The sequence below is a fragment of the Musca autumnalis genome, unplaced genomic scaffold, assembly GCF_047663935.1.
Source record: "Musca autumnalis isolate F117 unplaced genomic scaffold, ASM4766393v1 scaffold_3, whole genome shotgun sequence".
Taxonomy (NCBI): Eukaryota; Metazoa; Arthropoda; class Insecta; order Diptera; family Muscidae; genus Musca; species Musca autumnalis.
This window is the reverse complement of record NW_027411866.1, coordinates 72,452,219-72,524,307: the sequence shown is the minus strand read 5'-3', so window position 1 is coordinate 72,524,307 and position 72,089 is coordinate 72,452,219. Positions and strand designations below refer to the sequence as shown.

The following is a 72,089-nucleotide window of genomic DNA, read 5'->3' as shown; positions in this document are numbered from 1 at the left end:
TGGTAAAACCGGCAAAAGTAGTAAAAGTTGAAAACTGCTCCCATATGAATTGTATTGTGTCTGAAGTAAAGGAACGCTTTTCGAGTAAAAAGTTGTAAAACTTGAAGATTCTTGAACGTAAAGGAACAGGGCTAATAAAAAACGCCAACAACATTAAAAAAGTAAAGGAACAAAGCTTTTGCTGTTGGTTTGCCGTATGAGGCCTTTACCTAATTAACTGCGTGTTGCGTGTGCGTTCAAAAATACAAAACAAAATACATGTATTTGTTGTTGTTTTCAATTTGAAATACATGTATTTTGTTTTTGTATTTTTGAACGCACACGCAACACGCAGTTAATTAGGTAAAGGCTTGAAGAGTGAAGTCAACAACCAACATATACAAAATTGAGAAGTGACATCTGCCACAAAAAACAGAAAGTCAAACTGACTATTAAAGCATGTTTACACTCACGCTCCGAAATCCACACGATTTAAGTCCCGGTCCACACTAGCGTGAATTTCATTAAAATATTTCATGAAATTAGGTGTTCTTAAATCGAATTCCCCACTACAGCAATTTTATGATTTTACTCTACTATGGACGTCGATCTAGAGACGCATAACTTCATATCAAAATTTCAGTGAAATTACTGTAGTGTGGCCCGGGACTAACTAAATTCAAATATACAACCAGTAGTGGGATTCTGTAACTCATTTTTTGAGTTACCGACAATTGTCGGTAAAATTAAAATGCTTATAATTTCGGTAATTAGCGATGTTTTTCGGTAATTTAGCGATGAATAAAAAGGAGTCGTAAAGTTCTACCGATAGCAATAGTGTTGCCAACTTTTATTATAACTTTTCATTCATAATTTAGCGTTTTAATTTTACCGATTTTTGTCGGTAACTCAAAAAATGTGTTAGAGAATCGCACTACAGAGGCCCAACACTGTTTCCATTGGGCCAAATACATACCGTCCGTTGTGAGACGCGTTGCGCGTTGAAAACAACAACCACATGCAAAATGTGTAAGTGATGCCAAGTTTGTTCTTGGTTGTTGTAGCGCAATGCTCAACTCGCCGTATGTGCAGCGGCCTTAAGATAATGTCAAATGAAAAATTTTATAAAGGAAATAAAGGGCTCTAAACATACGATCCATTTAGTGCCGCGTTACAACAACCAAAAGAAAACTTCATGAACAAACTTATTTTGAGATGATTTCAAACATGACACAACTAATGTGATTAATGGCATGGTACAATCATTACAAGGTAGGACACAACAAACATATGATTACAATTTTTTCCTGAGGTCCTCCTATTGTGTCAAAACTGTTTTGACAAATGACAAAATAAATTAATTGAAAATAAAATAATAAAATCAAAATATAAATAAAAACAGAAGACAATATATTATTCGAGGACAAACGTGACTTCAACATTATCGAGAAGTGCTCTTAAACAATTGTGCCAGTTCAGCTGTGGATATCTGTAGCGATTGCAATTTACCGATGTCCAACCGCAACCGAATTCATGCTTTATGTAATTGCACACAATACAGTGCGTCTCCTTCGGCAGATGTTGTGACGGCTTTCCCTATCCATTGTATTTCCTGTATGCAGTAATATCGGCATTGTTGTTTACAAACATATCTACCAGTACATAAACTGTACATTCTTTATGAAGAGTCTTGAAACAATGGTACAGATTCGCAGATCATAGTCTTTAAAATTATTGCGGGGTTCATCAAATTTAGATGGGGTTTGTTTTTTTATAGGACGATAGTATAGGGGTGGGTTACTAGCCCAAAGGCCAACCCAAGTGTTTATAGACCTTATGGATGAACGTACGGCACATGGAGTAGATCAGCGTCCACATGAGACGGAAGAGGCACAATGATAAGTCATGGGCATTATGCCTGATTTAGACTATGCTGGATTTAGCAAATCCAGTGGATTTAAGTTGTCATTTTCATACAACATATGTCAAATAAAACCAGATAATTGCTAAATCCAGCGTATTCTAAATGGACTTTTATCATGTTAAAGCCGGTCAGGACCGTTGCATTTTATCTTTCTCCCCTACGTCACCCTCAACAGAAATAAGTAAATTATTCCTAACGTTTAATTAGCTCCGCCATGAAGTTTTCTGAACTAATCACCATAATATAAACAATTTTTGGTACAAATGATTTTTTAATCTCTAGAAACGCTATACCACCTTCAATATTCTTAAAAGAGATGCGTCGCGTTATATGGTGGCTATATACCCAATTTTCAATACACAAAATTATAAGGGCCTACAATACATTTGACCAACATTTTATCCACAACTTCAATCCGTTCGGACACTAGAGCGATTTCCACAGACAGACGGATGGACATGGCTATACGAGGGCGGTTCGGAAACTTCTTAGCCTATCAGTGAAAGAGAATAGTTAGTCTTTCAAAAATATTTTTATACCCAATTTTCAATACAGAAAATTATAAGGGCTTACAACACATTTGACCAACATTTTATCCACCACTTCAATCCGTTCGGACACTAGAGCGATTTCCACAGACAGACGGACGAAATGAAAAACATAAATTATATTTAAAATGAAATGGTAACAAACCAAACTTTGACAATACTCCAAATAAACAAAACTTGTTGCTTTTGTTATTAGTATTTTTGAAAAAAAAAAATTCACCAACCTGCCCAAACTTGTACAACGTATATTATTTATTAATGTTCCATGCACTTTTATACCTATGCGTTCAGTTTCAATCGATTCATGAAATATCTTTTGTGAGTATATGTTGAACAGCAGCGGTGATAAGATGCATCCTTGTCTGACCCCCTTAGATGTTGATATTTCATCAGTTAGTTCGCCATTTACTTCCAAATAGAATAAAAGATAAAAGTCACCTTACCCTGAGTTTACAAATGACAGGACAGTTGAGTTCATGTATTGATTGTCAAAAACCCAAAACTTGCCTGTGGGTCCAGACAACATCAAAAACAGTTGTAAAATTATGAATGGAAATCATCGATTCCTTTTCGTTTTCCGTTCACATATTTTGTTTTTGTACATATTCATTTGTTTTCAGCACATTTCAATTATCATCTCACTTCTTTTTCACAAAAATGTCAAAAATTTGTTAACCCGACTGTCTGTGAAAAAATGATGGACAGCTGGGAGACAAACGACAAGTGTATGTATGTGTTAGTAAATCAGAGTTGTATTTGAAGACAAACTGTCTGGTGCAAACGCCTAGTTAGCTATACTCCAGAAAATTGTTGATAGCAAAAGTTGTATCCATGGTAGAATAATGTGTAGGTAGGTCACAGCCGATTACAATTTTGTTCTTATAGCATGGCACAATTACCAGGTAGATGCATCAGCCAACAATTACAACAAAAACCAGTTCAGTACTGTAAAAGTCAAATATGTTTTCCAAAAATAAAGCAATTCATTGTTGTTGGCGTTTTTTTATTGTTGGACTGCAGAATTTTACATACAAATTTTTCAACAAAATTTTGTTAGGCAGGCGCATTATTACAAAAATCCATCAAAAATTCACAATTTTTCTTTAAAATTTTTGTTTTTTTAATTTTGTGTTTTCAATTACCTATTTCCTTCATTTTTTGGTAAAATTGTATTCTTCTAACAATTAATTTCTCAACTGCATACGAAAATGCCGAATAGAGCGTTCCCTAAATAAAAAATCTACATATGAGTTGCCACATCATTTTGATGTATGAAAGTGTTAATAGTGGTCACACTATAGCTCTGTTCCTTAACGTTCAAGAATCTTCAAGTTTTACCACTTTTTACTCGAAAAGCGTTCCTTTACTTCAGACACAATACAATTCATATGGGAGCAGTTTACAACTTTTGCTACTTTTGCTGGTTTTACCATTTTCAGAAGTAAAGGAACAGGCCATATGTGTACAACATTCACAGGTAGCAAATTTGACATCTCATATGACATTCATAGATAGTGCAAACACCCTTTAAATTCCGATCCACACTAGCGTGAATTTCATTAAAAAATTTCATGAAATTAGGTGTTCTTATATCGAACTCCCCACTACAGCAATTTTATGATTTTACTCTACTATGGACGTCGATCTAGAGACGCATAATTTCATATCAAAATTTCAGTGAAATTATTGTAGTGTGGCCCGGGTCTAAGAAGTGATAAATTTCTTTACACTTAGAAAAAAATTCTGCGACATATGGAGGATCCTTTCGATCTAAAGGGCTAGACACATAGGGTCCATTGAGCGTCGCGTTACAACAACCACATGAAAAATTCAAGAAAAAACTTGGCATCACTTACACTTTTTTCATGTGTTTGTTATTGCGTCGTGTTGCGCGTTAGTCAACACGACGCACAACGGACCGTATGTGCCGGGGACATAAATTATAGGAAGGTTATGACACTTTATAAATTGAAGATGGATACATTTTATGAAATAATGGATGAAATTGGGAGTCATTTGGAAACATCCTGAATTGCGGAAAAATCTCTGAGAAAATAATAACTATTTTCAGTACGAACGAAATATTTTAAAGGATATATTTCGTAACAGTTGCTACCCATATAAAAATGTATTGGTTGTATCATTTAGCATCAACAATAAAAGAAGGAAGAATATCACCATAGTCGTTATATTCTCTGATAATACGTAATTCTGAAACAACTCATCAATATACACAATTAAAAAATTCAATAAATACATATGAAATCTTAGGATTCTACATCTTTCGTTTCACCCTATATTTGATCGAATTAAAAATACCCCTCCACATCATAAAAATTCTGAAAAAAAAATTCAACCAATCCCAGCAAAAAGTTCGCATCCGCGGATGCAGTTAAATCACTAGCACAATTGCCGCTGGAGTACATCTTTTCCTATGAATTCATTACAAGCGCGCAGCTAGGATGCACTCCGTTTTGCTTCCACGGCACACATCTAGGATGCACTCCATTTTCGATCCAAATCACAGCCTTTGATGTAGTGTTTTGGATTGAATTTAAATGCAGTCTAAAGATGTTATAAAATGCAAGCCATTGCAAATACCCCAAAATAAAAACTCTCCATTAAATTTGATCGTAACTGAGTTTACTTGCTCTACTCTGCTTTTTATGACGTCGAAATTGGTATGTTTCATCATCCAAATGGTTTTTCATTTTTCCTCCTACTTCAGTTCAGATTTCCAAAAAACTCCACTTCAAAAATAATTTGCGTCTCGTGAATTACAGCAATGTTCATAACTTCAATTTGTATTTCTTTATTTTTTATAAAACAAATTCTTAGAATTTGAACACTCTTTCCTTTTTTTTCAGAAAAAAAGACTGCGACTGTAGGGATCAAAAAATTGGCTTGCTTGGCTAGGGATCTTTAAGCGAGTGCTTCCAAAATGTATCGAGCGCAGTGCATTTTCATAACTCCGTGTGGACTGCATCGAAGGATGTATTGAAATCATAACTCTGCATTGCACTACTTCCAAACTTTTTTGCTGGGATTTGTTTACATTAGAGCTTTTTAGAGTTTGTCTGGTTAACATAATTTATGAGAATTTATTCGTATACGCAATGTTATATGTAAACGTACATTTACAGTTTTAACTACATTTTTTTTAATTTTTAGGTTGAATTTTTCTACATGTAATTTGAAACATAATCATTTTACATACAATAGTAATTTAAATAATTTCATTAAAATTTTGAATTATGTTAACTTTGAATGCTCATTATTTCGTTTAAAGTGTGATTCTCCTAAAAAAACAAGAAATGTTTAACAAATTAGAATAATTTGTGTACTTCTTTTGGGCTTTTCATTTTAAAATGACGTGCATCTTCTTTAAAATTCCATCATTCTACCGATATTCGTCGCTAACATTTTTGTATCGATAACTTTGAGTTACAGAATAGCACTTTCGGTATTTCAACCGAACATTTTCGTTAATTAACGATATCGGTTCGGTAGGTCCCGGCCCCCACTAGAGTGATTTCATTGAAAAAATTGCATGAAATTATGCGTCTCTAGATCGACCTCCATAGTAAAGTAAAATCATAAAATTGCTGTAGTGGGGAATTCGATTTAAAAACACCTAATTTCATGAAATTTTTTGATGAAATTCATGCTAGGGTGGACCGGGACTAGAAAAAAGTTACAGAATCCCACTACAGATCTCACATTTTATATTGTTACGAATGTAACTGATAGGTTTAAGTTAGATTAGTTTAATTTCCGTTAATTTAAAAATTTGAATTGTAACGTAAAGTTTTATTACGCAGTTACTTTATTTAAGCAACAACAATTATCATGTAGAATTATCTTCATTATTTTAGATGTTCTTTACCTTTCATTAATGTGCTTTTATTTTGTTTGCCATAGTCATGTAATTATTGTTTAGTTTGTCACTTCTTTTCTTACATTTATTTGTTGTTGTAATTACGTCATTGATCATCCCCCATGTATGTATGTGAGTATGGTTGTTCGCTTAGTGCGAATGTGCGTCTGTGTGTTCGTTGTACAGATTCGAGGTGTTGCCATATGCTCTAGATATTTCTCGAACAGGGAGACATTGGGATATAAATGCAGGGGAACTGGCAATGACGAGTAGTTGTGTTTTAAGCGTTGAACTGAACAGATCGGTTAAATAAGAGCTGCGTGCTAACTAGAGACTTGCTGTGTGCTTAGTAATTAAAGTCGGTTCTGAATAAGTGTAATAAAGTAAATAAAGCATTGTAGAAACGTAATCTAAAACGAACCCGGTTTTATTCGGTACAAATCGTATCGGGGAATAAAACAACGTCTACACGGAGATTAGTTAAACCTAATTCCGTAACAATTGGTGTCAGCAGTGAGATTACGATCATCCTACAATGAAGTTTAAGGATCTACGAGTGGAAGACTTGAAGAAGGAGCTAAGTAAGTTGGAGTTGTGTTCTACTGGCAACAAGGCCGAACTACAAAAACGCTTGTTGGAAGAGTTCGAGCGCCGTGGAATGAACATCGATGAATATGAGTTCGACGGTAAGGAGGAAGTCGAGTTATCGGCAAAGGGCGAATACAGCGTTGAGGAAATTTCGTCGGTAGCTGCCAGGGGTGACGATTTGAAATCAATGCTGGCTATGATGATGCTGGAAATGAAATCTGACAACAGTAAGATGTTAGAAGAGATGTCTAGAAAGAATGAAGAAAATTCCAGTAAAATGATGGAGAAATTAGATGCTAAAATGGAAGAAAATTCCAGAAAGAGTGAAGAATATTCCAGAAAATTGGAGGAAAGATTTGCCAAATTCGACGACAACTTAGAGGAAAAGTTAGAAGAGAACTCTAGAAAAATCGCTAAGGGCATGGAAGAGAAACTAGAGGTAAATTCTAGAACAATTAACGAGAAACTCGAGAACATCACGATGGTGATTGAAAAGAGAGTAGAAAACGTGGAGGTACAAATTAAAGAGTTGGATAAAAAGATTTTGTCTGTTGACGAGAAATTTCTGGCTCAAGATGAGAAGATTCTGGGCATAGAGAGGAAAATGTCGGAACTGGAAATCAAAGGTGGCCCACTGAGAGCTATTCATAACACGATAAAAATCAAGCCTCCAGTGTTCGACGGCTCAACCTCTTTAAATGTGTTCAAATTACAGTTCGAGACATTGGCTGCTAGAGATTCTTGGACGACAACGACAAGGCGGTATCACTCCTTATGGCATTGAAGGGTGATGCTGCTGACGTATTACAGAGTATTCCCGCCGCTTCTAGGAGCAACTATGGAGATATAATGGCTGCGCTTGAACGTAAGTACGGTAGTGAACACAAGCAAGAGATCTACCGAATGGAACTGAGGGGAAGAGTCCAGAAGCCAAATGAGACCTTACAAGACTTTGCGGCTGATATAGAGCGGTTGGCGCAGTTGGCATATCCAGGAGAGACACAACCATTGGTGGACCGCATAAAGATTGAGACATTTGCAAGTGGTATTCGTGATCCAGAGATAAAATTTGCGACGTATGCGGCACCGATAGGAACATTTGCAGAAACCGTGTCATTTGCCCTGGCCCAAGAAACCGCGAGGATGCTGGTGAAACCTAAAGCCTACAACGTGAGGAGGCTGCAAGTTGAGGACAACAATTCCCAGACCGTTGTCGATCCGCTAAAGGATGCACTAATGCGTGTGAAACGAGGGGCTGGTAAAACGAGAAAGACTTGCTACAACTGTCGTAAAGCTGGACACATTGCACGAGAATGCATATTGCAACGACCAAGGCTCAGATCCACCTCACCGCCTTCAAAAAGCAACGACCAACCGGTGGCCAAGACTCTGCAAAGAGAGATATCAGGTGAATCAGATACAGCAAATTCTGCTAATCACGAGGCACCGCCGGGAGATGATGAAAACGATGGTCCCACAATTTCTATAGCCATAGTCCAGCAGACGAATCACAACTTGACGGTTAAAGGCTTCGTCAATGGTGTATTGCGTACCTTGACATTGGACACCGGTGCAACAAAGTCCATTATTAGACCGGATTTGGTAAAAGTGAAGCATGGTTTAATAAGAAAGGTTAGCCAAAGCTTTATGTCAATTTAAATTTTTTCATTCGAGTATGCCTAAAACTTCAAAACAATATAAACAAACTGTGTATGTGTGTATGTGGTGTTTGAATAATATGCCAAACAATTTTAAAAACAATCGAATTCAATTATTTTTAAAATTGTTTTTAGACAATTTGTATGGAAGAAATTGGTGAGAGTTGCATGGAAACAATCAGTTTATCATATTCACAACTCGATTATGTGCAGAAAACTTAACTCTTCATTCATTTTTCGCGTTTTTTATAAAACGCTCATAAAATGCATTGTAAACAAAGCCACTTGTTGCTATTATTTTGAAGTTTTAGGAATTCAAGAAAAACAAGGGTTCTATAGATTTTTTTCATTTAAATCTACCTCTTTACTTATACCATGAGTGAAGGTATTGCCGTTAAATGGAGTTAAATTGCGGACGGCCACAGGCGAGACTACAACGGTGCATGAAAAGGCCTACCAAAGGCTGAGCATGGGTAGAAAATCTGTAAATTTCGATTTTATAGTGGCCGATATTGTGGACGAAGTTATACTTGGCGTGGACTTCATGATTGCCTTCGACATCAACCTGGACATAAAGCACCGTGTGATGACTTGGTCCAATGTGGAAATACCGATAAATGTGGGCTACAACGAGAAAAGCAAACATCGCCCAAAGGCAGAATCCGGCGAGATTGCTGTCGATGTCCGTACGCTGAAGGTGGAAGCCGCCGACAAATGGCCCGTAGGAAAGTGGAAAAATCTCGCAACGAGGAGGAAAAAGCGAAGATGTACGTCGGAGAAAGGTCCATGGGAAAGCGGCCGTACAGCAAGGAAGGACAAGTCTGATGAAGACCAGGTGGCACTTAGGAAGGTGACCACAAAGAAAGAAGGTATAACGTCACGATTCCTGGAGAGAAGGCAACGTCGTCCAGAAGAGCAAAAGACCAAAGCTGACGCAGTAAAGGGTACATCTAAATCGGTTGCCACCACTACGGAACGAGAATTGCGTCTAGTCAAGAGGAACAGGCTTAAGCGGGAGGCAGTGTTACCAATGCCCATACCACCGAGAGGGAACTGTGCCTATTCGGGACGAACAGGCTTAAGCGGGAGGCAATGTTACGAATGTAACTGATAGGTTTAAGTTAGATTAGTTTAATTTCCGTTAATTTAAAAATTTGAATTGTAACGTAAAGTTTTATTACGCAGTTACTTTATTTAAGCAACAACAATTATCATGTAGAATTATCTTCATTATTCTAGATGTTCTTTACCTTTCATTAATGTGCTTTTATTTTGTTTGCCATAGTCATGTAATTATTGTTTAGTTTGTCACTTCTTTTCTTACATTTATTTGTTGTTGTAATTACGTCATTGATCATCCCCCATGTATGTATGTGAGTATGGTTGTTCGCTTAGTGCGAATGTGCGTCTGTGTGTTCGTTGTACAGATTCGAGGTGTTGCCATATGCTCTAGATATTTCTCGAACAGGGAGACATTGGGATATAAATGCAGGGGAACTGGCAATGACGAGTAGTTGTGTTTTAAGCGTTGAACTGAACAGATCGGTTAAATAAGAGCTGCGTGCTAACTAGAGACTTGCTGTGTGCTTAGTAATTAAAGTCGGTTCTGAATAAGTGTAATAAAGTAAATAAAGCATTGTAGAAACATAATCTAAAACGAACCCTGTTTTATTTGGTACAAATCGTATCGGGGAATAAAACAACGTCTACACGGAGATTAGTTAAACCTAATTCCGTAACAATATACAGTATGCAAAGTTCATATTCGTACACCCCTAAAAAATGAATAAAATCGTTATTGATTCCATATTTTATGTGCAAATATGAAATAATTGATGGGAATTACCATAACGAAGAAAGATTTGAGAATAACAAAACAAATTTTTAATTTAGTCCGTCGTTTAGGTATAGATGGCGCCTGTGAGGGTGGCAAAATTCGTATTCGTACACCTATAAGCACTATATATTTGGAGTTTTTAAGGATTTTCAAAGCAAAATACCGCAGATTTTTGTTCTTTTCTTCTTTTGGAATGCCTCTGCTATAGAAATATGTACAAATAACGGTAATTTTATTAAGAATTTTGCATGAATAAAAAGTCGGACGAATATTTGAAATAATTAAGAAAAAAAGTGCTAGATATGATTAACTATTGCAATTTATTCCCGAATTTTGGACGAAAATAGCTGATAGCAGTCCTTCTGTAACAATATTCGAGGCCTAATATGAAAATAAATGTTGTCAGCGTTTGGAAATGGGAAGAAACGTAATCCGGGCCTCGGTAAAGTAAACACATTTTTGGTTTTTACTTGGTGAAAATCGCAAGTTTCGTTACATATTTGACATTAAATGTATTGAAGTTTTAGAATACGGTTTCAAAAATCATTTTGTGTCAAAAACTGTGAGAAATTATGAAGAAAAATGAAACTGTACAAGTTTTCATACTGTCCGCGTACGACTGAAATTCTACGCTTACTATGAATAAGGGTTATGGCTGCCAAAATTGGGAAAATAATGGTTTTATTGCTTGAAAATTATATTTCTTTAACGAAGGATCTAAAATTAGTGCAATATTGTCAAAAGAATGAAGTAAATTGTCCAGGAAAGAACGTGGGGTAACCTTTTGAAGAAATGCATTATTTTCGGGGAAATTTTCATCCTTAAAAAATTATTATTCCTCGTAATTTCCGATATATCTTGACATGAAATGATGTTCGAAACCGTATTTTAAAACTTCAATACATTTAATGTCAAATATAAAACTAAACGTGCGATTTTCACCAAGTAAAAACCAAAAATGTGTTTACTTTACCTAAGCTCGGATCACGTTTCTTTGAATTTCCAAACGCTGACAACATTTATTTTCATATTAGACCTCGAATATTTGTACAGAAGGACTGCTATTAGCTATTTTCGTCCAAAATACGGGAATAAATTGCAATAGTTAATCATGTCTAGCACATTTTTCTTAATTATTTCAAATATTCGTCCGACTTTTTATTCATGCAAATTCCCATCAATTATTTCATATTTGCACATAAAATATGGAATTAAAAACGATTTTATTAATTTTTTAGAGGTGTACGAATATGAACTTTGCATACTGTACATAGATAAATTTATTATATTCCTCATTGTATTATTATTCTGAATTTTAATCATACAATTGTCAAATTATTTTTTTTTTGAGTAGTGAATTGTTATAATTTAATTCTTTTTTTTTTGCCCGATGGCTTTGAATAATTTTTCGGTTGTTAAATAAATAAAATAAATATGCATTACGCTGCAGTTACACATGCCAGTAAATTGGTGCCAATTGAGTACATGTATTATACTCGAAAATGCCGAAAAAGTGTTCGACTGTCATGCTAATATGTGGTCTGTTCCTTTACTTTTGAAAATGGTAGATCCGGCAAAAGTAGTAAGAGTTGTAAAATGCTCCCATATGAATTGTATTGTGTCTGAAGTAAAGGAACGCTTTTCGAGCAAAAAGTGGTAAAACTTGAAGATTCTTGCACGTAAAGGAACAGGGCTATGGTTTTCTTGTGTGTTTACACATGCCATTGCAAGTTCAATTTCAAGATTATTTTAAGCCGCATATAACACACTGAATTGAATTATATTTCAGATTTAAAACACAATCCACAACATATTTTATTATTTTTATTTTATTTCGTTTTAAAAAGATTGTTTTCAATCATAAACATAATGAATCTGGTATTGCCGCCTTTTCAATATTGTATATGTCTTCATTCACCACTAATATATTGCAGCTACCGAGATGTATTATTTGTGTTTCATAACTTTGTTAAAAATATGCATTAGAACTTTGCATTCTTAAAAGAAACAAAAATGTACATGGATTAAAAAATAGTCTCGGCAACTCTTTTTTATTTTCGACATATCACTGGCAGCCAGTTCAAAATTTTGCTGGTATGAAAAAGACTAATGCCAGACTGTGAAACTGGCACTGAAATTTTTCACATTTTACAGGGGTTTTTAGATCGAATTACCCGCTACAAGCAATATAGTAAAGTGACTTTAGTATGGAATTCGATCTAAGTCCAATTGAAAAAATTGCTTGAAATTATGCGTTTCTAGATCGACCTCCATAGTAGAGCAAAATCACAAAATTGCTGTAGTGGGGAATTCGATTTAAGAACACCTAATTTCATGAAATTTTTTAATGAAATTCACGTTAGTGTGGACCGGGACTAAGAGCGCATAATTTCATGAAATTAATTTCACTGTCTGCAGGGGGTCAAAGCTAGTGCCAGTGGAGTCGACAATTCAAAAAATGTAATTGTGGTAGTAAAATATTGTGTATGTATCATGGTACAATAAGAAAGGTAGATGCATCGGCGAATTGCTACAACAAAGCAACTTTTTTGTAATGTAAACTGTCAAAATTTTCGCCAAATGGTCTCTTGTTGTCTCTTTTTATCGCTTGTGTTTGTCTATATAAGTGTAGACATGCTATCTCTTTCTTACCGAATCATATGATTTTTTGTTTTGATTTTTCATGGCGAATTCCTAGTTTTTTGACGTTTTAGATTCGATCAGCTGGGCTGAGGCATCTACCTTTCTAATTGTACCATGGTGTTATCTTTATCTTCTTTTCTGTTTATTGCACGATCCATTTTTTGCTGTATTCTTAAACTCTCCAACGTATATCTCTTATTCTCCACTTTCACTTTACCCAAAATGTTTATGTTGTCAAAGTCAGCTGTGTGGTTATTCTCTACGCAATGCTGCTTTTTTGATTTTTCATGGCGAATTCCTAGTTTTTTGACGTTTTAGATTCGATCAGCTGGGCTGAGGCATCTACCTTCTCATGGCCCAATTATAAAGGTCCTCTCTCAAAAACAAATGATTTTGATTTGAGCTGTCAAAATTCATATATGTCATTTGAATTCGCTGTGAGGTAGAGAAATGTCAAACTGTAGAGAAGCAGGTAGATGTATATCGAAAAAAAAAAAAACAAATCAACTTAATGTTGCACACGTGAAATTTCAACATTTGTTGTGTTTTGTATTAGAATTTAGTTTACAATAACTTATTTTGGCAGTTAAAGATCGATCAGCTGGTATTTTCTGTTACGCCAAACAAAAATAACTGCGTCAACAACTTTTTCTCGGAAAATTTTATGTATGCATCTACCTTAATTCACAATAAAGAAATTCGCCTCAAACATATTCCGTGTCGGCGAAAACAAATTTTTCGCCTTTGTTTATGAATTTTGACATTTCAAATCTTTGTTTTTGTTTGAATTCGCTTGAGAGAGGACCTGTATTATTGGGCCATGTACCTTCTTAATTGTAATATCCCCCCGTTTACACATGCAAGTGGCAGTTCGAAAAATACCAATACACTCACACATATTCACTGCCACACCAACTAACAACCTCACTGCCGACAAAATTTCCTTGTCAGTAATCAATGTAAGTGCTTTGAAAGTAACTTCAATTTTTTACCGAACGTTTACACATGCAAGTGTCAGTTCGAAAAAAATTGAAGTTTCGACTATAATATGTATACACAACTGTCTGCAAGTTACTTGCATGTGTAATCCTTTGGTATGGTATGTATTGCATTTTTCGAACTGTCACTGGCATGTGTAAACACTGGGTTCTATCCGACACCTATAGATACAGCGACATCTTGTGTATAAATACATACATAAAATATTAAAATTATGACAAAGAGAAACGTCAAAAGTCTGATAAACGAAAAAAAATTGAATCAAAACAAACGAAGCGATAACACATGCACAACACGAGAGGTTGCTAAACTATTTCAAGATTTAAATAAATTGGAAATTACTTTTGCAAATTAACTTCAAAGATGACCATTGAATTGAATATCACCACAGCAAAACAGCCAATGCGTAGTAAACCTGAGGTATGTAAAAGTTGTCATTCTTTATTTCCATCGTTAAGGTTTGTTTCTTTATCAGGAATCTATTCCTCCCATGAAAAAGAAATCAAAGAGCTCTTCAGCCAGTAGTGGATTTGCATTTGAGTTTGGTGGTGGAACACAAAAAGTAAAGGCAATCGTGGCAAGAAGGCGTCCCGTAAACACAACTGTTACTAAAGATGACAAACTTAAGGAACAAAGTGAGCAGCAACAGCCAGCCAAATCTATAGCTATACGCAGAAAAGTGGACAACAAAGCTAATGGTCAATCAGTTGCAGTGAAACGAAAAGCTAATGACACTCCCAGTGAAGTGCCTAAAAAGAATTTTGTAATGGCGCCCCCAAAACCAGAAGAAAATGATGATGGTTCTGATTTAGAATCCTATGCTAGAGTACCAAAAGCGAAGGACTTGGCTGGAGACTTGATGTTAAACATTTGCACAGCTCCCACAGCGGGGACAGCAACTAAACAACAAGGCCCTAAAACAAAATTAACACGGCAAGAACGCCTTCAGCAGAAACGTGGTGAACGTCAAGGTGGTGTGCCTCTCAATAAACGTACCCTGTCTGATAATGAACTCAAAGCTGGTATTAAAAAATTCTCCAAAAACCCCAATCAAAAACCAAGAGCTGCTGATCTTTTTGTGCAAAAAGAGAGGGAGGAACGTGAAGCCATGAGAGCCAAGGAGGATAATAATCAATTAGAGGACATTGAATTGGGGCATGTAGATCCTGAGGCTCGTAAAAGTAATGCTTTTCGCGTTAAACGTCCAGGTGATTCTAGTGTACGTAAAATAGGCCTATTCAAAGACCAACCAGAAAAAGTTGAATTGGGACAACGTTTCGTCAAGCCAATTACAGAGAAAATTTTCGATAATACCAAAGTGGAGTCGTTGGATTTGCACCCTCATACCGTGAAAAATCTTGCAGATATTTTGAGTATTACACATTTGACAACCGTGCAAAAGAAGACAATACCAAAAGCTTTAGAGGGTATGTTGAATATTGTTTTTAACTACTTTTGGAAATCTAAATGTGTTATTATTCATTTTAGGTAAAGATCTTCTTGTTCGTTCTCAAACTGGTTCGGGTAAAACCTTGGCATATGCATTGCCTTTAGTAGAAAAACTTCATTCGATACGTCCAAAAACTACCCGCGACTGTGGTATATTGGCGGTTGTTATAGTGCCAACACGAGAATTGGCCATACAAACCTACGAGCTTTTCCTTAAGCTAGTAAAACCTTTTACATGGATTGTGCCCGGTGCCTTGATGGGTGGTGAAAGGCGTAAAGCCGAAAAAGCCAGATTACGTAAAGGCATTAACATTTTGGTGGGAACCCCAGGGCGTTTGGTTGATCACTTACTGCACACAGAGTCTTTCAAATTGAGTAAGGCTAAGTTTCTTATACTTGATGAAGCTGATCGTCTATTGGAAATGGGCTATGAACGTGATGTTAAACAAATTGTTGAGGGTATTGATAAGCAACGAACGGAAGAGGCAAAAGAAGGTGGTTCAGTTGAGCCATTACAAAGAATGTTGTTGTCAGCCACTTTAACAGCTGCTGTACAAAAATTAGCTGGATTAACATTAAGTGACCCGATTTTCATTGACAACAGTGATGAAGATCCTACAAAAGCCATAAAAACAGCAGATGGTTATAATAAGGAGACCATAGAAGCTATCACTGCTGATGTGCTGGATGGTGAAGATTCGACCGGTATCTTAACAATACCAGAAAATTTGAAACTTACCTATGTTGTGGTTGCACCAAAGTTACGTCTGGTAACACTTTCCGGTCTGCTGGCTCATGAGTATCGCGGTAAAGATAAATTTAAGGCTTTAATCTTTATGAGTACCATGGAAATGGTAAATTTCCATCATGATTTACTTAATGAACAGCTTACCCAAAAGATACTTGATGAGGAAGATGAGGAGTTGGCCAAAGAAGAATCGGATGATGATTCAAATGAACCATTGTTAAAGGGCTTAAGATTTTTCAGGTGAGTTGAATACTTTTTTTACAATGCCGATTTAATAGTTATATTATTTAAATTATTTCTACGTGAAGATATAGTAGCCGGCGTATTGATTAACTGAACTTTTCCAATACTTTGTTTATTTTTTGTAGATTACACGGTTCAATGTCCCAGACAGAAAGGCAGGGCGTGTTCAAGGGTTTCCGTGAATGTAAATCTGGTGTTCTTTTGGCAACAGTAAGTTCATACAGATTTTGGAATATGGGCAAAAAATAATTTAATATTTGATTCTCTTAGGATGTTGTTGGTCGTGGCATAGATGTTCCCGAAATCGATTTGGTCATACAATATTCTCCACCCCAAAAAACTGCCGATTTTGTTCATCGTGTTGGTCGTACAGCACGTGCTGGACGCAATGGTCGTGCTGTACTATTCCTAACGCCTAGTGAAGTTCAGTTTGTTCGTTATTTGGAAAATAAGCGGATAAGGTAAGAAAAATTGAGCCGATTAACTAGTAAATCTTTCTTATGTTATGCTTTTTTATTTTCATGCTTAGAATATCTCAAGCGGACATGGATGTATATTTGAAAGCTCTAGCTGAAGCAGATGATGAAGCTAACACCATACAAGAAGCAGCTTCTAATTTACAACACAAATTCCAAGAACTTATTGCCGATGACAAGGAAATGCATGACAAGGCATGTAAAGGTAAGTCAAGTAAAAAACCGACTGATAGGTTTAACAACAGAGATATATCCTCAACTTATGTTAATTGAGACTTTCATCTAAAAAAATGTATTCAGAGGGTTTTTAGAATTTTGTTGGCTTTTTTGAACGTATTAACTCGCCGATAAAAATGCCTTTCGAACATGTATTGACATACGCTTTAAACTTGCGAAATTTGCGTTCGTTGTGTCAATGCGATCATGATTTTGGTGTGAAAGAAAATGGGAATATTGAACTAAAATTGTGGGCCAATAAAATCTTTATTGAACTATTACATCTCTGCTGTATCTTGAAAGATGTCTCACTGGACAGCAACGGAGTGCTGCCATTTCAGTGTTCCTGCTAAAGAGGTGTTGTTGTAGCAGTGGCTATATTTTTTATGTTTGTTTTTTTTCTTATTCGGGTTGTGTGTCCAGACCAGAATACTTCTGACCTAAGTTTGATACATACATAAAGGCCTAGCAAACAGGTGTGTGAACATTTCTAAGCAGGAATGTGTGGTTCATCGTTTCGAATGCCTTCGTAATTAATACAGCCGCTCAAAGACGCTCGGAGTACTTTCAACATAGCCATCAAAGACTTCTTGAGAAAATGACGACTGCTGAGTCCATGTCTGATGAGAGACAGACGAGAACACATAATCACCGACAAGTCTGTGTCTAGTGTTGTTTCACATTGAATACTGGTGGTTATTGATGTTGTAACAGTGTTTATTATTGTGTTTGCTCTCCAGCTTCAAGAAAGTGGCTACTTCGATTGGATGGAGTTAGATGAGTGGGTTTGACAGGGCTATTGAAAAGGTGCAGTGTGTCGTGCGGGCCTATGCCGCATACTGGGCAGATGTTTTGCACGGTGCTATGGATACGTGCCCAATATGAATTTAAGCGACAGCTGACGCTCATCAACTGCGATAGATGGGGGATGTACTCCGAGGACTTTATTCACACTGTATTTGCTTATGGCCTTAGCAACTGCGTCCGTGTGAATGCTATTCAGACCTGCCTGATATGCCTGTTGATCTAGGGGGTCTCTCCTATATTGTTGGATCTCCCTCTCTAGAGCATAGCCGACCAGGAAGAGCGAGCGCTTAAATTGTTTATGTGTGGGTAAAATTACACTGACAGAACAGGGTGATGATTTTCATATTAGGTGTGAAATAAGAAAAATATATTGTTGGCGCGTTCGCTTTGTATGACTTAAATTAAAAATAATAAGTGTGTCTGCCTACTCGATAATTTGTAATAATTATTACAAATTATTACTGAATGTTGTTTTTTTACACAAATGTTCAGTAAAAGAGAATGAATTGAGAAACTTGTTTTGAAATTTTTATTACTGAGAACTTATAATTTTTACTGAAGGAATTTTGTTCAGTAACATTTTGTAGCTTTAGGCAGTTGTCAAAAGTTTAAAATATTCAAATATCATAATTGTAAATATTAATCAAATTGAACATTTTTACTGAATGTTGTCTTTTTACTTTTTTAATTTTTTCCTTTGAAAGAGTATAAAATGCTTTACTCTCTAAAAAGAAGTTACTGAGAAATATTTACTGAGAAAGTACAAGGACAAACCTAAAGGCCAAACCTATAGCTCTGCGTGTTGCGTGTGCGTTCAAAAATACAAAAACAAAATACATGTATTTCAAATTGACAACAAAAACAAATACATGTATTTTGTTTTTGTTTTTTTCGAACGCACACGCAACACGCAATTAATTAGGTAAAGCCATAATATATGTAAATAACTTCATAATTTGAAGAGTATTTTTCTTCATATGTTAATTTTTTTTGAGAGAAGGTTAGGTTAGGTTAGAGGATGTGCAGCCACTAAATGTGACTGCGCCACTCGGAGACCTTATGGTCCATTGTGATCATCCTTTAGAAAAAGGTGGAGAGAGATAAAAATAGATAAGAGAGATAGAATTGAATTAATAGGATGGATAGATAAATAGGAATAAGAAGTATTAAAAGAGCTAGGAAACAGATAAGAAGACGAGGTAGGCAGAATAATCGAAAAGACAAAGACGTTACGCGTTTAGGTTGCGCTGTCCCAGCCACTTTAGATTCTTAACGATGTTGCAGATTACAGTAGGTTCCACAGTTGAGTAGAAGGTTAGAGACGGCGGAAAACGAACACCCACTAGTCTGTGTCGTCTACGAGCCAGAGCTGGACAACGACACAGGAGGTGTTCGATCGACTCCGACTCCTCCTCATCCTCACAGAGTCTGCAGTAGTCATTAACATCCCTATCCCATTTAATGGTAAAGGCCCTGACATAGCAGTGTCCAGTGATGACTCCCGTCGTTACCTTCACTTCCGCTTTGCTCAGGTTCAACAACGAATTCGTTCTTTTGGCTGACAGAGACGGCCATATGGATCTTGCCACAATGCACCTAGGTTCATTGCGCCACAATTCACTGGCTCTTTCGTCAGAGAACGCTTCGACTTTTTGGAAAAAGTGACAGATGGGTGGTTTGATAGAGTCAGTGATAGCTAGATCAGCGGACTGTGATCCTCGTCTAGCTAATTCATCTGCTTTTTCATTACCCTGGTAGTCACGATGTCCAGGTACCCAACATAGCCGAAAGCCGTTAGTTAGCGCATCCAGAGCTGCTCTACACTTGAGGACGACGTCGGATTTGATGTTACAGGATTTGATGGCTTTAAGAGCCGCTTGACTATCCACATAGATAGTCACCGGTTCAAAGATTTCTGCATCCAGATCTTTAATCAATTCCGCCGCCTTCCAAATCGCGAAGATTTCAGCCTGGAACACACTACAGTTGCTGTCTAGCCTGTATGTGCGTTCAAGTGATAGACTTTCACAGTAGACACCGGCACCGGTACCTTCCTCCATCTTGGAGCCGTCTGTATATATAGCCAGACCGCCCAGAGGGGGGTTACTGCGGTTCCAGTCGTCTCTACTAGGTATAATGACTTCTATATCGTCAAATCTTAAGACTGGTGATATATAGTCACTTATTTTGCCACAATGGTTCACAAAAATACCTGATTCATTCAGGATACACCCATGCCCATAGGTACGACCACGCCAAAGACCCTGTTCATGAAGCCGCAGGGCACTCCTGGTTGCCTGACACTTAATGCTGATACTCAATGGTCTTAAGTTCAGCATTGCGTTCAGTGCAGCCTGTGGCGTGCTCCTGGTAGCTCCAGTAATAAGAGTTGCGGCGGCCCTTTGTACCTTATCGAGCTTAGTGGATGTTGACTTTTGAAACAATGAGTGCCACCAAACGAGAGAACCATAGGATAGGATGGGTCTAACCACTGTATTATACAGCCAGTGTATAATCGAAGGAGTTAGTCCCCAGCTTTTCCCAATGGAGTTCTTACATGAATAAAGTGCAATCATTCCCTTCTTCGCCCGCTCCTCAGCATTCCTATCCCATCGCAATTGACAGTCAAGGATTGTGCCAAGGTACTTTGCTTCGGGGGAGAGTTGGAGCTGCACCCCATCCAGTGTTGGTGGAACAAAGGCGCCGAGCTTACGCTTCCTTGTGAACATTACCAGTTCCGTCTTCGTTGGGTTAACCCCAAGGCCATTAGCCTTGGCCCAGCGTGATAGAGTTGATAGTGCTCCTTGCATAAGCTCCGAAATGGTTGACGGAAATTTACCGGAAATCAGCAGTACCACGTCATCGGCATAAGCAACAACTTTGATACCTTGATTGTCCAGCTCCATCAAAATATTGTTTATAACAAGGAGCCACAGTAATGGCGAGAGCACACCTCCTTGAGGGGTGCCTCTAGTCACTGTTTTCCTTATTTTTATCTCCCCAATGCTAGAATTTATAATCCTGCTTTGAAGCATATTATTAATCCAGCACGTTAGGGGTTCAGGTGCATTAACTTTCTTCAGTGAGAGATTAATGGACTCAAGTTTTACATTGTTAAAAGCTCCTTCTATGTCTAGAAAGGCAGCCAAGGTAAAGTTTGAGTCTTCCATGTTTTTCTCAATGAAGCCGACCACCTCATGCAAGGCAGACTCAACAGATTTACCTTTAACATAGGCGTGCTGTGAGTTGCTTATAGAGACGGTGTCTACCTGACTCCTTATCTCCAGGTCGATCAGTCTTTCGAGTGTCTTAAGGAGAAAGGATGATAAACTTATGGGTCTGTAGTCTTTAGGTGCAGAGTGACTAGGTTTTCCCGCTTTGGGAATGTAAGTTACCTTTACCTCCTTCCACAGCCCCGGTATAAAAGAGAAAGTCAAGCACGCCCTAAAAATCTCCTCCAGGATTTGGTATAAGGTCGGTGATGCAAATTGTAGCATCGCCGGCGTTATGCCATCCGGCCCAGGAGACTTATAAGGCTTAAAAGTGCTGACCGCCCACTTAATTCTACTTCTGTTGACCACCCTGTCAATGAGTACCAAATCCAAAGGCTCCTGAACTCGGAAGTCGTCACGCTCGTTGTTGACAGTATCCTCATCCTTGCAGCCTGGGAAGTGGGTCTCCGCAAGGAGATCAAGAGTCTCAGTGGCGGAGTCTGTCCACGCACCATCTTGTTTCTTGATACTTCCAATGGATTTGGGGTCCTTGGAGAGTAGTCGTCGAAACCTAGCTGCGTCGTTAACTCCTTCTACCGACTCACAGAAGTTAACCCAAGATGTTTTCTTTGCCCGCTTGATTTCACTCTTATATTTATTGAAACTCACTTTATAGGAGTCCCAATCAATATCGAGTTTAGTCTCATGCGCCCTGTTATACAGTCGTCTAGTGTTTTTCCTAAGTTCGCCAAGCTCCTTGCTCCACCACACCGGTTGAGATTTCCTCCCAGGATATGTTAGTGGACAGGACTCCTTATGGCAACGAAGAAGAACATCAGTGAGATTTTTAACGGTTCCATTGAGGTCATCAACTGTTTCCGTACTAATATTAGGAGTTAGTTGCGAGTTCGTTAGTTCCGTATATTTGTCCCAGTTTGTCCTTCGTGGGTTCCTATAAGGAATTTGGCGACCTCTGTCCAGAGAGACATCAAAGAATATCTGCATATGGTCCGAAAAGGAACATTCTTTAGATACCCTCCAATTCCTCAGGACAGAGTCATCTAAATTAGAAAGGGTTAGGTCAATGACCTCTTCCCTGTTCCTAATTTTAAACGTTGGATCACTACCCCTATTACATATCCGTAAATTATAAGATAAAATAAAATCGAATATGGACTCACCCCTCTTGTTGGTGTCCTTGCTGCCCCACTGGAAATGGTGAGCGTTTGCGTCGCAACCCAGGATTACGTTACAGGTACCCATCATCTCGTCAAGCAGACGTCGGACACACTGGTTGGGTGGGTCTGGGGCCTCAAAAGGCATATATATAGATGACAGCAGCGTGGCCTTGCTTCCTCCATGCTCCATCCTGACCGTGCATATGTCACCGTTACTGTAATTAGATAAAAAGATTAGATTTAAACTCTTTTTACCTACTATACAAGTCCTTACCTTGTCCCCCTCGGACGCGGCAAAGACGTCGAAGTTGGCATTGTTTAGTCCAGAAACCTTATTTTTATAGATATAAGGCTCCTGGACTAAGACAATGTCTACTTCAGAGTTCGTGAGGGACAAGAGCAGTTCAGCGGCAGCGGCCTTGCAATGGTGCAGATTAATCTGCAGTATGCGCAGCCTTTGCCGCTTCCCTGCCCTTACTGTTTTTCGCGAGGTGGGCTCAATCGAAACCGAACCCATCCTGAACCGAAATTCAGCTTTCCCTCACGTTCTCTTAAGTATAACTCCCCAGGGGGGTCGACCGCCACTCTGGCCACTAAGCCTCCCAACTCGCTACAGGGGACTAGACTAATAACAGTCCAGCCTGTTGTAACAAGGTTGGGATTCTGCAACCTCAGCATTCTCAGCAGGATTTCCTTGCTTACCGTAGGTGGGGGAATCCACGCTGAGAGTACCTTTCTAGACGGGATGTCCGATAGGGAGACCGCCGCCAGATCAGCTCCTTCCCACAGAGCACCAAGACCACTCACTGTCTGAACGAGAAAGTCTCGCGACCTCTCATTCATGCAGTTTATGACCTTGACACCCTTACGCAAGAAGGCGCTGCCAAGCTGACGGTCTTCCGGATCTTCCGGTCCAGAAACTATCGCAGCCCGAAGACCAGTTTCAAATAGCAACCAGTGACTGTCGCTGATTTTTCCATTTGGATCAGCTCTGTCGATGATTGCTATTTGCAGGCCATCGTCTGTCACAGCAGTTGGTCTACCGTATGGCTTATTGCGCCTTTGACCGCGTACCTTGGATTTAACTTTTCCAGAAGAGGCGGAGACCTTCTCCGTACTCAGTTGCTTCTCTTTGGTCACACGCCCAGCGGCCGCTGCATACGAGGTTGATGGTTCGATCAGCTGAGAAGTCATCGTCTTCTTGGCTGAAGGCTGCGGACCCTCAGAGGAGCGCACACGCTTCACAGATTTACTCTGCGAGGCGCTGTTCTCCCCACCCGAAGACGATATTTCCTTAGCTGATCCAGCCCTCTCCCTGTTGAGACCAGCATCTTCGATTGCGTCACCCTTGCCTTTTGGAGCAGAATCGGGCTTTGAGGCAGAGTCCTTTACCGCTCGATCACCACTAGGGGTGACTGTTGGCTTAGGGGTGCTCTCAATAGCCTTTTTCTTTACCTCTCGGTTCGGGATAGGCTTCGAAGAAGAAGATTTTGGCGCAGCACATTTACTGGAGGTAGCAGGCTTTGCCTTCTCTACTACGTCTTCCGGGAGGAAGATCCTCTCCACCGGGAATTCGCGATGAAATTCACGAGGGTACATTCTTTCGAACTTCCTCATAAACTTCAACTTGCCCTTGATGAGGTGGACCTCCCTCTCCGAATGCAAGTTTGCATCTTTCCCTACAAACCTGCGGAGATAGGATACGGCACGCTTGTAGTGTCTCGCATCCGATGCTTTGCGGGCCGAGGCAAACTTTGAGCAGCTGTCCGCTTTCGGGTCATCTACCGATTCCCCGTCGTCGGACATCATTTCCGTCGCCTCCTGCCTTTCAAGCTTTTTGTCGGCATGTGCCGACACAGGACCAGTCGGAATACGACTTGCCTCCGGTTGAGTCACCAGGCTCATACCCCCTTCGTCAGGGCTGCAACGATCTACCCGTGTAGACTTGGCCGGGATCACCGTGGTGTCCAGCTCGTCGTCAGTCAGAGTAAGATTGTGCAGCAGTTCCTCCGGGAGCATGTCCTCAGTGGTTTCTTCCGGCACAAGCCTTTCCAGCTGGTCGAGGAGTTCCCTACTCTGTCTCTCTAAACTGTCGTCGATAGTTTTTTTGAGATACGTCTTAGGGTCGTCCCCGCCCACACTTGCAGTCCTGTCTGCCTTGGACTGGCTTTCACCAGCCCTGGTCAAATCATGATCCTTACGAGAAACCGAGTCGTCAACTTTGGGGTTAGAAACTGATGCACTTGTAGCAGGTACAGCTGTAGGTGCCAAGGCATCCACACCTAAAACAGCCGGATCACAATCATTTGATCTCGACGACACATGGCTTGTGGTCACACCAACACTTGCCGCCGGTACTGGGTTATTAACTCCCTGCACCGTAACTTTAGTCCTTCTTTTTCTTCTACCCATGTTAGTTAATTATTTAAGGGGACTACCCCGATCCAGTTTTTGGTCCACGGGGGGTCCAAAGACCCCCAGAGTCCCCACAATGTGCGGAAACGGCCCCGTCTTGGTTGCCCTAGGACGATTTCGTTTTCGCACATTGCAGTGACCCCCTTCCCATCCGCCACCCGGGAAGACGCGCCTGGTAGGAGAACGGCAAACTCCCCCAGGAAAAAACAAATTGATTTTTAAGACTTTCTAAGCATAAAAAAATATTTTTTCTATGAATTTCCCTATTGACTCGGTGCGGCGGACTATTGTGGACCGAGATAAAGGCACCTCTTTGAAAATGTCTTCCATTTTTCTACCATTATCTCCAAAAGAGGTAATACTGACATAAAAACTTCTTTAAAAACCCCCCATCTTCAAAAGGTCTACATTTCTTGGCCAATACCAAAGCAATCTTATATGAGGCCTTGATTGTGGCATTATCATAATTGCCTTTGTCTTTTATAATATTAACCCTCCTATTATTATTTGTTAAATTATCTTTAAGCTGTCATATAATTTTTTTCGCTCATTTCCCGTCATTAAATGATATTTTGTATGCGTATTATAATGACGCCTAAGGTAAGATGGATATACATTTATTTATTGTTGCATTGCAGACGATGTATCCTGCGTCATTAAAAATATTAATACAAAACAAAACATCATTATCAAATTCTTCCCTCCACATATTTGCTGTACAACTGCAAAAGCTTTTCAGTGTACCCAAAAACAAATAAAGCGGCATCAACCTGCTTGCATGAGATTCAGTACAAGACTGAAGTAAAAAAATCAAAACATTTGCTCTCTTAGTTTGCGTTCGGGTCGCGTGTGTGTGATTTGCCGAAAAACTTCGTAACCTTAACAATATTAACGAACGGGTTTGCTCTAGAGCATGAATATCCTTCCTGATATGCTTAGGTGTGCCGGGCCTAGCCAGCAGATGGTGATTGGGATGGCTCTCACGGTAACACCCGAGCAAGTACTGCAACGAAAGCATCTCATTGTGTTGCTGTGCCGGAAGAATCTTTGCCTTCTCAGGTAGTTGGTCCACTGAAGACTTGGGGAGGTACCCTGTTGCTGTTCTCAGGGCGGCATTCTGACAATTTTGAATCTCTTACCAATGCGTATCAATTAAATTCGGGGACCAAACTGCCGCCGCATAGCTTACCATAGACCGACCTATCGCGTTATATGTGGTCAACAGGGTTTCTTTATCTGCACACCAAGTGCTGCCGGCTAGGGACTTGAGGAGCTTGTTTCTGCATTTCAGTTTGTCGCAGATAGCTGCAGCATGCGCGGACGACGTGAACGTAGTGTCGAATGTGACCCCTAGAATTTTGGGCAGTTTGTGGTCGGAATTCTCGACATTCATCGATCTCGACATTCAACTATCTTCATATTCCTCACGTGGATAAAGGTGGCAAAATCGGCTAAATAGGGGTTCAGTCTCTCACAGATGTCATCTGGGTAGGTACCTGACGCCAGGATTGTACAATCGTCCACATACTTTACGATCTCAATGCCGTCTAGATGGGGCGGAACACAGGAAAGATAGAGGTTAAACAGTTCCGGAGAACTGCGGGGTTTGGACTTCTTCTTCCTGAATTCCACGTACGACTGGCGTCCACACATATAATTGATTATCCAACGTTTCAGAGTTGACCGGAGGGTTGTCTGTTCAATGTCCTCAAATAGCGTGTAGTGCCTGACAGTATCTAAGGCTTTTGATAAGTGTTTAGTTGGGCACCAACAAATTCTCCAGTTCGATAGGATAAAATGTTGAGGTGAGGGAGGGGTGATCCATAGGTATGTTTCTCAGTTACCGTATATGATGAGCAGTGGAGGGAGAAAAGAACAAGTGAAATAAAAACAACCAGTATTAATTCTTAATATAAATATGATTGCTGTTTATTGATCGTATTCAATTCTTTTCTAACAACAAATAGATTACCTTTTGTAATCGTGGGTTGGCGCAGAGGCCTTGATGCTTTCGCTTCTAGAGATAAAACAAAAGTGAACGCAGAGGTTCACGTGGATCGCAGAGGATCTTAGTGATCGCAGAGGATCGTGTTGATCGCAGAGGATCTTCGTTTATTACTACTACAACTACAATTATTCCAGTGAGAGAACAGTCTCTCCTATGTATCAAAATGAGCATACCAACAACAACCGTCGCCCGTTGGTATCTACACTCTCCGGTCTCCGCAGAGGGAACTTGTAGAGGTGATACCCGAGCTGTCAATCAGCATCCGTGATCGACTGGGCTCGAGAAGTTGAAGGCCAACGTATCTAACTTATACATTGCCGCCCACCTTGATACACGTAAGCGTGTATCAACAATTAAAACTAGAAATAATTGTAAAAAGAATGAACGTAAATTCAGATTTCAAGCGAGCTATAATTCAAATTAGCGATTTCTATAAACGAGTAATTAAGAAATGATCGACTCCGATATTCGCTCGATTCAAGAATATGGAGACGAGTCACTGAACAATTCAATTTTAGTTTTTAAGATATAATAGTACTGAATGTTTCTACACTTGACTATAGTGGTCGATTTTAAATAGTACTATCGATTGTGAGGTTATGTGCTAGAGACGGTAGGAACTGAACCCGAAAGGAGGTACCCGAAAATAGATTTTTGGGAAGCTACGAATTCAAAACTATCTTTGGCCGTTCCCAAAAGCAAACTATTATCAGAGGAGGAGTTTAGTGTTGTCCGAAGTCCGATCAAACAAACGAAGTTCTCGACTTTTGAAATCAGTAAAAGCCGGAGAGGAGGTTGAACGCGACAAAGAGGGACTAAATACTCGACTTTTGATCTTGGAAAAAGCCGGAGAGGTATTCGAGCGCGACAAAGAAGGGCTAAATACTTGGCTTTTGACCTGCGTGTGATCTCGACAATGAAGAAGTAAATGCTCGACTTTTGACTTTGGTAAAAGCCGGAGTGGGTTTCAACAAAGATGGCGCAGCAAGAACTTTACTATTGCGCAAGGTATTAGTGTCTGTATGATTGCTTTGGCGTTTGGAAGAAGAGCAAGTCGACACAGTACACTTAGACTCTCGACTTTTGACATTTGTAAAAGTCGGAGAAGTGCATGGCAAAGTAGAACTGCCTGGGGGGTGTCTGGGCTGCGACAGAACATAACTGGGATCTCGACTTTTGACATCAGTAAAAGACGGAGACAGTTTTGATGTGGCCGGAGCAATAACTCTTCTAACTTGTGGTCGATGGAGAAGGCTATGATGCCGTTGTTTACACCAGTTGCAATTATGTTTGCTCTGGCAAGATTTAACTGCATGACCACGAGATAAGCAATTAAGGCAGCACTTATACTTTTTAACAATCGAGAATTTGTCCTCAAACGAAAGTTCTTTGAACCGGGGGCAGAGACGCAGAACATGACTCTGGTTAGAACAAATTGGGCAACAAGATTTCTGGCCTGAACTATTGGATGAAGTTTTCGATTTGGACAACGATTGCTTGGAGGATTTAGATAGAGCAACATTATTGGGTGACGAGTCAGTGAGTTGATTCCCGTACATATTGTGAATACAAACCAATGTTTGTATCCTCTCTGTGAGGAAAGCATCTAAGTCTCGCCAAGAAGGCAACGAAGACTTGTTCTTGATACTTTGCTCCCACAGAGTCAAAGTTAACTTTGGCAAACGCTGCAAACAAATACAAACTACTATTGGATCCCAATGATCCGTGATGACGTCATAGACGGTCATTGCAGCAAGACAACTACTAATCCCACGCTGAATGGTTTTCAAACCAGAGCAAGTTTCTTTATCCAAAGAAGGGAGACTGAGCAATTGTTGGATGTGACTATTTACCACGATACGTTTATTGTCATACGTATCCGACAATGCTTTCCACGCTAAGGGGAAACCAGAATTGGTGAGTGGAAATGACGAGACGATTTCGCGAGCCTCACCGGCGGTTTTCTGCAACAAATAGCAAAGGCGCTCAACGTCTGACAGACGCGAATTTTCAACGAAAAGGGTGGTGAATAAATCCCTAAACGTGGGCCATGACATAAATCCACCTGCAAAAACATCAATGTCGATAGGAGGCAAAGACAGATAATGGGTATCGACAGTTGACATGGAGTGGTTTGCAATAGGGGCAGCAGAAGAATTTGTGGTGGTGGTGATTTGAGGAGGTGAAGGACAGGCAGGTGGTGCATCAATCTGGAAAGGAATAGACTCCCTCACTGACAAACCAGATGAAGACTGTTCATAAAAGGTGATGTCGTCAGTCTGGGTACTACACGTTTTCGAATTCTTGAAAACTGGTGAATTTTGAGTTGCAACAGTTTTGGTGGAGGACTTTTCTGGGTGAGCAAGAACGCTGGGAGAATCTGACTGCACAGAAACCGAAGCTAAATACTCACTGGATATCAAACTTGGAGTCGAAGTTTCTTTAGACATGTTCGACAATTCATTTGGTGGAGGTGGATAAACAGCTGGAGCTATAGCAGGTGAAGGAGTTTCACTACCAGGAGTTTTAAGGCGCTCAAGATGCCGACTAATTGTGCTAATGCACTGAAGGTAAGCAATGTAGGATGTGGCGTACTTTTCCTCAACGACATCAATACCATCAGTCTGTGCAGTCTCGGATGTCGTGAGGTAGTTTCTGCACTCATCATAAGCGCACTTGACTTTGTGCCACAATTTTTGAAATTCTGAACTGCGAATTTCGAGATTATAGACAGTATATGTGGACTCATTAATCCGTTCAAAGGATGCTACACATTTCGAAAATATGTCCGAAGCTCTAACAAAACGAGTGTGTGGGGTGACTGACATTTCGAAGTTTAAATGCACAAAAATCAGAGAAAATCTACAATTAAATTAGCAACGAATGTTGAAAAAAAGAAATTCAGTTGAAGCACAAATTTCTATAGCTCAAAGGAAATAAGAAATTTCCACAAAAACCTCCAGAATTGTACAAATACAAAGGAATAATAGCAAGAGGTGATGATATTTGAAATTAAAGTAGGGCGAAATAAGAGAAAATTTAAAGAAACTTTCTCAGGCTAACAAAAACTACTTTAATTTGGCCAAAAAAAAAAAAAAAAAAAATGATAAAAATTTGCACATATACGAAGCTGTGTATGGTGCTACCAAGTGTAGGGTGTATGATAAGGTGAGATAAGCCAATGGTAGGGTGTAGTTGTCCAAAATCTAGAGACAGATAAGCTATTAATAGGAAAACACTAATGTTTGCACCAGAAAATCAACGCAAATCAACTAATTTGTCTGAAATATATATTGTTCGGTTGACAAGTTGGTGCAAAGTATGCCAAAAGTAGGGTGTATTTGTCCAAAAATACCGAAACCCCTACGGAGACTCAAATATTAATCCAATATGTTTAACAAATATTGCCAAAAACAATATAAAAATGTCGAAAAAACTAGTATTTTTCACATATATTCTCTGCTCGAAATAGGTGCAATAAATGCCGAATGTAGGGTGAATTTGTCCAAAAATTCGAAAAACCCTACTGCCAATTAATTATATATCAAAAAATTATCAATTTTGTTGGATTTATTCGACCTTTTTAATTGATTAAAATTAAATAAATTGATCAAGCTCGAGGTCTGTGTTTTATAAAATATCTTTATTTATCGATATTTCGCAATTGCATTGAATTGCATCATCAGGATTATCAGTTTTCGCATAAATACGTAAAAACCTAACTTAATATTTACTTATAACTAGCGTAGATTCACTACCGTCGTCATGTGATGTAAATATTGCAGTGCAATATTTACATCACATGACGACGGTAGTGAATCTACGCTAGTTATAAGTAAATATTAAGTTAGGTTTTTACGTATTTATGCGAAAACTGATAATCCTGATGATGCAATTCAATGCAATTGCGAAATATCGATAAATAAAGATATTTTATAAAACACAGACCTCGAGCTTGATCAATTTATTTAATTTTAATCAAAAAATTATCGAAAAATAATTTTGAAAAACAATTATTAAAAAAAACTATTTGTGCTATTTTACCCCACTGTGCTAAACCATCAACGAATATAGCACAAAGAGGACTCGACAACACAAGAGAAATGGATATGTGTGAACAGCGAAGCTCCCACTGAACAGCAGACGTTGCAAACGACCAAGCAAGTGAGTTCTGAGGATCAGCAGAGTTTTGTTGGTAATATTTACAACGTTACTAATAGACGCGGCCATGATACAATTAGGAAGGTAGATGCATCGGCGAATTGCTACAACAAAGCAACTTTTTTTGTAATGTAAACTGTCAAAATTTTCGCAGAATGGTCTCTTGTTGTCTCTTTTTATCGCTTGTGTTTGTCTTTAAAGTGATGACATGCTATCTCTTACTTACCCAATCATATGGTTATTTGTTTTGATTTTTCATGGCGAATTCCTAGTTTTTTGACGTTTTAGATTCGATCAGCTGGGCTGATGCATCTACCTTCCTAATTGTGCCATGGACGCGGCAAAAAGGCGGGAACGTTGTTGTTAGAATTACCATGTAATTTCTCAAATTAGAATAAATACCTGACCGACAAAGGTAGGAGAATAGAAAAACGAATGTGTTTGGTTGGGGATCTATACAACAAAGAAATCAAATGCAGTGAGAATTTGGATAGTGCGTTGTTATTGTAAATTTGGCAGTGCAAATTTTCAAAGGGTTTTTAAGTAAACGAGGGAATAACAACACCAAATATTTTGTGGTTGGCGAGGATCGTAACAACAAAATAAACCAAACGACAATATGTGGAGCGTAAATGAATGTATGTTGTTATTGTAAATTTGACAATGCAAATTCTCAACAGAAGGGCTTCGTTAGAAAAAACCCTGAGGAATAACAACAACAATCGGTGCAATGAGAGTTATTATTTACCAAAGCGAGAGTTCAATAACCGATGCAAATCCGATTGGAAATTTGATGGGTTTTGTTTTTGTAAATATCACAGCGAATTCTCACTAAAGGTATCGGCCTTTCAAATGAGATCAACAACTAAACGAGTTGTGTGATATTATGAAGAAAAACGAAGACGTTTTGTATGATCAACGCGACGTAGGGTGATCAGTACAACAAAATAAAACTAGCAACAACTAGGGTTTCAAATGGAGGAACGAAATAATTAACACACGTAGTGATGTTAATAGTCGACCAGAGTGATTTTTAGATATAAATAGGAATTGCAATGAGAAAAGGCGATCGGTTTTATGTGTGTGTTGTTATGGTGAGACCAAATGATTTGGAGCAAATCTAACAAGAATAACAACAACACGGATAATGATTTGTATGATCACCGCGACATTGGATAATCAGTACAACAACGATTTCAATAAGTTTTGTGTGGACTGTATGATGGGGGAAGGAAAGCAACGAATTAAATGCACTCGCGTAGGGCAATTGAAAGTCGACCAATGATTTATTTATTTACTGCTCAAACGAAAAATATTAACACTCGCGGTAGCTCACTTTTTATAGAAATCTGAGTTTACGTACCTGGTGTTAGTATGGTGATTTGTTGTTGTTTAGATATGATGCCAATTTATCCAATATTTGTCCGTCCTAAGACAACAACAAAGGCTTCAAATCTCGTTGTATCACAATACAAGAGGGGGGAATAGGCAACTGGAGCAGCGACAACAAAAAGGCTGGCTTCTATTCGGCTCGATGCGACCAAATGTTTAGTTGGGCACCAACAAATTCTCCAGTTCGATAGGATAAAATGTTGAGGTGAGGGAGGGGTGATCCATAGGTATGTTTCTCAGTTACCGTATATGATGAGCAGTGGAGGGAGAAAAGAACAAGTGAAATAAAAACAACCAGTATTAATTCTTAATATAAATATGATTGCTGTTTATTGATCGTATTCAATTCTTTTCTAACAACAAATAGATTACCTTTTGTAATCGTGGGTTGGCGCAGAGGCCTTGATGCTTTCGCTTCTAGAGATAAAACAAACGGAATCCATGCTGATGATCGGTAACTAGATAGTTATTTCTGACGCTGGAGAGGACTAAGGCCTCAAGAGTCTTTGCTACAGGCGAAAAAAGCGAAAGGTGCTCGGTGGTTCTGTTTCCTCGTCATCCTCACTGTAGACTTAGTAATCGATAATGATTTCATCCCACAAAGAAGTTCTAAATATTACATAGAAATGTTCAGTCATGACCCCTTCTGCAATTCTTATCTCAGTCTTGTTGAGTAGAAGTAAGGATAAGCCAGTTAAGCCCTGCAACCGGTCATGGTCCTCACAAAAAAGCCTGGCCCCAATGCACAGTGGCGGCACTTACATGGGAAAGGGTGACAAAAATACTTCTAAATAATATGTATGTATATCTAACTTAAATTTTTATCAATTGGCAATCTCGATTTAAGGTATTTTACATATATTAATTAAATTTTCAAACGGAGTAGGCTTTAATAGTGAACTCAGAGTTTAGAACATCACCTTACAAAGAAATGTGATATCGGTCCACTTTTGGCCACAGCCGTTATATAGGGTTACCATCCATTTTCTGTACTTTATAGAAGTAAATCCAAATTATATGCGGAATCCAGACAATGCGTAGACAAATACGATGCAAAATTTATAGAGATTGGGTACATAAATTGCATATTATAGCAACAACAAAAGAGAAAAACTTATTGTTGGAAAATATTGTTGCAAATATATTTTTTGGTTTGATTCGAAAAATTAGAAAACATATTTGGGAGTTCTCCAACTACTTCGCTAAAACCCCATACAATAATTAATGTGTACTGCTAAAACTTCATCAAGAAATATGGTTTACCATCGTAAAACCTTATTTGCTTACTGTGATAACTTATAAGGATAGGAAATTAAGAGTAATATTGAAATTACAATCATTCAAAAAATGTGGAAATTAAAAAGCCTATTATTCGCTAATTAGTTAAAATCAGTTGATGCGCATCCGTTTTTGGATACAGCGAATGAATCTCTTTCAATATTTATGCATATTTTGATGTTTCACTCAGGGGCCGAAGTGTGCCGCCAGTTAAAGTGGGTAAAAATCGCCCAATTTGCATACGATTTTGATGCGCATCCGGTTTCATTAGCACCCATCAAAAATACGTCTCCACATTCTATTTTTGGTAAAAACCCCATATTACTCGTGAATCTCTGTAATTTATGACACTCGTTTTCGCACATATTATAATCGTGTATAAAGGATTCCATTTATGTAAAAAATGTTAAAGAAAATCGTTTAATACGCCGATTTGTCAAAATAATTTTTTGCCGATTTTCGTATTTGCAAGGTATCTATATTCGCGGTTTTAGTGGATGGATTCGATCGCGGAAGGAGTCATTAGATCCGTCGCGAAAAAAAATTCACGCGGGGTACAAAGGAAATTGAATGGCACTTGTAAATTTTAAACGCAAAATTTTTTAAAGAAAATTCACGCACCAAATGTTGGCCTTTAGACTCCAATTACTAGGATGCTGTAAGGAGCTCACTCATGAGATACGCATTAAACGTCGTAAAATCACGAGTTCTATAATCCTACTATGAGTTTTGAACATTATTCAAAAAAAAAAAAAACCCGAAATTCCGGCTTCAAAATGTCAGCATCAATTTTAGGTGGATGCAATGGATATATCGAAAAATGATACACTAGTATCATATTGGGCATATGTCTATAAAATGTAAGGTTAAGCCAGAAATCGGAAGGGAGCATTCCCATTTTTACCTATTTTTCTACATTGATGACAACACAGCTTCCACGTAAATTAATTTTAATGGTCGACCTTATGGGATTCCTCCTAAAACACTTCATTTTAAAGAATTTTAATCGTATGAATATGTTTGTAAAACATTTTTGGTTTTTGCCAAATATATATATATATATATATATATATATATATATATATATATATATGTTTTTAATGATAGACGTACAACAGTCTTAGTTTTAATAGTGAAGAATTTTTAAAGAATATTTTTAAATAATATTTTTCAAGGTTAACAAGGCCAATAATCATGACATTTTAATATAATTGGCAAATTTATTTCTAGACAAAATTCCATCACACATTTCAAATTTCATTGGAATCGGAAATATATAGCCTGTTTTGTGCATCAAATACATGAAATCGTCCGAGAATATATGTATGTGGGAGCTATGTCCAAATCTGAACCGATTATCACTAAAAGCAAAAGCGTTCTTCCTATGAAAAAAAAAATGATTTTACACAATTTTTAGCCGAATTGTACCATAAATTTGTACGTTGCGATTAAGAAAAAAATCGTCATTCCAAATCTGTTGTTGTAACTAACTTTTATCGTTGCGCGCAAAAGATATAAGCGTTTTTATTTTAATAATTAGAAAAAAAATCTAAAAAATTTTTCGGCTTAATATAATAGGCTGATATACCCTACTCTGTTTACAAAATTGTTACCCTTTGCTACGATGGAAAAATACTTATGAAAAGTCTCAACAGACTCGCGAAAAATCGAGTTTCTTATAAAATTTCACGTATTTTTTAAATAATAGCGCTTGTACTTACAAAAAAAATATATTAAAAAATTACAACAGCCTCCATACACTGTTAGAAATAAAATGATGCCTAAGTTGTGCAGCTTGGAGTTATAATATTCATGTTATTTGCAAAAATACGAAGAAAGTATGAAGAAAAAAATAAAAAGTAAGCAAAGGCTATAGTCGGACGGGGCCGACCATGTGATACCCTACACCACAACCTGTAGGAATTAGCTATGTGCAACCGCCTTGTACACTGAATATTCCGTGTTCGATTCCCATCAAATTGTCAACGGTGGCAAAATACCCCTTAGTAATGTTGGCGATATTTCCTGAGTATTTCAGCCATGAAAAACGTCTCTACAAGTGGCAACTTAGGACACGCCGTTCGGACTCGGCGATAAAAACTAGGTCACATATCAATAACTTAAAATGAATCCATTGATATAGGAGAAGCCTCCCTTGCCTTTACTGGGATGTTTGTGGAAAAATATATAAATTATACATTTCTAAAAAAAATATTCGAAAATTGGAAAATTCACATTTTTTAGCCACTTCTGCTACATCTTCAAATTGTCTTTGAATATCAGGTTCCTTTTTGGAATGCACCTAAAATAAATAAATATATACATATACATACATAAATATATAATAAACTCGCAATTTTCCCAATTATCAAATATATCAAATGGCATGATATATTTGATAATTGGGAAAATTGCGAGTTTATTGAAGATCTATCGTTCAAAAATTGTGCACTTGTACCTCACATATGCTTCGAAAATAGTTCATTGTGGGCATATATTGTGATATCAAAAATATATTTTATACCAGTAGAAATAACTAACAATGAATAGAAATTCAAAAATTTTGCATGCAAACAAGTTTATAAATCCCAAAATTATTCATATTCAATTACACACCAAAGAAGATAGTATAAGTCAGCTGTGCTAACGGTGATATACCCTCAGCCTCTGCCGTATAAAAATATATTTATTTTGTAACACGAGTTTGCTTCAAAATACATGGAATTTTAGGTATCGTAATATGGGGATATAGGTACCAAATCAATTTTACTAAGCTAACCTCTGAGTTTTGGAAAAGTTTGAGAATTATTTTTTCAGATTTGTAATTTTAGTTAGAGCCGGCAGCGGTTTTTGGAACTTCTGGACTATTATCTCAGGAAGTGTGACTTACCCCGGAAAAGGGACCAGAATAGGGACGTTGAAAATAACCTTCTTCAAAAAAATCAAATAGATCCGATACGGGTCCTCAAACTGCACTTTTCCCAAATTTGGTGTGGGAGGTACTCGAAGGACGGACCGATATAGTCCATTTTCCAACCTGATACATGACAGGATGAAATAATACGATGTGTAAAGTTTCGACCAATCAGAAACTCGCCTTGAGAGTTATCTTGCGGCGCAAGTACAATCTGCTGAAAAAATTCAAAACGATTCGAGAGGACTCGTAAATTGTGTGGGAGGTACCCTAAGGTGTGGACCGATATAGTCTTATCCGATCTATATCTGGAAGGAATAATAATATATGGAAAGTTTGGAGGAAATCGATTGCTCACTTCGCACAGTGTTGCCGCTTCCTTGTAAAAGTGGACAAAAATAGAAGGAGTTGACCTAGGTCGATGAATTTTTATACAAGTACTTATGCGGGCATAGGAATGAAAAATTCCCATTTTGGTCCATATCGGTTCAGATTTGGATATATCCCCCATATATATATTTCTCCGATTCTGCTATAACTCAGCCAATTTTAATTGAACCGCCTTCAAATTTAATATGCGATATTTGCTTGGGCCTCTGACCAGTTTTACCTATTTTGTTAAAAAATCGGATCAGATTTCGATATAGCCCCCCACATATATACATTTCCCCGATTTTGCTATAACTCAGCCAATTTTAATTGAACCGCCTTCAAATTTAATATGCGATATTTGCTTGGGCCTCTGATCAGTTTTACCGATTTTGTTAAATATCGGATCAGATTTCGATATAGCCCCCATATATATATATATATATATATATATATATATATATATATATATATATATATATATATATATATCCCCGATTTTGATATAACTCAGTATATTTTAATTGAACCGCCTCCAAATTTTATATGTTATGAATCGGATCAGATTTCTATATAGCCCCCATATAAAATTCCCCCGATTTTGCTATAACTCAGTCAATTTTAATAGAACAAAAATAAAACGAAGCAGTCAAATAAAGTGAATTTATCCACTGAGGCAAAACAAGGATTCTTGCTCCTTTCGTATAAATTGTTTATGATGATATGGTTGTGGCTCCGAGAATCGGATTTTATAGGATGTAAACTTTGCATTTTTTAATTCGAAAGGGATGTCTGTTTCATATACCAAATGGTCGAAACTGCAATTTGCTGCAATTTTTAGATACACTCCATGAAAGATTATTTTTGTATAGTTTTCATTAGTTTTGTATAACACGTTACTGTTTCAATCAACATAACGGTACTTTATGTATACACATTATATGTAAACTTTTTTTTCATAAATTGCAAGACTATCGACCACTCTTTAATTCCCTATTCAAAAGTTGTGGAATATGTCAATAACTTCTTTAAAAAAAATTCCATGAACATGGGTTTCTTTTTTAAATACATTTTAGTAAATGTCACATACGAAAACTGTTCTATGTTTAACGAGCTATAACTTTATAGTAACACCAAATATCGACAACATCTTTGAGGTTTGTCCTATTTGAAGTGTTTTCAATAAAATAAAACCATAAAATTATAAAAAAGTCAAGAACACATTTTTCGATTTTTGTCCACTGAGGCAACACTGTGCTTCGCCAGTTATCGTTCACACAATTTTTCGAAAACAATTTTGAACTTTTTTTGGGGGAGGTGTGGACCGGCTATGTCGGCTATGTACATTCGAACTTAAACAAAGTTTGGGCAAAATATTACGAAGTATAAAATTTGGTTCCAATCGGTAGATCCGTTCGAGAGTTATCTTGCGCATCAGCCAGCTAGACATTAAGAGAGACAGATGAACGGACATGGCTAAATAGACTCCAAATGGTCCGAAACTAATTTCGCCTAAACATACTTGGGGTCTAAAACCAATATTTGGATGAAACACATCTTTGGTCGTATTTTGATTGTATCCCCTTTACCCTAAATTCTGGGGTATAAAATAGGTGGCGAGGCGACCCCATGTTGCAATATTTGTATAAAAAATCCAATTTGACAACTGAACTGAAAATTTCTCTGTTATGATAGAGACAATTTGTAGCATGGGAGGAAATTGTGGTTCTCTACACAAAACCCATTATATATTAGGCAGTAGGCCCGTTATCTAGCACACAGATTATTGCAATTTGCATCAGGGGAAAGGTCAGTAGTTATTATTCCATATGTAGGCCACTTTGCAGGTATATGCCCTCCAGGAATTAACATATGGACCAAAAAAAAAATTTGTATATCTTGCATACAAAAGTAATGGTCTATGTCGCCCGCTAAATAATATCAGATCATCATGCAAAATTATAGGCATTTTCTTCTACCTAAACTCTTACCATGTTCAAAATTTCGTGACTATTGAGCTATAATTGTGACCACTAGAGTGTTAATTACTACACTACAAACAAAAAACTGGATATATTAGGCTGTAGCTCTGTTATCTGATCATGTACATCAACGTAATCGACATCAGTGCAAAGGTCAAGAGATCGTCTTCCAAATATAACTGAAGAGGGATAAATGTGTCTTTCAGGAACAAATATAAGCTGTATATTGAAAATTTTCACAATTTTCACACAAAAGTTCTGGTCCATTTAACCCTCTAAATATTATCTGATCGGCATCTCAAATTGCAAGCTTCTTCTTTGTCATATACTCTTACCATATTTAAAATTTTTGGTCAATTTCACCCGCTAAATATTTCATCTCCAACAAAAATAGGGACCTATTCTGGTCTGAACCCGACCTCCATGCAAAATTTCGTGACGATCGGTCCATAATTGCGGCCTGGGGTTTGATTACAATTTATAATGGACAGACGGACGGACACACATCTCAAAATCGCTTTATCTCGTCGCGATATGAAGATTGGTATACCACATTGGCCGTCTCCGACGAATATTTCGCGGTGTTACATGATTTTTTACCAAAACAAACTTGTAATACCCTTTCCATATAGTGGTGTGGGGTATAAAAATCATCTTATTATAACTTTATTTTTTTATGGTTTTATAGGAAAAAGATGCTTGAGTTCTTCGACTTTTTCATCAAAATTTCACTTAATAGTGAAGATATTCTGTTGCAGCCAAATGTTAGCTTATAGTTTTCCTATTAGCGAATGAAATCAGAAGGATTTCCAATTGGAATATAAAATTAAAATAAAGTTAAAGTAAATAATATTACAACACTTGAAATGCATAGAAACCGCGTAATAGTGGAAATGACTGATGCGCATCCGATTTTCCAACACAGCGAATAAATCTCTTTTATTTGATGTACGCTGTGTGAAATTCTATTTGGCGACCACGATGTAGCATCTGTTGCATATTAGGGTGCAAAAAACAGCAAAATAGCCATAATTTCCACGAAGTACATACATTTACGTTTTATGCATTTTATGCGCATCCGATTTCAATGAGCACCATTAAAAAGATACATCATTCTATGACGTTTCAGTGGGATCCATGAAGAACCGTGGATGTAGCATCGCACTCAGTTTTTAGAAAAAAATCTATTATATCTCCGGATTCGCGAACGTTTTTAAATATATGTTTTCGCAAATATTAAACAGGCGCTTCGCTCTATTTATCTAAATAGGGATGACACATCCGAAACGCGTCTAAATACGCGATATTTTCAAAAATATTTGTTGCAGATTTTCGAAATTTGAGGGGTATCATATCCGCCTATCTAGTGGATGGATTTATACGTGCAATGGCTTGTTAGATTCATAACGTAAAAGAACAAAATTTACGCGGGTTTCCACGGAAATCGAATTGCATTTGTAAATTTTGAATCCAAAAGAACTGGTTTTTTAGAAAAATGTACACACAAAAATTCCGACTTTGACCGCAGATTGCCGTGATCCTTTGAAGGTGGCATGCGCAAGTTATACATTAAAAAAATGCCAAATCACGAGTACTACAATCACATAATAAAATTCAAAAAACCCCATTTTTCAGTCTTCAAAATGTCAGCATCCGTTTGAGGTACAGTTTGTCAAGTAATTGATTTCGAACCAAGAAAACTAACATTTTTCTGTATTAATTAATGAAAAAATTACTGATAATTGTGATAAAAATGTGGGGTTTTTTGCAAAAATTAGTTGGACGGCTTATTTAAGACAAGATAGGATGTATAAATAAAAAATTAACCCACGTAGTCCAATAAAAAATAACGAAAAGCAATAACTGCATGTAATGCAAGTTGTCAAATAAATGTTTTCGAAATGTAATGGAGGTTCCAATATACCCCATATTTTCGGTAAATACTTGAAAATCAGGACAATTTATGAATTTTATTTTTAACAGGGAGTAACTACTAACAAGTATCAACAATATTAGTCATCGAATATCCGTACTAGGAGGGTTACCATATGGACCAAGGGAGTACCAGGTAATATTACATGTAAACAGGGTCCAGTAGGTTTTAAACCGGGAATATTTGAAAACTAAGACGTTTTATGAGTTTCTTTAGTTCACTAGGATGGATTGTCATCAACTAAAATAAATATTACCTTCAGAATAATTAAATCAGGAGGGTTGCCAGATGTACGAAAAAGGTACCAGGTTATATAAACAGTAAACGAGACCACCTGTGTCTCAAAACAGGGCACCGAAGTTTGTTGTTTCACTTAAAATTAATTAAGAGGTAATAACATTTCACGAAACTATCGGAAATATCGCAGTATGAGACTAATATTGCTTAGAAATGTATGGGGTATAGATTTCGACAATTTTCAGAAATGCCTACTACGACCTATTGGACTCATTTCGTGTACTCTGCAATACTACTCAGCATATTTTTTAAGGGAAAAATAATGCTGGCGGCAAAATAATGCTTCAATTTTACCATGGAAGCCAACAAATTTCTCTGAACTGGCTCTAAACAGTTGACATCGGATGTCCATTATAAAATCAGTATAGACTGACAATATCTTGCATATGTATTTCTAAGTGATATTTGTACTTTTATGTCATATTTTGATTTGTTTTAGAGAATTGTTTCATCCATTAATTGAATTTGAGTTAAATAAACAAATCTTAAGCCCTGGTTATGGATTCAGGTGGTCTCATTTACTGTTTATATAACCTGGTACCTTTTTCGCACATCTGGCAAGCCTCCTGATTTAATTATTCTGAAGGTAATATTTATTTTAGTTGATGACAATCCGTCCTAGTGAACTAAAGAAACTCATAAAACGTCTTAGTTTTCAAATATTCCCGGTTTAAAACCTACAGGACCCTGTTTACATGGAATATGACCTGGTACTCCCTTGGTCGATATGGTAACCCTCCTAGTACGGATATTCGATGACTAATATTGCTGATACTTGTTAGTAGTTACTCCCTGTTAAAAATAAAATTCATAAATTGTCCTGATTTTCAAGTATTTACCGAAAATATGGGGTATATTGGAACCTCCATTACATTTCGAAAACATTTATTTGACAACTTGCATTACATGCAGTTATTGCTTTTCGTTATTTTTTATTGGACTACGTGGGTTAATTTTTTATTGTCTTAAATAAGTCGTCCAACTAATTTTTGCAAAAAACCCCACATTTTTATCACAATTATCAGTAATTTTTTCATTAATTAATAAAGAATAATGTTAGTTTTCTTGGTTCGAAAACAATTACTTGACAAACTGTATATATAGTGGATATATTAAAAAATCATACATTATAAACCTTATCTCTGAAGTGTATTCTTTAACTTCCTCTTTGAGCATTAAGTTCTACATTGTGTTGTAATGCCACTAATTGGAAATTTACACAAAAAACTCGTTTCCTTCAACACTTTCTTCCTTTTTTTTACAGTAATACGACCACAGCTTCCGCTTTTAAGAAACCCATCGGTGAATCGGGCTAAAGCAGTTTATTTTACCGAGATGCGTTCAAAATGTATGGTATAGTACAAATGTTCGCGAGTTACAATACCCTATACCTACGTTTCAACCAGGGTTTCGGAGTCGAGCAATTTTGCTGAAGTCAGAGTCTTGAGTCCAAAAAATTAACTCGACTCCGACTCCGGGCAATTTTTTTCTACATTATAGAAATATAACATTAAATTCGGGACACCAAAATTTTAAAATTAATTTTAAAACAAAAATATAACAAAACAATTAAGCAAACTTTATATTATATACTAAGTTAGAGGGAGATTTAACGTCTTCTATACAAGTCTGCGATCAGAAGACCTACTGGTCTTCTCACAAAGGTCTATCGTGAAGAGTTTGAACATAAAATTAGACAAAATCTTAATTATTAGATGAATCTATAAAAATCTAGAAAGGACATCAGAATCTAGAAATTCATCGATCGATTTTATTTTCAAATTTTGTTCGCCCGTTTTATGACAAAAACTTGAGTTTTTAAGCCAAACATTAGTATTTTGACTTTCTCTGTCCACCATTTCCGTAAAATCTAATATTTTTTACAAAATCGATCGATGAAGGACTATATTTTGATGTTCTTGATAAGTCCACAAAAATATATGGTAATCGGTGGCAATAAAAGCCTCTGTACACTATAGGGGAAAATAGACCCTCAGTGTATTATTTTGAAAGATCTACAACAGAGCTCTATTTCCTCTCTTAATATTTTTGGAATCACTTCATGTTTACTAAATGGATAGATATTATACTCTGCTTTCATAATAAATCCCAAAAAGTGCGCCAAATCTAATAAAACCCATCAAATATGGAAATTATACACCTTCTAGAAAAGCTGGAATACCGAATTTTTGGGTACTATATTTTTTACCAAGAAAAAAAGTATGCAAAATCGGGTTCACAGAAATAATAATGATTGGGAAGGCATCCCCACCGACATCATTAGAAAATATTTAATAGTCATTATTCTGAAAGTCCGTAAAACGGATCCAAAAAGCTAAAACACGTTCAAATACCACCATTCCAAAGGCCAGATCATGACGTATTAATCTTATTTGTGTAAGTTGCTGGTGTAATGTAATAAAACTAAAGTGATAAATACCACGGGCCAAACTCCGGATATCAATCCTTATACATTTTTTGGGTCCGGTTTAAGAAAAAAAACTCGAAAAACATCCTCCAACGAAAGATCAAGATTTAATAAAAATTGGGGAACCAGAACGCTTAGAGCCTTAAATTTTGGTTTAACTAAGCTCACTAATGCTCTAATGAATGTCCAAAGTGGATAGACAACTCATTAAGGAACATAAATTTGGTAATTATCCAAAAAACCGTAGATTTGGTAATTTTTGCAATACATTTATTGTCACCCCCCACTAGTAGTTTTGGGGACCAATAGCAAGAGATTTGCACAAAAAAACAGTATAGTTTTTAAATAATTTGTTGCCATAAACGAACAATTAATTGAAATTTTTTACGATGTTGGCCTTTGCAATACCTTTGTTGTCTAACTATATGTATTTTGATATCAAAAATATATTTTATAGCAGTAAAAAAACAATTAATAATGATAATAATAATTTCAAAACATTTCAAACGGGGCGACACCGAGAACATTTTGGAAAAAAGGTGGCGATGCGACACCATGCTGCAATATATGAAAAAAAAAAATTCCAATTGGACAATTAATACGCTAGGGCTCCACATAATTTACAATAATTCAAAAACTGGGAATTCCTCTGTCATTATAGAGACAATTTGTAGCGTGGAAGGAAAATGTGATTCTCTACACATTATTGCAACTTGCATCGTGGAAAGGTCAGTATTTCTTTTTCCATATGTAGGTTACTTTGGCGGTATATGACCCACAAGAATTAAAATATGGACCAACAATATTTTTTTTTATATTTTTCATACAAATGTAATGGTCCATTTCACCCGCTTTCCCTTTTAACCCTCTAAATGTTAACAGATCACTATCTCAAATTGCAAGCTTCTTCTTTGTCATAGACTCTTACCTTATTTAAAATTTCGAGGCGATCGGACTATTATTGCGACCTACAGAGCACAAAATCGAAAAAATATGTTTTTGGTCCATTTCACCCGCTAGACATTTCACGATCATCACCAATAAAAATAGGGATATATTCTGGTCTGAACCCGACCTCCATACAAAATTTCGTGCCGATCGGTCCATAATTGCGGCCTGGAGTTTGAAAACAATTTATAATGGACAGACGGACGGACGAAAAAAAACGCCAAAAACTTTCTAAATTGTATTTAGTTTCCCTTTTTGAATGTAAGATTCAGTAGAAATAATATAGGTATGTATGTTACTTCATATTTATGTTCCGTAGTTGAGTACAAATTCCCTTTATAAAGAATACGTTAGGAAAAGCTAACAAATTAGCCTGTATGGTCCAATTATAGGAAACAGTTAAACATTTGTGCAATTTTTATTAATTTTAGTGGTATTAGTCCGGTCAAAATAGACATTGAAATAGCAAAAATTCCCACAAAGCTGAATATTGGTGGAGAGCTAGGGTTTGCCATTAGAAGCAACGTCCTAAAAGTCCCCGTCGATCCCATGTTTGCAAAAAAAATTATTCGGGGTCAAAGGTCAAAATTTAAGAGTTTTTAGGTTTTCGGATTTATTTTTTGAAAACGGTTGATCTAATCAAAAAGTGACTAAAGTAAATATTGTAGACAGAAAAATTATCTACAAGTTTGACCTCTATAATTTTTTTCCTAGAAGGAACCATTCTTGAGATATAGGTGTTCTAAAAAACACATGATTTTTATGCACTTATAAGGGAAATATGCAGATATTCAGACGAACCGGCTAAAATAAGCGAAGTAATCGGGTCTGTCCTCCAAAAATGTATATATTTTCTTGAAGAGCGAAATTATAGCTATCTTCTAAAAAAAATTCCAACAAAATCGGAGCGTGTTTAGTGGAGTTATTCAATGTTAGAGTCATTTTATGCAAAAATAGCCCATTTAACCCACATGTATAATCGAAAGCCCAGCGGGAACGACCCCAACGAAAACTCTCCGATTTTTTTCAAGTTTTGTCAGAAGGTAGGGTTTGTTGCGCTGATTACGGAAATGTATAATTTTCAACGGTTACGGATCCGGTTCGCCGGTTATTAGACCCGAAAGGCCAAATTTAAAAACCGGGTTAGACCCGGTTCTACTGAACCGATTACAAAGTGGATATCGTTTGAAAGGTTATGGAAGTATCTAACGCATAGTGTCGTTACTTTGACTGGTTCGCCTCATAATGTACTTACGCGGCTAATTTTTTATTTGACCTGATCGAGATATCTCGAAAATGGTAAGTCTTTTTTAAGAATCATAAAGACCAATCTTGTAGACAAATATTGAATCTACAACTTTTACTTTAGCGGGCTTTTGCTAAGTATTACCGTTTTTGAGAAAAATTAAAAAAACTGAATAATGCATCCAGAAATGACCTTTGACCCCGAATAACTTGTTTTGCACACGTGGGATCGATGGGGACTTTTAGGACGTTGCTTCTAATGACCAACCCTAGCTCTCCACCAAAATTCAGCTTTGTGGGAATTTTTGCTATTTCCTCCTTATACGCATGTCTATTTTGACCGGACTAATAGGAATTTGCTCTTGGAGTCGACTCGGAGTCGAGTCAACATAAGTTAATTTTCTACGAAAAGGTCGATATATCCCTAAAAGGATGTATATATTTGTAAGAGAACTCAGACAACCTTCGACCAAAATTTGACACAACCCTGCCGATAAAGTTCTTATTTCAGCAATATCTTTTAGGGGTTGTAGTAGTCATTAATTAAGTTACTAGTAACATCAATTGACGCCCATGTCATTCCATTTTTCTCTTATTGACATGTGAAAAAAAACGAAAAGATATTTCATGTTTTCCAAAACTAATTCAATTATTGTGCATTTTGCAGTTTCCTTTGTAAGGACGACGACTACGTTGGCAAAAGTTTATTCGCTTGAGTATTTTTATAATAGCTTTTGCAACAACGACAAGAATAAAGTTATTTTAGTTGGTATTTTTTTCTTTTCTTCCTTTGAACGGATACTTTTATGGCATTGTTCACAGGATGTTTTGCTGTGCTTTTAGTTCCTTAACGGAATTGAATCTTTTTAAGATGGAATGGAAAAATGTTCACTATACTTTTTTGTTTTCGTGTTGTGTCCAAGATGTGTAAAGTCAAAACCAATGGAAGAAAATGAAAGATGTACGATATATGTATGTAGTTATGGAGTGTGTTGTTGAAATATGTATCAACGTGTATATCCATCCATTCATCCATCCTGTTTTCTGTTTAGTTTTATCGATGCGAAACAATTGTAATGGATTTTTGATTGGTTCTACTTTATGTCGTTATTTTGCTCCATTCCACCGAATACCTTTGCCATTGTTTCGTTGTTTTTCGCTTCGAAACATCTCCAGAAAAGCAGTTAAACTTTTAGTTATTGTTTTGTTTACTTATTACAACTGAAATGTGTATGTGTGAGGAATGAGTTTCGGTTGGTATGGAGAATTAGTTCGCTTCAAATGGAAGCCTTTACAGCATTATTTCTTCTATGATATTATTTATTGTCGTTGTACCCTCCACCATAATATGGAAGGTATAATTATATTTGTCATTCCGTTTGTAACACATCGAAATATTCGACGGAGACCCCATCTACTATATACCCAGCTAAATTTTTTTTCCGAATTCGGACAGAATTTCTGAAAAAATATCCGATTCTGATGCCGAATTCGGTACGAAAGTTGTATGGACGTGGTCACCGAATTCGGAAAGAATTTTCTAAGGATTTTTCTAAAAAATATTAGAGTTTCGCGACGAATTCGGTCCGTATTCGGAAGTAAATTCTTGGAAAAATTGGAGAAAAATTTAGATTTTCTGACAGAATTCGGTCCGAATTCGGAAGAAAATTCTGGAAAATTCGATGAAAAATTTAGATTTTCTTAGAAAAATCCGTCCGAAATCGGAAAGAAATTTTGGAAAAATTCGGAGAAAAGTTCAGATTTTCTGAAAAAATCGGAAACAATTCTGATGCTGATGCCTTTGATATTAACACAATACGTGTCGTACTGTACAGAACAAACCCCACTCAGAGACAATTTTCTTTTAATGTGCTATTTTATGGAAGATTCTAATTTCAAACTTTCTAATTAATGATTGTGCCTGTTGTTATCATTTTATGATTAACAGTAGAACAATGTGCAGAAGCATGTTGAAGCTATCAATTATTATATGTTGCATTTATATTAAAAAAAATTTAAAATTGTATATGCGAATTTTATGACAAGTCACATCGTTCTTCGACATGAACCAAAAAAAAATTCCCTTAGAAAATCCATTATAAATCGGAACGAATTCGGAATGACGATTCTTAAGATTCTTTAGAAAATGTGCAGAGATTCTTAAAATAAACTTATAGAAAATCGGTCAAAATTCTAGGAAAATATTAGAGAAATCGGCCACATTTCTAAAAAATATTCAGAAAATCTCAGAAAAAAAAATCTGATATCAGAGCCCTCGGAAAAAATTGTTAGCTGGGTATATAAAGGAGCTTAGTGATAAGTGAGTGAGTGAGTGACATGTATATCATCGCCCAGACGAAACCGCTGAAGCTAGAGAGCTGAAATGTTGACTGTGGGTTGCTATCGGTGTGTAGGGGTGAGATAAGGCTGGGTTTTTGGAAATTCGAAGGGTACGAAAAGTACTAAAAGGTACTAAATATGGTACCCTTTGTATTAGGCAAACAGGAAGAGCTTAAATTTTGAATTTTTTTTTTTTTTTATTTTTTATTTTATTAAATTCATTTTTATTTATCTACTTTACTTAAATATTGCCCCAGCGCCATTGAGGCATTATTGAGGCTTATTTTATATTAATATTTCATTTTATTTTTAAAAAACGGTTAGCATTACTTTAGTTACATCAAAAGATATTGAAAATAAAAATGTTATTATTTATATGATTTCAGATGACTTACGTCAGAAGCATTCCTACATTTGTTGACAAGAAAGACTTTAGTTCAGTTTTAAAGTGAGATATTTGTGATTGATTCTTAATGTGATTGGGCAAATGGTTAAATTCTATGCATCCACTATGTTCAATACGTTGTTTTGTCATTTCCAAACGACATCTTTTAACTCCTAAATTTGTACAGTTCCTCGTGTTTACCAACGTTTGATTGACATTGAATTGAATTGAGTTGAATCCAATATTCCTTACAGATTTAAACATATATGTCAGGATCTGTAATTTATAGCATCCATACAATGGAAGTACATCTCTGCAAACATTATTATAAAGATCGTACGTTGGGTATAATTGAGGCAAGTTAAAAACAATCTTTAGAGCCTTATTCTACGTCCTTTGAAGTGACTTCAAGTGAGTAGTTTTCTTATGTGCATATATAATTGCCATATAATTCAAATGGCTTTGCACTAGTGAATTATATAGTAAACGTTTGGTTTTAATATTAAACTTATTTCTGAACTTTCGTAGAATTCCAATAGCAGGAGCAATTTTCATACGTAATGAGTCCATGTGTACATCCCACGTAAGATTGTTTCCATATGTATGCCTAAGTATTTTACAGTCTGACTTTTAGATATGCTTTTTCCTCCTATGGAAACATAAAAGTTGGAGTCAATTTGTGGACATCGAGGTCTAAACCTTATTATTTTCGTCTTATTGGGATTAATTACTAGTTTATTAACCCATTTCGTACTTGGTGTTCGATTTTTCGAACAGTAAAATCACTTCTTTTCAAAAAAATATTTATGGATCAAAAAGGTTAAATTTTAAACAAGTTTTGGTATATGTATAAAGCCTAATCTGTCAGCAAATAAAAAAAAAATTGTTCCCTTGAAAACCCCCCCTCCCCCTCGATGTTAAGGTTAGATTTTTGAAACCTATATTTTTGGATACTTTTTAAATTAATTTTAAAAAATTATAAGAAAAATGAAATTTAAAATAGTAATCATGGGAAATTATTGCCAATATATGTAGCCGTTTCACAAAATATAGAGAACTTGATTTTCATGTGCAAGCGCGACTTTACAGATGTGCAAAGTTGACTGTTCGAAATTTCGAACGCTGGTACTTAACCTACATATCGATGGGTATATCAAAACATGGAAATTTACTGACAAATTGAGGGGAAAAGTTATTATAGCACCATATAAGACTAAATACTAAATTTCAGCCATTTCTAAAGGACAGTGCGGCTAAAATCCTGAAATACCCTAAAATTTTTAGGTACCATTCAACGGAGGCCAGTGCTAACACATTTCGGGGAAAAGTTTTGTAGGTCCAAAGAAGTCTAAATACCAATCTTCAACCATATTTTCATACAAAAATTGTGAAATAAATCAATAAAACGGCAAATAAATCAATTTTATTTTACTTCTATACATGTAGCTTAAGCGCCAGTGTTCGAAATTTCGAACACCACTTTCCGGGAAAACGAAAAATCGGAAAATTTTTTTGAGTTGATTTTTGACATCAGTGGGTGCTAATTACCCTAAAAAAGTGATTTGTTTTTGAAAAATAAATAAAAAGCTTGTCTCGGCACGATATGGGTTAATTCTGCAATATTCCATCAAAACTTCTGCATCATGTTCCATTTGGGCCTTTAGAACCAGCTCATGATTATATGGATATAAGAGGGTTATATCATCCGCATACATAATTAATCTCCCATATAGATTTAAATTCGATATGTCGTTGAGAAATATAGTAAACAACAATTTGGAATGAGGGTAACTGATGGAGAGTTAGAAAAATGTACCAAAGGGTTTTTGGGAAATTCGAACTCTAAGTGTACGAATAGTACTAAATTTAGTACCAATTGTATATTTTGAACGGATTTAACTAGAAACTTGGAATTTGGAATGAAAATGAAGGTTGGGAAGTGGTGTTTATAAAAGGAAATGGTTTGTGAAGTTTGTGCTCATGTGTACGAAAAGTACTAAATGGTACTAAATTTAGTACAATTTGTATTTGGATGAACGGATAAAGCAGAAACCTGAAATTTGGAATTAAGATTACTGAAGGAGTATAGGATTGAGATATGGGGGTAGTTTTGGAAATTCATACCTAGATATGTGTACGACAAGTTCTAAATGGTACTAAATTTTGAAATTTGGAATTAAGATTACTGTCGTACTTATGGTAATGGAAAGTACTAAATGGTACTAAGTCTGGTACAATTTGTATTTGGGTGAACAGATAGAGCTGAAGTCCTGAAGTTTGGAATTAAGATTACTTATGGAGTGTAGGATTGAAGTAGTTATGGAAATTCGTACTTATGGGTATGGAAAATGGTACTTAAATTGGTACTACTAAGTGGTACTTTTGATAATTCTTAGTTTTTAAAATTCTTACTCATGGTTACGGAAAGTACTAAATGGTACTAAATTTGGTATAAATTGTACCAAATTTAGTACCATTCAGTACTTTCCGCACCCATAAGTAAGAATTTTCAAAAGTACCACTTGTGAACGGATAGAACTGGAATCCTGAAATTTCGAGTTAAGGTTATTGTTGGAGTGTAGGATTGAGGAAGTTTTGAAAATTCGTATTTATGGGTACGAAAAGTACTAAATTTGGTACAATGTGGAGTTTGGTGAACGGATAGTGCTGAAATCCTGATATTTGAAATTAAGAGATGGTTTTAGAAATTCGTACTTATGAGTACAAAAGTACTAAATGGTACTAAATTTGGTTCAATTTGGATTTGGGTGAACGGAGAGAGCTGGAATCCTGAAATTTAGATTACTGTTGGAGTGATGAAAGGGCTGATATAATTTTGGAAGGTCGTACTTAAAGTCACGAAAAGTACTAAATTTGGTATAATTTAGATTTGGGTGGGCGGATAGAGGTGGAATCCTGTAATTCGGAAGTACTGTTGAAGACAGTTATTGAAATTCGTACCTTTATACGAAAAGTATTAATGGTATTATGAATAGAGGTGGAATTCGAAAATTTGGTATATATATATACGTACAATAAGTGTATGAAAATTACTAGATGGCACAGAATTTGGTTGAAATTGTTATTGTGTACAGGGGTAGAGCTGAAATTGTGAAATTCGGTATTAGTATAGCAGTTGACGTTTAGAGTGGAGATAGACAGGAAGTTTTGGAAATTCGTACTTATGTATACGAAAAATACTAAATCGCGGTTGGGGTATAGTTTTTGATAAAAGGAAGTAATTTTTGAAACTTATACATATTGTAAGTACTACATTTCGTACCACTTTGGTGTTGCATGAATGGATATAGGTGGAATTTCGAATTGTTGTATGAGGAATTGTGTTGGTGTTTAGATAATACATATAAATTCTGAAATTAGTTTGAGGCTGGCTGATTTATTGAGAAATCCGAAATGTACTATTTGTCAGGTTCATTGTTAGAGGTGGTCGTACAATAAGAGTACTATACTAGAAGTATTAACTAATACTAAATATTGAAGCACTGGTATTGAGTGAATCGATAAATGAAATTTGTTATGAGGATTTGGATTTTAAAAATTGTACTGAATAATATACTAATGTTTCTATGTTAACACGAATTCGGTTTATAAATAATGTTCTGAAATCAAAAAGTCAAACGTACCTTTTCAACAAAATTGTTTTTATTTTTGTTGTCTATTCTGAACGTTATAGAAAATTCATTTGAAAAGGTAGATATATACGGCTAATATTTTACAAGAAGTTTGAATAAAGGTTTTCTACATTTTGATATCACAAATTCCAAAATTCGGTTGGAAAATGTGGATCAAATTTTCAAAATACCCAATAAAACCTGGACTGGAATTTTAAATGTAGGCCGCTGTTGAAGTGTAGAGGTCTTTTTTTGAAACTCGAACAACACGTGTACGAACAATACTTGAATGAAATTAAATATCAATTCAAATAGGTATTAGAACATAAAAATTTTCAGTGTTCACCATATTAAATATTGTTTATTTGTATAGAAGGTTATATTACTCCTAGGATGTTCGGTTTTGAAAATGGGCTATATCGGTCCACGACTTCATATAGCCTCCATAGAGCGGAACCTCCAGATTTTTGATATTTTGAAGGTTGTGCCCACCGAAATGGCTGAAATTTGATATTTAGTCATCATAGGGGGTACAAAATATTCCATCTGAAATTTGTCTTGCTAATAACTATAATAACGTTTATTTCATTCAAATATTAAAAAAGTCACGAAAAAAGTCACTTTGAAAAAATTTTAAATTTTTTGTTTTTTGTTAAAAAATTATATTTTTGAATAAAAGCGTTTATGACATTTTACAATTCTCAGAATTGAAGAAATATAGTGAGAAATAAATTTTATGTCATTTTAATTATCTCATGTGGCTCTAAAGTTTATTTTCAATTATATATCTATTTTCAGTGACTTCAAAAAATTGTCCATAATTTTGATAAATTCAAATTTTAAAATCATTTTGTGCGTGAGGTTTTTTAACCGAATCACCTTATAATTAAGATTTTATGTAATCTTATGGCAAAACTCATCACGCTACGATGCAGGGATATAAGGTTGTAAAAAAGTCATAACCCTAGTCCCCATAGAACGGTACCTCCCGATTTTCTGTATTTTGAAGGTTGTGCCCTCAATATCCAACAGAAATTTGATATTAAGTCGTCATTGGGGGTATAAAATATTCCACCTGATATTTGTCGGTATACGTCCAGACCTTCATATGGCGTCCATAGAACGGTACCTCGCGATTTTCGGTACTTTGAAGGTTGTGGCTTCAATATACCACTGAAATTTGGTATTTAGGCTTCGTTGGGGGTATAAAACACTACACCTGAAATTTGTCGGTATTGGTCCATCCCTTCATATAGTCCCATAGAGCGGTACCTCCCAAATTTCGTTATTTTGAAGGTTGTGGCATCAATTTCCCACCGAAATGACTGAAATTTGCTTGGACTTTTTATTCCTGAATTCCAAGTACGAATAGAGTTCACACATATAATTGATTATTCAATATTTTAAACTTGGCCGGAGGATAGTCTACCCAATGTATCAAATAGTCTGATTGACAGTATCAAAGGCTTATGATAAGTCGAACGCCACCACCACTGTTCTATTACACGGCTTACTCTGGTTGATTCCTCCACTAAAATGTATGGAGATGGCGTGCAGCGCTGTTGTCGTGCTGTCATCAGGGTCCAACGTTTTTGGATGATTTAGCGTTAGTGATGACATTTGCAACATCATCCATTGTGAATTGTGGGGAATCATCCTCGGCAGGAATATATATATAATCCGACGTAGTACTCTTCTCTTCGTCCTGTAATTTCGGGGTGCTCCACAAATTGCCGATTAAAATAAATTGCGCGCGCACCTCTTTGGGTCAGGCAGGGAAACGTCGCCAAACTGAGGTCCTTCCTTCCTTCTTTCCATGGTTTGAGAGTGTTTCAGGCCGTTGCCTACAATTCACTTATTCCGGCTCCAATGTTGCAAATCTTCAGATGATTTAACCACTTGTTCCGCTTATGGTCACCGACCAACTGTTAACTTCCAGTGTTAGCTCCCTCACTCTGGATTCACTGGGGTTGGGTCGGCGAAGAACATCACGCTCATTTGTTAATACCGTGGAAAATTTGATCTCACTTCGAAAAGCTGGTATATGGCGATCGGCTGATGCAGTTATTATGTCTCGGAACGCATGTTTTGCTATCCGAACATCAGATGGAGTAGGCAGATCTCTGAAGCGGTGATTACTGAACTCTCTGAAACTAGGTAAATTAGATTTCCCGTGCGGTTTTCACAGGTGATGAAATCGGCCGATGGCGACAACGAGAAATTATGGGTTGCCATGTGACGTCATTTGTCAGACCAGGTGACACGATGGTTATGTCTGGCGTACTGTGACACTCCGCTAATTCTGGGAGGGGCGTCCTCATATACCGTGCAAAACATAGAGCTATAAATCTGCTCAGTCGGTCGTTTCCAAGGACCGACTGCCACAACTCATGATGAGCATTAAAGTCCCCTATGACCAGACGGTTATGTCTTTCCAAAAGCGGGCTAATGTTTGGTCTATAACCTGGAGCACAGCTATTTATCGGCAGGATGTATATGATGAACAACTCTACCTCGGAAGTTCCCAGCTGACTGCTACCCTCATACATTCCATGTACGTGTTATTAGATCCAGGCTCAAGCGAGTTAGGTCTGTATTGAACAGTCTGGTGCAATAGGAAAGCTAATACCTCATCTCCAGTTCTGGTGCGATCCTTTCTCAGTACATTGTAACCATCCATGGCTGGTGTTAAGTGCTGCGGGTAGGGATGCAGTTGGGGTGACTGCGGGGGAGTCGTGATTTCTGATGACGACGACTCACTCCGGGCTGAGTTCACGCAGCAACATAGTCCCTGAAATGCACTCACTCCCGGCATCTATTGCATCTCATCCCTGCACGAACCAAAAGAATCCGGAGCAGGCTGCTCCCAACACAGAAAAACGATTCAAATACAAACATGTGTATACTAAGGGGTAGTTTACACTGTATGTAAATGTCATATGACATGAAATTTTCCATCGTTTTATATTTGCTAATATGTGTAATATTGGAGATTTTCCTTACGCCATTTACTCTGTGCGTCCACAACAGCAAAAATGTAAAAAAAAACTACGTCTCCACATTGCCTCCGTGGGTAAATATGGAATGTTTTTATTTCGTGTCATATGACATTGATAGTGTAAACTACATCTAAGCTGCCAGCCGCTGGCTCGAACACGGGTTTTACTTTGGTTCCGGGTCAATCCTATGTCGAAGACCTCCCTTCTGTTTGTTTCTCTGAAATGGGTTAGTAGTTTCATTACTTTGTTACGCAAACCATTGCAATTGAGTTGCAAACGTTTTTGTGGATTTCGGTTAACTGTCTCCCATTGTCAGATGGTTCCACAGATTTCGGCCCTAACACTGCTAGCCCACTTTATCCTTTCTTAACCAAAATGCACCCAATATTATGAATTAAAGAGTTTCATTCCCTTGTCAACCGCGGTATATTCTCTCATTTCAATGCCTTTACTTAATTATTTACAAATTAACCCGTTTTTGTTGTCAATTAAAAACTTTAATTTGGTTTCATTTAAAAGCAACTTTCAACACGGTATCAAACAAAAAGCAAGCGAATGAAAAAATTATTTATATTAACCAACAACTTTGTAATCATTCCAACTCAAAAGAACATTAATTTTGTAATTATACAGAGGGAGATTTTTTCACTCTTTTCCGACATGAAAATCCACAAAAAATGTTGGGGAAAATCGAAATGAAACATTATTTTTCCAATTATAAGTTGCAAACCACACTTCGCCACAACATTTGTCACGGAGGGTGGGGGAAAATCCAAAAGCACAGGACAACCAAAGATATAGATACACACATAACGAAAGGGTTGCTAGTCCGTCCAGTCGTATGGATGGCCGTGGAAATATGGCCCAAAAGTACATTTGTGTGATGAATACTCGTAAATAAATAATGAAAAAAAATAAAACGAAACGAGATATTCAGATATTTTTGTTGGTGTAATATTTTATTAAAAAGTTCTACTTTATTTTGATTGCGTGTATTTATTCTAGGCCAGTTCGGTATGGTTGTGTGAAATTGGATGGCCGGCCACTTCATGGGTAGATAGATGAATGACATGGTGGTTTCGTCCATGGTACAGGGCGGGGGTGATGTTGTTTCTCACGATGGCGATGATGATGATGGTAATTAAGTATTTGATGAAATATGGGAGGAGTGAGGACATTTCATTGACATTTTTGAAACGAAATACCATCCACGGCACAAACAAATCTTAAGTTTAATTAAATGTCAGCAAATATATCATGGTTGTCCAGAGATACAGAACAATAATATTGTCAGGAAAATTATAGAAAAGTATGTTCAAAAAGTGTTTTTTATAAGCATAATGTATGCCGTTATATTAGAAAATAAGTGAGAACGGTGTTAAGTTCGACAGAGCCGAACTTGTATACCCTCAACTACGAACTGTGTTGAAGTAAATAGGAACAATTAGTTTCCTTTCCTTTATGAAAGTATTAAGCTAACTGAAGCACATCGCCTTCTTTAAACAAGGTTTGATATCATAGGCCCTGAAAACTGCATGCTCCTTATGTCTTTAGTGGACCATCTACAGTCTGTCGCAAAAGTTAGTATACACCGTTGAAACCAAAATGTATTAGGGATAAATATCACTATAACTTATTGAAAACAACAAACAATTAGTTTTATTTGATAGACAAGAAGGTTGTCTTCCGTAATAACAATTAAAAGTGCGCAATATTTGCATACATTAGCAAATGTAGGGTTCGAATCCCAAAAAGACCAAAATTTATGTCGCAAAAGTTAGTATACAACGGAGAATCCTCGTGGAACTGTGTAAAAAATTCTTGATATTTTTGAACAAAATGAAACTAAATCTGTACTTAAGATCATAAAGAGTATATTAATTGGTTTTAATGGCAGTTATAGTACTTATAGTGACAAGTCCAACATACACTGGGTCGTAAAATCCACAAAAATTGGTCATCTACAAATACAACAACTGTAGCGACAAAATTCCGGGTGTTATGTCCTGTTTATGGATTCTAAAGCCATGAAATGCTCAGAAAAGCTCTAAAGTTTCAATATGGGGTGATCTTGATCGAGTTTCGGCTTGTCCTGTTTGAAAAACCGGGAACTTCTTGAAGGAAACTCATACTTTTGAGGCCGTTGTCCTTTTGAAACGTGTAATAATCCTTAATCCTTACACATAAGGACTTTCCTTTTCAGTTAATTTTCTCACAAGTTATGTACCTTTTCACATTCCCACCAAAAACAAATAGTAGGAGAACCTCAAGTTCGGGTGTAAGTTCTAAAGTGATACTCCACCACCACAGAAGGATATGATAGCTCATTAAAAATTGTAATACAGAGCTTTCTCTGCTGTTATAACGCATTGATTGTGCAACAACGTTCTGAAAAGCTATGTTCGCTTCACTTAGGACCAAAATACAACTAAATGGATCAGTTAGAAGTAGTTCATTAGACATTAGTAGTACATTAGACACTAGGGACATGAGAAGCATGTTCGATACTGCTAAAAGGCCGGTAGAACAGTTTAACTGTAGGGCTTACAACGGACCTTGGGGTTCTCCTACTATTTACTTTTGGTGGGAATATGAAAAGGGACACAATTTGTGAGAAAATTAACTCAAAAGGATTGTCCTTATGTGTAAGGATTAAGGATTATTACATGTTTCAAAAGGACAATGACCTCAAAAGTATGGGTTTCCTTCAAGAAATCCCCTTTTTTTTAAACAGGACAAGCCGAAACTCGATCAAGATCACCCCATATTGAAACTTTAGAGCTTTTCTGAGCATTTCATGGCTTTAGAATCCATAAACAGGACATAACACCCGGAATTTTGTCGCTACAGTTGTTGTATGTGCAGATGACCAATTTTTGTGGATTTTACGACCCAGTGTACGTTGGACTTGTCACTATAAGTACTATAACTGCCATTAAAACCAATTAATATACTCTTTGTGATCTTAAGTACAGATTTAGTTTCACTTTGTTCAAAAATATCAAGAATTTTTTACACAGTTCCACGAGGATTCTCCGTTGTATACTAACTTTTGCGACATAAATTTTGGTATTTTTGGGATTCGAACCCTACATTTGCTAATGTATGCAAATATTGCGCACTTTTAATTGTTATTACGGAAGACAACCTTCTTGTCTATCAAATAAAACTAATTGTTTGTTGTTTTCAATAAGTTATAGTGATATTTATCCCTAATACATTTTGGTTTCAACGGTGTATACTAACTTTTGCGACAGACTGTACATAAGGAAATATAGATACTTTTAGTACAGCAATACAATGGCATGCTTTCGTTGCAGTACTTACTCGTGTGTTACCATGAGAGCCCTCCTAATTAACATGCGAACCTCACCCAGGCATGTCAGGGATTATCATCGTGATTTAGAAAAAAAGGTCCAAGGTTACAAGAGAGAACCTCTGGATCAACAAGCCTATTAAGCAGGTTTAAATATCATTCAAATGGATGCAGTCGCAGATGCCATAAACAACTATCGTGTGAATGCGGTTCTTGGAGAACATCCCCCACCTAGCGCAGATGAACAGCGTCAGTTGCCACGACAAAACAGAGTAGTTTTGGCTCAAATATGCTCGGAAGGATTGATGACACCGTGCAAAAGATATGCCCAGCATGCGGTGCAAGCCCGCACGACACACAGCACCCTTTCAAGTGCTCTGCCAAACCGGCACAACTAACTCCACCATCTTTGTGATTAGATCCCATCGAAGCAGCCACATTTCTAGGACAGGAGGTAGACCCAGAACCAGATTATGCAGAGAGACGAACATACAAACATATTAAGTACCTTCCAATCTGAGAACCCGCTATACCAAATTTCAGACATTCCGGTAAGATAATGTGACTAAAACCTCTGAAATACCGGGAATCAGGATGTACGGTTTTTTGGTGCTATATAGAAACGTGGACCTATACTGTCAATTTTCTGGGGAAAGTTTTGTAGTTTCAAAGCAGACCAAATTTCAGCCGTTTCGGTGTGATATTGAGGCCACAACCTTCAAAATATCGAAAATCGTGGAGCATACCGACAAATTCCTGGGGGAAAGTTTTATACCCCCAATGAAGACTAAACACCGAATTCCAGCTATTTCGGTGGGATATTGAGGCCACAAACTCCAAAATACCGAAAATCGGGAGGTTCCGTTCTTTGGGGACTATATGGAAACGTGGACCTATACTGACAAATTTCTGGTTGAAAGTTGTGTACCCCCAACAAAGACTAACAATTAAATTTCAGCCATTTATGTGGGATATTGGAGCCACTAACTTCAAAATACCGGGAGGTACCCTTCTATATAGGGGCTATATAGACCTATACCGATAAATTGTTTAGCCACAAAGGAGACCAAATACCAAATTACAGCAATTTTGGTGAGATAATGTGGTCAAAGCCTTCAAAATACCGAAATTTGGGAGGTATTGTTCTACATGGACCTACGCCGACAAATTTCAGCTGGATAGTTTTATAACCTCAATCAATACTAAATACCACATTTCACCCACTTCGGTTGGATATTGATGTCACAATCTACAAAATACTGAAAATCGGGAGGTACCCTTCTATATGAAAACGTGGACCTATACCAACAGTTCTCTTTTGGAATGTTATACGCCAATCGAAGACTACATAAAAAAATTCAGCTATTTCCGTTTGATAATGATGCTAAAATCTTCAAAATACCCAAAATCGGGATCTTCAAAATACCCAAAATACCCAAAATCGTTATTTTGGGTCTATATGAAGACGTGGGCCTATATCGACAAATTTATAAAGCTCTATCCTAAATATTGCGAGCTGTGTATATTGATTTCAACAGACGGACGGAAATGGTTATATCGACTTAGAATTTTATGATGATGAAGAATATTTATACTTTTTAGGGTCTACGAGGAATATTTCGATGAGTTATAAATGGAATGCCAAATTAAATTATACCCTACATACATATTATAGTGGAGAGTGTAATACGAGGGGTTAAGGACAACATTTTATTGAATGGCAAATTATTTAAATCTTTTGCGAAAATTTTCTGAAATCGTTCTGGAGGATCAACTTGGCTGTGTTGCTTATTTAAGCTCTAAGACTTCGAATTCAAATTCGATCGAATTATCTCCAATTTATTCTGAAACACTCTCTAATTTAATTTATTCTGAAACACTGTCTAATCTGCCTAATTTTAAATTTCTTTCCTTAAATATTTTCATTTCAGCTTTCGTTTCGTGGACAAAATTCTACACAACTTTCCCCAAGGAATTAAAACCTATTTTCAATGTGAAAAATGCCCACATGGGGCATTTTGCCAAAAGTTTTGGCTTAAAAGATCAGCCCACCTCATTCGTGAAGAAGCACACTACACCTAAACCAGCTTTACCCACAAATCGTTTAACATACACAGAAAGGTATGCTATGCTCTTTCAAGCAATGAAATTAAATCCTCTAAACCAAATTTCTATTCCAACAGAGATCCAGAGAAAATAAAATTGGAGCGAAAGGCCAGGAAACATCGTTTTGGTACCACCGTTACGGGAGCCGTAAGAAATCTTAATCGTCCCGAACCAAATAGATTGGCTAAAATGATACCCACTTCAAGGGTATTAACCATATCAGAATTTGATAGTGGTTTACCATCATCAAAGAAGCGTAAACATTAGTTTTAGGAATAGGACTTTGTTTAGTTGTCAATTTAAAAAAAAAATGTTAATAAAAGTAGTTTTTTAATCAACAATTTTTCGTTTTTCTGTGTGTGAATATGTGAATTTTTATACCAAACTCCAGTTGTCGCGAAATTTTGAATGGAGTTTGGGTTTAAACAAAAAAGTAGTATTCAGTGCAACAGTTGAATTCGTAATGTATATCGGTGGAGGGACGTATATAGGAACAGCGTCATATACAATAAACTGCAGCCGTGTTTTAAACACCGAACAAAGGGCCAAAGAAACTTCGTGAGTGAACACAATATGGAGCGTATGTCTTGTAACAAGCGGCTCCAGTGAAAGACAGGTTGATGTGTTAAAATTAATAGCTCCAATACCATCAAAGGACACAATGGATCAATTCGTCCTTAGTCCCATTTCGATAGTACCTGCGGGTTCCAAATAAAATAGTGAAAACCTAACAAACCCTTAAAAATGTCAACTTGAATCGCGATTTATTTAAAAAGCGCTCCGGCGATTTTTTTTGTTTTTTGATTTTTCTCATCTATGAACATTGTAGTTTCAGAATCCGTAAAAACTTTCCAGGTGTAAGCACATTCCATTTAAATTTGGTTCAAGACCACCGTGTGTATCAGTCATCCGCTTGTCTGTAACAAAAACGATTACTGAAACATATACAATAAATAAACAAAAAACTCCGATGACAACATTTGGCACTCGAAACGGACTCAAAAATGAAATCCTAAGCTTTAGCGAAATGTGATAGCGTGGTAATGGAGACCTGAAGTCTGACAATGGAAATACAGGTATTTATAGTTATAGGATGACAAAATCGAAATTGGCGTAGGCCTTATCATCTCCAAAAATTTGCAATAATCCCTCCACTCCACTATAGGTAATTTGGCCTATTTTTGAGGCAAAAATTAATAGCGGTGGACTAATGGACTTTTTATGAATTTTTAGTGCTTTTTATGCAAAAGTAAACAAAAACAAAGAATTACACAGTAAAATTCTGATATAGCGAACATCGGTTATAAGAACCTACGATTTTTTACAATTTGTTAGGATTTACAGGCAACCTTTAAAACACGGATAGCGACGGATGTTAGCACTGTTTCAAATATTTTAAGATATGATATTTAAAAGTAAGCTTTAATACGAATTTTACAGATGAACACGTTTATAAGAAATACCGGATATAACGAAAAAAATTTTTTCCTACCCCCTATTATCTTTTTACCTATTTTATTCGTTCCAACCCAATCAACTCGGTTAAAACAAAAGAAAAACGTTATAATGAATGATATGTTTAAAATATTGATTCACGAAGAGATCTTTATAAATATAATTTTTTTTAAAAGGACCAAATAAACCACGCAATCATGATCCCTAGTTAGAACGTATTACGGCTATAATTAACAAAAATGTTGACCACAACACGTCCGTACATTTTTAGAACACATGGTGAATATTTCTTTAAAGAAAATGTATTTTTAGGTCAAATCGGTTTAGTATTTCCTTCACCAAACAAAAAATTAAAAAACAAGTAAAAAAGTATCAGTCGGCTCTGCCGACAGAGATATACCCTCAGCCTGTGCAAATTAAAACACTTTTTTACAAAAAAAAAACTAATGTATTTAGGGGGTTTCAAAATTTTGGTCGTATGAACCGACAAAAATGTTGATTACGATTAAAGTTCAAAAATTGTGCGGAAAAGGTACTTAAAGGAATGGACCGACATAGACCATGGGGGTGCCATAGGGGGTTTTTCACCCTTCGGGCTGTTTTCTTAAGAAGTATGGACTTGTCCCTGAAACAACTTTTACCATCGTAATTGAGGCAGCGAATGTAAGTTGCTTCAACAAAAATCACAGTGATTCAATAGCAGGTCTTAAAGTGAACTTATCCAAAATTTTGTGTGGGAGGTACGGGATGGAGTGAACAAATATAGTCCATATTCGAACCTGATCTATATCTGGTAGATATTATGAGAATGTGTAAAGTATGGACCAAATCGGTCACTCCCATCAAGAGTTATCGTGGCCCAATTTTTCCGAACATTTTTGAACTTTTGTGGGGTAGGTACCTGAAGGAGTGGACAGATATGGCTTATGGTTTGTTTTTCAACTTTCAGACTATTTTTTCAGGAAGTATGGACTTGCCCCTGAGGAAACTTGTACCTTCGTATAGGGGACAGTGAATACAAGATGTTACAATAAAAACCAAGTCGATTCGAGAGCAGGTCCTAAACTGAACTATTCCGAAATTTTGTGTGGGAGGTACTCGAAGGAGTTTACCGATTGAGTCCATATTGGAACCTCATCTAAGTCTGGTAGAAATTTCATAATGTGCAAAGTACCCAGCAAAAATACTCATTACAAATTGGCCTACTTTCTCATTATTTTAACACGGGCATGTCATAGGGAGTAAGTACTTATTTTTTGGGCACTAAAAAGTAGATAAATAAGTAGTTACTCCCTGGTTACTTCAAGTCGTAACTATTTATTTAAGTTCTTATTTATTTACTTTTAAGTGCCAAAAAATAAGTACTTACTCCCTATGACATGCCCGTGTTAAAATAATGAGAAAGTAGGCCAATTTGTAATGAGTATTTTTGCTGGGTATGGACCAAATCGGTTACTCCCATCAAGAGTTATCGTACGCACAAATTTTCCGAACATTTTCGAACTTTTGTGGGGGAGGTACCGGAAGGAGTGGACCGATATAATCCATCTTTGAACTTGAACTAAGTTTGGACAAAAAATTTCGAAAGCCAAATTTTGGACCGAATCGGCAGATCCGTTCGAGAGTTATCTTGCGCTCCAACCACTACACACGGTGTCTTAGGGTTTTTTGTAACTTTCAGGCTATTTTCTCAGGAAGTTGGACTTGCCCCTAATGAAACTTACAGCGTCGTATAGAGGACAGTGAATACAACTTGCGTAAACAAAAATCAAAGCGATTCGAGACCAGGTCCCAAACTGAACTTTTCCGAAATTTTGTGTGGGAGGTACCCGAAGGAGTGGGCCGATTGAGTCCATATTGGAACCTCATCTAAGTTTGGTAGAAATTACACGATGTGCAAAGTATGGACCAAATCGGTTATTCCCTACAAGAGTTATCGTGCGCACAAATTTGCGACAATTTTTGAACATTTGTGGGGGAGGTACCTGAAGGAGTGGACCTATATGGCCCATCTTCGAACTTAAATCGAATCTGAACAAAATATTTCGATACCCAAAATTTGAACCGAATCGATTGATCCGTTCGAGAGTTATCGTGCGCACCAGCCAGCCAGACAGACGGACGGACATTGCTAGATCTACTCAAAATTGTCTGAAACGGATATCGTACAAACATACTTGGGGTCTAAAACCATTATTTCGATGAGACACATTTTTGGTCGTATCAAAGTGTAAATACCCTCTTTAGCCAAAAGGCTGAGGGTATAAATATATTTTTTCTGCAAGGAGGGCACCTTCAAAAAAGTGATATAACTCAAAAACGCAAAAAATCGCACCTTGGTAATTATGTAGTTGATTCAGAACCCTTTGATTCCCGGTGACAGAAATTTGGACAATTTTGTAAAAGTCTATAATATAAAACTATAATTTTGTAAAAAAAAATCTTAGGTTGTATGCTATATGACTATGTATGATTTTTTTTTTCTGCTGTAACAAACATTTTGAAGAACATTATTTCTTAAAACAGAAAGTACATACCGCCACCATTCAACTGAATATTATATCCATGTATTTGATTATTACCAAACTCTTATAAATTGCGTTTAAATTCTGCTCTGAGTCTTAATCTTTTTTAACATTTTTTATTTTGTCTTCGAAATTTTGATTTTAACTTCGAATTATACCGCGAGTTTTGACTATATTTAAAACAAATTGCACATCCATAGAATTTGGCATGTTCTATCTTCGAATCAAATTAGAAAACTCCCGTTATTAAAAGTTCAAAAATCAAATTTTTGCCTAAAAACCTGTCCAAATTATCTATAGGGCACTCCTACTATCCAGAGAACGACAGAATACTCATAGCTCGGTGTTTATTAGTGTGTTTTTGCGTGTTCGTTCTTCCGCTCAATCTGGCTGTGGATCTATCTCCAGTTCCATGAAAGTGGCTGCTTCGATGGGATGTAACCACAGATCCATTGGAGTTAGATGAGTAGGTTTGGCAGGACAGTTGAAAAGGTGCAGTGTGTCGTGCGGGCCCATGCCGCATACTGGTCAAATGTTTTGCACGGTGCTATCGATACTTGCCCAATAGAAATTAAAGCGACTGCAATATCCTAAGCGTAGTTTAGCCAAAACTACTCCGGTTTGTCGTGGTAGCTGACGTTCCTCAGCTGCAATCCCATGGCAGGGGGTTCTCTCGTACCGAATTGACCCGGAATCACACAACGTCAATGTTCCGGCCAGCGGCTGCCACCTCCGTGTACATGTGTGTGATTAACAAATTTGTCACCATCAATGTTATGCACCATCCGAAGATGCAGTGGAAGTCTCGTTCTAAGATCAATTTACCGCCATCATAAACGAAATTGCCAAAAGAGACTTGCTGATCTTACTTGGAGATTGGATGTGAAAACGAGGGATTATCTCACATCATGGGAAAGCACCAAATGGCTATGAGGAATGACAATGGCGAACGTTTTTATAGAACTCTGTCAGGCAGCGCAGCTGGTAATATGTGGCTCGCTATTCCCACATAAACGGATACATAACTTTACATGGATATCTCCAGATGGAAATACACAAAATCAGATTTAACATGGAGAAGTTCCCTCGTAGATGTGCGCACCAAACGTAGCAGCGGGATCAAACAACAAGAAGGAACTCTACAAAATAAAAAAAAAAAAAAACTCACAAATAACTCACAGTTATGTTCACAACAAATAAGAGACACGAGCGGCATGGTCCTAACAAATGTCGAAGAGCAAACGAAACGTTGGAAACAGCACTTCTAGAAAATAAGCAACATTGATGGCGACGATAGCGAGCCAAACCATCAGCAAAGCGATCAATCCAACGGCAATACCACGGCGCACAGTGTTGCCGCTTCCATACAAAAGTGGATAAAAATAGAAGGCTTTGACCTAGGTTGATGCATTTTTGCACAAGTGCTTATGAGGGCAGAGGAATGAGAAATATCAACTTTGGTCGGTTCAGGTTTAAATATGGCTTCCATATATAATTTCGCCCGGTGTCACTCAATTACGAATAATTATGTCACATTTTCCTAATTTATGGGTCTATCTTGCATTGCCACTAAACTTGAGTTGAGTTGTCAGTTGTCTTCGCGACTGAGATGAAATGTTGTACCATTAATGTCAACTCAACTGGGTGGTCGATAAACATGTTATCGATCAGCGTTTTTTCAAACTTGTGATCTCTATTTGCCAAAAAAAAAACTATTTTAAAAATAATTGCGCTTTAGATAACTCTTTTGTGTATTCTGGACAATATTTTAATATTTTGGCTGAGTTTTCGAGCAAAATTGAATGAGTTGTAGCAAAATCGGGAAAATATATATATGGGGACTATATAAAATCTGAACCTATATATCTCGGAAGGTTGGGCAGGTTCTTTGATACTGGATTGACCCGGAAATGCACAACTCCCGTGTTCTGGCCAGCGGATGTCAATTCAACGTACACATGTTTGTATTTGTACATTTTTGTGTGTTGGGAGCATCTTATCCCGGAATGCTTGCTCCGGATTCTTTCGGTCCGTGCTGGGACGGAGGAAACCCCAGGACCAATTTATTTGTGCTCAATTTGTCATATCCGCATCCACCACACTCAAACTTCGGTGAGACGCAATAGATTTCGGGAGTTGGTGCATCTCAGGGGTTGTTCTGGACTCGTCCATGCGAGGAACTACGACATGAACTATGTTGCTGCATGCCGCGTACTGAGTCAACGCAGCCCACAGTGAGTCGTCGTTATCAGAATATGAGATTTCCCCGCAGTCCCCCAACTGCAGCTGCATACGTAACATTTGACACCTGTCGTTGCTTTTCCATCCCCAGAAATTACACCTTTTTTCCAATTTAATTTTTTTCCGAGGTAAGATAGAGGAATTAGTGGATTTTGTGAGTCGTTGGAATATCAAGGTCGCGCCGGGGAAGGAAACCAAGCTCAACAACAACTACAGCATACAGCGTTGTACTGGTTATAACGTACTGAGGACGGATCGCACCAGTAGTGGAGGTGGGGGATAAGCTTTCCTATTGCACCAGTATGCTCAATAAATACCTATCTTGAGCCTGGCTCTAATGACCCGTACATGGAATGTATGGGGGTGGCAGTTAGGTGTGGAACTGCTGAGGTACAGTTGCTTAACGCATACATAACTTCCATAAAATACTGTACTCCAGGTTATATAACCTCATGAGTTGTGGTATTCGGTCTTCGGACATTATCAGAGGGGTATAGCGTTGGCTGAGCAGATTGATAGTTCTACGTTTTGTACGATCAATGAGGACGTCCCTACCTGAACTAACGGAGAGTATCACATTTCGCCAGACATAACCATGGTGTCACCTGAGCTAACATATTACGCTACCTGGCAACCTGTTGTTTCCCTTGGGTCATACCATCTCCCCATTATTGACTACATCAACAGATCTCACGATTTCATCAAGTTCACTAATCACCGCTTCAGATATCTGCCCAACCCTTCTGATGTTCGAGTATCAGAAAGGACGTTCCGAAATATCATCATTGCTGCAGCCTGCTGTTTGAATACCCGAAGTGAGACTAAACTTCCTGGCAGAGGCTACGGGATTAGTTAATGAACGTGGGTGCTTCGTCAAGCCAACCCCAGTGACTCCAGAGTCAAGAAGTTGACATTGGAAGTTAACAGATCGATCGGTGAGCATAAGCAGAACAAGTGGCAAAATCATCTGAAGAGTTGCAACTATGGAGCCGGAATAAGTGAATTGTGGGCAACGGCAATGTCACTCTCGAACCCTGGAAAGAATCATGATATGACGTCAGTCACTTTTGGCGGTGTTACGCAATCTGATCCAAAGAGGTGCGCAAGTTATTTTAATTGCCAATTTGTTGAGCACACCGGGAATAACAGGGCAAAGAGAAGAGTGCTACGACGCATTAGATCTCTTCCTGGCGAGGTTGAACCACCAACATTTACAACGGATGATGTTGCGAATGTCATCAGGAACGCTAAATCATCCAAAGCTTTGAGCCCTGATGGAATATCCATGGTAATGCTGAAACATTTCCCGGCTTATCCAGCTGTTTCGAGTATCTCCACTAGGGTTATGACTTTTTTACAACCTCATATCCCTGTATCATAGCGTGATGAGTTTTGCCATAAGATTACATAAAATCTTAATTATAAGGTGATTCGGTTAAAAAACCTTACGCACAAAATGATTTTAAAATTTGAATTTATCAAAATTATGGACAATTTTTTTAAGTCACTGAAAATATATATATATAATTGAAAATAAACTTTAGAGCCACATGAGATAATTAAAATGACATAAAATTTATTTCTCACTATTTTTCTTCAATTCTGAGAATTGTAAAAATGTCATAAACGCTTTTATTCAAAAATATAATTTTTTAACAAAAAACAAAAAATTTAAAATTTTTTCAAAGTGATTTTTTTAATATTTGAATTCATTCGTGCAACAAAAAATAATTTTTTGAGAAAAAAAAATTTCATTTCATATATGTACATACTTTTTCAAAAAATTATTTTTTTAAAATCGATTTGTGCGTGAACTTTTTTATATTTCAATGGAATAAACGATAGCATAGTGATTAATAGGCAAAAGTTCACTCTTCCCTGCTACAGGAACTCATTTTTGAGGAAAAATGTCAAAAAGTCATAACCCTAATCTCCACCTGTAGCTAGCCACCCACATCGTTTCCGATGTCAGGCTGAAGCCATCAAGGATGTCAGCAAAAGTGAATCGTACAGATCGATTTCGCTTTTGTCGACCGTTGCCATGATTCTTGAGGTTTTACTTTTCCTCAGCGTCAGCAATATTTATGCTTTTCAATCAACAGCATGAGTTCCGTAAGCAGCACAATAAGACAACAGCGCTTCACGCCATCGCCACACTTATTAAACGAGGACTCACTCAAATCAGAGCAATCGGTGACATTTGAAACATTGGATAATCAGTTATATGTGTTTGCTAGTCGTACGTGGAGTTCTGGAACATGAAGGTGCCTTCCCTAATGCCATTTGTGAAAGGCTGAACTCTTATTTGACTGATCTTACCACAGTTTTCCACGCGAAGAATATGCAAATATCCGTCAAAAAATCTTTGGCCACTCTGTTCACCACAAGGACGGCAGAGGTGGGAACAGAGATGATAGCACTAGGTCGGTCTGTGGTAAGCTATGCGATGCCAGTATGGTCCGCGAACTGCAACAGGGTGCCTCCTCATGTCTTCAGTGGACCATCCACATGAGGAGGCAACGATTCATCCAGTACAACAACCCAATGGCATGCGTTTGTTGCAGTACTTGCTCGGGTGTTACCGTGATAGTCATAACATGGTGGATAGGATTCTCCCTCCCAGACATGTCAAAAGGGATCAACACGAGCTAGAGAGAGGTCTAAGGTTACTAGAGAGAAACTTTAGATCAGCAAGCGGGTTTGAATAGCATTCACACAGATGCAGTCGGTGAAGCCATAAACAACTATCGTGGCAATACGGTCCTCGCAGAACATCCTAATCTATCGTAGCTGAGAAGCGTCAGCTGTCACCAAAAACTAGAGTAGTTTTTGTATAAATATGCCTTGGGTTGGAGTATATAAAAAGAGTGTCGAGAAGGTCATGCGAAATGTTTTTTTTTATTTTTATCTTGAGTGTTATCTTTGATATTGCGCAAACAAAATTTGCGTCTTGGTTGCGCATGTTGAGTTATACCTAAAATTTTGAAAATAGCCTTGGGTAAAATTTTTGCATTTTGGGGCTTTTGTCTTCATTTTCTCTGTTATTGTTGTACAGTACGTCTGTGTTCACCCTACATAAGACAATGTGTGCACGTCCGCCATTATGTTATAGGTTCTATATATTATGATTTATATGAAATGATGGCGATGGAAAAATGTTTAATTCGCAAAAAATGGAGATTAATTAAAAAAACAAGTAAAAAAGTGTCAGTCGGCTTTGCCGACCGATATATACCCTCAGCCAATGTGGAGTGAAATTTTCATCTTCGGACAGATCGAATGTATTTAAGGTCTCTTCAAAATTGTGTAGCCCTTTTTGCACATTTGAACTTTGGATTAGGAATTAACTGCACTAAGACACAAATGTTGAACCTTTGTCGGGGAGGTACCCTTAGGGAGGAACGATATGGGCCATTTTAGAAGTTAAACTAAATTTTGACAAAATATTTGGAGATCCAAAGTTTGGACCAAGTTGGTTGCCCATTCAAGTGTTATCGTCCTAGCATTTTAGTGACATATTTTAAATATTGGGGAAAAGTACTGGAAGTTTTGGACCGGTATTGCCCCATGAAACTAAGTTTGGATATAATATGACGAAGACCAAATGTTGGACCAAGCCTGTTGAACAGTTCGAGAGTTATCGTGCTCTCCGACCGCCACATATGTGGACATAGGGGTTTTTTACACCTTTTTGTTTTCCCAAGAAATATGGACTTGCCCCTGAAAAAACTTTTACCGTCGTAAAGGAGGTAGAGAATGCAAATCGCTTCAACAAAAATCAAAGTGATTCGAGAGCAGGTCTTAAAGTGAACTTATCCGAAATTTTGTGTGAGAGGTGCTAGAAGGAGTAGACAAATATAGTCCATATTCGAACCTGATCTATATCTGGTAGATATATTAGGATGTACAAAGTATGGATAACATCGGTCACTCCCTTCAAGAGTTATCTTGCGCACAATTTTTCCGAACATTTTTGAACTTTTGTGGTGGAGGTATCTAGTGCTCCGATATGGCTTATCTTTTAATTTAAACTATGTTTGGACAAAATATTACGAATGCCAAATTTTGGACCGAATCGTCAGATCCCTTCGAGAGTATCTTGCGCTCCAACCTCTACATACGGTGTCATAGGGGCCTTTTGCAACTTTCAGGCTATTTTCTCAGGAAGTATGGACTTGCCCTTGATGAAACTTGTACCGTCGTATAGGAGACAGTGAATACAAGATGTTACAGCAAAAACCAAGGCGATTCGAGAGCAGGTCCTAAACTGAACTTTTCCGAAATATTGTGTGGGAGGTACTCGAAGGAGTTTACCGATTGAGTCCATATTGGAACCTCATCTAAGTCTGGTAGAAATTTCATAATGTACAAAGTATGGACTAAATCGGTTACTCCCTTCAAGAGTTATCGTACGCACAAATTTTCCGAACATTTTCGAACTTTTGTGGGGGAGGTACCGGAAGGAGTGGACCGATATAATTCATCTTTGAACTTGAACTAAGTTTGAACAAAATATTACGAAAGCCAAATTTTGGACCGAATCGGCAGATCCGTTCTTGAGTTATCTTGCGCTCCAACCACTACACACGGTGTCATAGGGTTTTTTATCTTTCAGGCTATTTTCTCAGGAAGTATGGACTTGCCCCTAATGAAACGTAAAGCGTCGTAAAGAGAACAGCGAATACAACTTGCGTAAACAAAAATCAAAGCGATCCGAGAGCAGGTCCTAAACTGATCTTTTCCGAAATTTTGTGTGGGAGGTACCCGAAGGTGAGGACCGATTGAGTCCATATTGGAACCTCTTCTAAGTTTGGTAGAAATTACACGATGTTTAAAGTATGGACCAAATCGGTTATTTCATACAAGAGTTATCGTGCGCACAAGTTTTGCGACAATTTTTGAACATTTGTGGGGGAGGTACCTGAAGGAGTAGACCTATATGGCCCATCTTCGAACTTAAATCGAATTTGGACAAAATATTTCGATACCCAAAATTTGAACCGAATCGATTGATCCGTTCGAGAGTTATCGTGCGCACCAGCCAGCCAGACAGACAGACAGACGGACGGACATTGCTAGATCTACTCAAAATTGTCTGAAACGGATATCGTACAAACATACTTGGGGTCTAAAACCATTATCTCGATGAGGCACATTTTTGGTCGTATCAAAGTGTAAATACCCTCTTTAGCCTAAAGGCTGAGGGTATAATTAAATTCTATTTTTGGTATAACTGTCGTTACATGGTAATATGGTACAAAATTCTAAGTCTCTACCACAAATGTCAAGATCATATATTGTTTACTTCTACAGTTACACTGTGTTAACACTAAACAAT

At 37.1% G+C, this 72,089-nt stretch overlaps 1 protein-coding gene across 1 annotated transcript; it reads left to right on the top strand.

The window, feature by feature from the left end:
* Window positions 1–14,166: 14,166 nt before the first annotated feature.
* Window positions 14,167–60,871, top strand: LOC141400135 (probable ATP-dependent RNA helicase CG8611). The gene is made up of 8 exons (XM_073979579.1): window positions 14,167–14,473; window positions 14,529–15,480; window positions 15,542–16,490; window positions 16,619–16,703; window positions 16,764–16,954; window positions 17,023–17,174; window positions 60,356–60,545; window positions 60,608–60,871. Exons 1-8 carry the CDS (start codon window positions 14,417–14,419, stop codon window positions 60,795–60,797), a joined length of 2,766 nt encoding a protein of 921 aa, XP_073835680.1. The 5' UTR covers window positions 14,167–14,416; the 3' UTR covers window positions 60,798–60,871.
* Window positions 60,872–72,089: the final 11,218 nt, after the last annotated feature.

Coding starts and splice junctions, on each gene's coding strand:
- LOC141400135 (XM_073979579.1), top strand. CDS start 14,417: ATGACCATTGAATTGAATATCACCACAGCAAAACAGCCAATGCGTAGT. Junction 15,481..15,541: donor AATACCAAAAGCTTTAGAGG/GTATGTTGAATA, acceptor TATTCATTTTAG/GTAAAGATCTTCTTGTTCGT. Junction 16,491..16,618: donor AAGGGCTTAAGATTTTTCAG/GTGAGTTGAATA, acceptor TATTTTTTGTAG/ATTACACGGTTCAATGTCCC.